This window comes from Mercurialis annua, linkage group LG1-X, assembly GCF_937616625.2.
Source record: "Mercurialis annua linkage group LG1-X, ddMerAnnu1.2, whole genome shotgun sequence".
Lineage (NCBI taxonomy): Eukaryota > Viridiplantae > Streptophyta > Magnoliopsida > Malpighiales > Euphorbiaceae > Mercurialis > Mercurialis annua.
Genome location: NC_065570.1, coordinates 8595163 through 8666586, shown reverse-complemented (window position 1 = coordinate 8666586; position 71424 = coordinate 8595163). Strand labels below are relative to the sequence as shown.

Genomic DNA, 71424 nt, shown 5'->3' with positions numbered 1-71424 from the left:
TTATTTTATTTTATTTTAAAAATATTAACACATAATTAAGTAATATAATTTTAATATCTTAGAATTTATAATATGTCTCTTTTAAAATTTACTATATTCTATCAGTACAGTTTTATTCATCTTATAAAACATTTTCGAGTTTATTACTGACCAATTGGTGATGAAATAAAATTTTAAAAGAAAAAAAAAACAGCTAATGAATGTAAGAATAGATGAATACAACAATTAAAATAATGTCAAACAACGTATAGGGACATATAATTAGTAACTAAATATTGCAAGACGGTCGTTCATTCTGCTCTGATTAGAGGCTAACAAGAATTATAAAGTCCATAACTATTTGAAGAAAAAAAATATTAGTGGTGTTTGAATTTTTTTAATTTTTTATTGCATTATCTGAAGTTTTTTTTGTCATTCGTATAATTCTTTCATCTGATGCATTTATAAAAAGTTAAAACACTGATACTAAAAGAACAAAAATTCAGATAATGATGTAGAAGATTTAAGGCTAATCACCTCAAAAACTATCGACCTTTCATTTTTTTTTTCAATAACACCCTGACCTTACAATTTCGTCAATTACACCCTATTTCGTATTTTTACATTTCAATAGCACCCTAAATTAAATAAAATTAATGCTTTTATTATTTTAAGAATTAAATTTTATAAAACATTTAAATTTAAGGGTCATTTTATACCTTTTTCTACTTGGATAAATTCAAACAAGTCACTTAACTTAAAATACATTCAAATAAGTCATCTTCTCCATTTTTTTTTTAAATATCAAAGTATATCTTCTTCAACCCGACATCTTCTCCGGTCTCCGACCCGCCATCCCATGGATCTCGTCCTCCTGGGAGGACGAGCATAGCTTGCTCGTTCTCCCATGGAGGACGAGGTTCTTGAGGAAGAAGCTGTTTTTCCTCAAGAACAGTTTAGCTGTTCTTGAGGAAGATTCTTCCTCAAATACAAGGAAAAACAGTGTTCTTCCTCAAGAACACTGTTCTTCCTCGAAAAATATTTTTTGTGGTGGCGTGTTCCTTTGAATAAGTCAGCAACAAGTTTGAAGGAGATGACGATTACTCGGAATTTAATTATTTATATTAAATAAATTGTTTTGTTAGTAATCTTTAAATGTATGAAGAAGATAGTTTTTTTATAATATTTATAACATTAAATGTTATTTAGAATATATGATAAATGTGAATGATTTGTTTTGAATTTTATCCAAATGAAAAGAGTTCAATTTAATATTTTAGGGTGCTATTGAAACGTAAAAATACGAAATAGGGTACAATTGACGAAATTATAAGGTCGGGGTGTTACTGAAAAAAAAAATTAAAGGTCAGTAGTTTTTAAGGTGATTAGCCAAGATTTAAAATAAAAATAAACGTTGATGATATAATTTATCTTAACCATTTTTTATGTAATAATTAAATTATTTCATATAGATCCCATTTCAGATAAAACGAAAAAGAAATAGTTCATCATTTCATAGAAGAGTATGCATAAGCATGTGCGAATAAGCATCTTCAAACTTGCTAAATTTTGTTATGAGATCTAAATTTGTGACATGTTACTTCCATTTAATGATTAAGATCTAAATCTTGTACTTGATTGCTTGGAATTTCAGTTAATTCAAACTACTTTAGTTAGTAATTTTAATTAGAGAATCAACTTTATGTTGTTCATAATTTATGTTTATATGTATTTTTTTATGTAAACGAAATGAGGTTATAGAAAGTCCAAAATTTAGATGTCATTTTTATTTTTGATGTCCAAATTAAGATCTATTTTTTAATTTTTTTAGTCTAAACAGTGTTTTATATTTTCATTTTTGTTGTAATTTTTTTTCATTCAAGAGAAGAGAGATTAATTATTCAAGTTTTGGAACATAATGTTTCTAAATATTAGATTAATGGAGGCATAATAATTTTATTTTTTTTAAAAATAAATATTACTCTGTATATTTATCATTATTTGATGAATATCACTTACTACAGTAAGAAACTTATAAAAATGCTCTTATTCTCTACACTCTTTACGTTCATTTATATGTTACCAACATTTAATACCACATCTACCATACTAACTTAAACATCATAGTAAATTTGGGCCCAAGACTTAAACCTTCCGATCGCTTTTCTTTACATCCATCTCTTGTAGGTAATCTAAACCGCACTGGCTCTACAAGCAGATCCGTTCAATCTTGAATAGACCCCAACTGTCTATCTGAATCCATCAATAACATTAATAAAATAGACTAAAACTAAAATAATAATAAAAAAATCATGAATTAAGTTATTATTATATTACTATTTTAAATAACAAAAAGAGAAGAAGTTCTAATTATGGATATTTAAAGATAAATATAATATTTTTATCAAAAGATTAAATTGGTGACTACATTAACTAAATTTTCCTAATATCTGAACGCAATATTTTTATCATCAAGCTGAGTAATTTTATATATAAATAGTTATTTTTTTTTATCTTTTCTCTTAAATAATTGTCATAGAGTTAAGGGATAGGTTAGACTAGGGGTGGGCAAAAAAACCGAGCAAACCGATTAACCAAACCGAAACCGGAAAACCGAACCGGAAAATGTGGTTAACCGGTCCAACGGTTTAGGTTTAGGTTTTTGATTTTTAATTTTCATGGTTAATGGTTTAGGTTTTGGTTTTGGATTTCTAAAAACCGTGGTTAATCGGTTAACCGGTTTATATATATATATATATATATATATATATATATATATATTCATATATTTTTAATAATTAATAAGGTATATTTTATGATCTATAAAATAATATGAATTTTATAATATACACAATAAAATCTAAATATAAAAATATATTGATAGATATTTTATTTAGGAATATTTCTATATTTTAGGAGAATTTATATGTAAAAATATTTTGAAAGAAATTTGTTTTCCTTATTAAAATATTTACTTAACAGAAATAGGAATATTTAAGTATATAGATAGCAGAAAGTGGACGTGAACAACACCACAAACAATTCAAAAAATACAAACCTATCTTTAATGTTACTTATAAATTATTTGTAAATAATAATAGTTTTAAATATTTGCATTGACTTAACTATTCATAAGATAGTTTAGATTTATATTTTTAATATAATTTGAATTTCTATGGTTTTTTTGTTTGCTAAAAAATTAAATAGAATTAAAATTTTATCTTTTTTTGTCTTTAATTTTTCTAATGGTTATATGGTTAAAAACCGCAAAACCGAAAAACCGAACCGTTTTTGATGGTTAACCGATTTACCGGTTAACCGTTTAAAATTTTAGGTTTAGGTTTTTAATTTTAAAAACCGTATTACAATGGACCGGTTTACAAATCACCCTCATGGACCGGTTAACCGGTCCATGCCCACCCCTAGGTTAGACTATTACTAGCTAACCGAGGGTTTTACTATTCGCCGCCCAAAATTACTACCCACCGCCCAACTTTTTATCAAAATATCCATAAGCCATTTTTAGTTAAAAAAAAACTCAATCCTCTCAACTCAACTACAAACCCGACAAATAACCGAACAAATTATAATAAAAATATCAAAATCACCTAAAAATAAAGAAACCTCTAATAATGGGTTTTACTATTCGCCGCCCAAAATTACTATCCACCGCCCAACTTTTTACCAAAATATCCCTAAGCCATTTTCAGTTAAAAAAAATTCAATCCTCTCAACTACAAACTCGACAAATAACCGAACAAATTATAATAAAATTATCAAAATCACCTAAAAATAAAGAAATCTCTAATAATTAATCGGTTTTTAATTTTTTCGTCTTTATTTTTTTTCAATTTTTTTTTAATTTTTTTAATGGGTCATCGTCTTGATTTGGCGATAGACCCTATGGGCTATCGCCTTGATTTGGCGATGGCCCATAGGTCCATCCCCAAATGATCGCGATGGTCCCATAGGCCATTGCCAAATAGTGGCAATGGTCCCTATGGACCATTATTGCCATCTCAAGAAAGATGGCCCTTTCTTGAGATGGCGATGGCCCATAGGGGCCATCTCCTTGATTTGGCGATGGCTCGTATGGGCCATCGCCAAATCAAGGCGATGGTCCTAATGGGCCATCACCATCTCTAGTCGATTTTGACATTTTTATTGTAAATTCGCTCGGATATTCGTTGGATTTTTAATTGAATTGAGAGGATTGAATTTAAAAAAAAAACTGAAAATGGCTTAGGGGTATTTTGGTAAAAAGTTGGGCGGTGGGTAGTAATTTAGGGCGGTAAATAGTAGTCCACATATATAATTACTTTTAAATATTTCTTTTATCTTTGAACATTTATTTATTTTTAATTGTATTATCTGGTTTTATATAATAATATTTTAAGAAACTATATTGTATTTTTTTTTGATAATCAATAAATTTTATTGAGGATAAATCGAAACAGTTACAGACGTAAGATATTCAGAAAAATTCGAAAACCAATCCCGATGACCTGACAAGGAACGAGCATTACGCGCTAACAAATGCGCAGTTAGATTCGTAGACCGCCTTACAAATGAAAAAGATAAACTAGAAAACTGCTCCGCTAATAAAGCACAATCCTCAACCAACAAATCGCCCTTAGCAAGCTCGGCGTTTCGAATATATTGAACTATCTCCAGAGCATCCGATGCAACAATAAAATTGCTCCATCCCTTCATCCAGCTTAGCACTTCCCTGATGCCAATAAGTTCAACTGTTCTAGCATCATATTATTATATTATATGGATATTGATAACGTAGGGATAACACATGAAAGCTGCTTGCGTTTTCAGGTATCATGACGTACCTTCTTAAAATATTTATTAAGCCCAAAAAGAAGTATAAAAAGCCCAATATTGGAAGGCTACCCTTTTTATGTAAAGCCCATTATTTAATGCTGAATCATTCCGTAGTCTGAATAAGGTAGCCTACCACATCGTTGTTCGGCCCAAATATATGGTCCTGATTAATTTTGAATTGGGCTTCGGCCTCGAATTGCATTTTACAGAATAAAGCGTCTCAAAAACGTAAGAACCTTATCTTGAAGCAGCAACAGCAATGGCGTCTCTAATGATGGCTACAGCTTTACCATTCACTCCCCACTCTTCTCATCGATTCTCGTCTTCCCTAGGCATTTCCCTCTCCCTCTCAACTCCTTCTCTTACTCTCTCCACCGCTTCGCCACTCCCATTCGGTAATTCAACCGACCCGACCCGAACCCATTTCTTTAATTTTCTGTTATGCTAATTCTTGAGATTTTCTTGGATACAGTTTATTGCGGCAGAGGAGACAGGAAGACTGCCAAAGGCAAGCGGTTCAACCATTCGTTCGGCAACGTTAGTGTTTTTAATTTGTTTTGTTTTGTTGCGTTTGAATTTGAATTATTTGGTGTCTGTGTTGATGATTTTTTGTTTGGGATTTTTGATGAATAGGCGAGGCCGCGAAACAAGACGAAAGGAAGAGGGCCGCCGAGGATTCCGGCTCCGTCTGCTCCGATTAAAAAGGATAGCTTTGAAGATGATGAAGTTGTCAAGATTGACATTGATGAGTCCTTGGCCTAAACTTTCTATTTTTTCTGTAATGTATTGTGCTTTTGTGTATTTTATTTGCCCTCTTTTTGTTAATTACTGGTTTTGCTGAGTTCGAATTGAATTTCATTTGTTTGGAATTGATTTAGGTACTGTAAGTTAGTAATGTGCTTTGTGATTTTGAAAGGTTTTTATTGTTTTTGAGGATTTGCAACTAATTGATTTTAAAAGGGTTTTCTTATTGGAGAGAGAGCGGTTGTGGGATGTCCCCGCGATCTAGCAGAATGTTGTTTAGCGTTAAATAAATTGATTGACAATTTTAGTTAGAAAGAATTTGAGAGCAAAATGAAACTTTAGATTATGTGTTATCTGTGTTATGATACATAATTTACAGTGAGCTTAAGTTTAGCTAAGATGTTTTATTTTTCATTTTTATTGTTTTCTTGTAGGCCTGTAGGTGTGTGCTAAAACGAAAATCAAACTGGACCGACAAACTCGGTTTGGTTTGATAATATATAAAGTTTAATTTTTCTGTTTAGTTTAGTTTTGGATAATACAATAATTCAGTTAAGTTTAATATGAAGTCAGTGGCGGAAGCATGACGTCAACTCAAGAGGATCGAAATTTTAAAATTTAGCTTTTTTAAAAAATAAAACGGCGTTAAATACGAGAAATAGCACTTTCAGGGGCGGTTAAAACCGCCCCTACATGAAAAAAATGTATTTTTTTTTATTTTTTTCCGGCAAGGAGGGTTGGTCGACCCTCTTAACCCTTCCCTGGTTCCGCCCATGTATGAAGTGAATATAAAACACAAATTGAACCAAAAAACAACGGGACTGTCTTGTTCGGTTAACTTCGGTTTGAAATTTTTTTATATCCTTATAAACTTGATTCGGTTCGATTTAAAATAAAAGTAAAATCTTGATTAGGTTCGAGTTGAATCAAATGCACGCCGACAGTGAAAAGGAGATGGTAGATCTGCTGCATCATTCACACGGAAACTGTAAAACAAGGGAGATTGCTTTGGCATTGTTTATAATGTAATCTAAGCCAATGAAATGAATATTGTAATTTTTGTTTTTAATATCAATAAATTAATGTTTTTATTCTCTTATTATACTAGTTCTTAAGGCGAATCCATCATAAAATCCCTATATTATTAGTTTTTATTTTTTGATCCTTAATAAAAAATTTACATTCAAATTAGTTTTTTAGAAATAAATTTAATAAAATGGTAAAACAGTGAGATCTCCTAATTGAACTGTTGGATCGGGCTCATTTTGAAATGATTATTTCTAAGAGAAACTATCTAAAATATAAGAGTTAATTAGAAAATATACTATATTATCTAATTTTATTCTCAAGAATACGGACGTTGTTTTCGTTTTAGATATTTACAATTGCTTCCTTTTTTTATTTGATTTATATGTTTTCAATTTTTGATAAATACGTTTACTATTCAATTAAAATCCTAACCACTTCAAAACCCTATCTCATCACTTAATTCTTCATATTCTCTTCTTTTCTCCACCGCCACTAATATTCATCTTACCCAATCTTTCTCAACATGAAATAATTCTCAAAAAACTAAGACAAAACATGGTTGTTTAGCTTGCTTCTACAACAATTACAATTTTAGTTTTTTATTTTCTCATGGCTTTTATCTCTATCATCCAAACCTAAATAGAGAGAGATTAATGGAGACAACGAAAACTTCAAGAAATCGCAGATCTGAACAGGTCTAGCCGTGGAAGAGACGACGAAAACGTCAAAAAATTGCAAATCTGAAGCTGTGGAGGAGACGACAAAAAAATGAAGAAATCGTAGATCTAAACAGACCTAATCAATGTTTTGGGTGTTGGTTAATCCATTTTTTTGTGAATGACGGTGGTGATGTAATGGTTGTTTGATTTTTTAGTGTTGCACATCTTGCACTTTAGGTGTTTGAATAAATGCTTATGAGACTTGTAATATTTTTTGGGTGTTGGGTAACCAATGGTTAACATTGGTTTAACCGTTAGGTAACCTGTAATTTTTATTTTTAATATATCATTAATGAAATCGTTAGTAAACACAGTTGCTGAATTTTATGTTTCTGGTTCGATTTTTTTGTTCTGCACAACATGTTGCACTATAGGTGTTTGAAAAAATACTTGTGAGAATTAAGTGATATTTTTAGATGCTGGTTAACCTTAGAGCATCTCCACTCTAGTGCTAAAATACCTCACAATGCTATAATTTAGCATTTAGTATAAAAAACACATTTCCATTGCACTTCTATTTCATGTGCTAAATTTAGCATATGCTAAACTTTGTGCCAAATTTGTTAGAAAGTTTAGCATATGCTAAATTTTATTATATCTAAATTATTTACAGATTTGCCATCAATAATGATAATCACTTATAAAACTATAAATTTAGTATTTAGTTTAGCATTTTGCAATGGAGCAAATTTCAATAATATGTGCTATATGTAGCATTTTATCTTATTTTGTGCTAAAAATAGCATAAAAAATACAACATGCAATGGAGATGCTCTTAGGTAAACTATTGTGTAACTTGTAATAAATGTTATTTTGAATATATTATTAATAAAATCGTTATTTAACTGTTGTTGATTTTTATTTTTGTTGCTATTTAACCAATGGTGTACTAAATGTACACCAATGACTTTGTTTTTAATACGTTGTTGGTTAACAAATAATTAACTAATAGCTAATCAATAATTTTAGATTTTAAAAAAGACGATTTAGGTTTTATTTGTCGGTTGTTCTCGCGGTGATGAAGGCGGAGGGGTTTATAATAGAATTTTCAACTAGTTTAATAGAAATGGAGGTTTGAATTTGTAATAGTTCTGTTTGTTGGTTAACCAACGGTGTTAGTATACATCTGGGTAATCAAAATCGTATTTCTGAGATTAAAAAAAATATTTTGGAGAATAATAAAAGTTATTTTTGCAAAAAAAAAGTAGAGATTGTATTTTTCAAAAAAAAACTTTGAGATAGTATTTTTGAGAATATTTTATCTTTTTTTTGGTATTTATCTAAAAAAAACCCAAAATATAATCGTTGAGATAGTTATAGACGATTGTCTGCCTGCATTGTTTATAAAAAAGAGCGTTTCAAAATTGGATATTTCTTCACTTCCTCTCACTAGAAAGCTCTCCCCTCTCTCTACACAGCTAAACTCAAAGCATGACCTAGATACACCTTAGATCATCATTTCGTGTATGATCAAAGAGAGGATTTCATCAAAATGTATTCAAGAGCATGCTTAGGGACTGATTTGGATTTTTTTCTTGTAATTCTTAATAGAAATTTATGAAATTTGAAAATGATGACCCTTGAAGGTATATCAACCAACCCTTCTGATGGTTTCTGATTTGGAATTGCTTTTGATAAGTTTTGGGTGATGATTTGTTTGTTGGATTTTCTTGAAGAATATGGACAGAAATTGATGAAAAATGACATGCATGTGATGATCTATGGATTTTATGGGTAGATAAATTCACTCCATATTAAATTATGATTAAAGTGTTAGAATTTTTGATTTGTATGTTGAATTATTAATTTGATTGTTAAAAATGGATAAATTGATTATCTGGAGTATTTGAAATTTTTTGATGGATTCTTATGAGAAAAAAGAATGCATGCAAATGAAAACATGAATTGAAAATGAAATTGATGAGTTTGGTATGTTTAATCTTCTGGATTAAAGATTTGTATGAATTTCTTGTAATTTGGATTTAATTGTGCTAAAAAGAAAGTTTATGGATTTTATGGTACGTAAACTGTGAGAGGTTTAAGGATTCTTTTGTAATTTGTCCAAAAATATGTAGTTTTGGTGTAATGGGGTTGTTTTAAGAAAATTTGATAATAATAAATTATTTTGGGTGATTTGAAAAAAAAAAGGAGTTCGAGAACGGATGAAACTGTAAAAATTATAAAAAGTGGGGACATTCCGTATTTTTAACCAAAACGTGACGTTTTAGCCATATGGGCTGTTTTGACAATATGTATGTAAAAAATTATGGTTTTTGATAAAAACGTCGGTTTATGCTTCGTAGAGAAAAAATTATCGTTTTCGGTATTAAAATTGTTACGAAATAAAAACCCGATTTGGATGAATAGAGTTAGGCCGACACGTTATGGAATTGAGAACGAGAATGTCGCCATCGAGTCTAGAATATTGAATTTGATCGACGAGTTGAAACATTAGGGAATATGAAAATGTTTAATAAAGTATGGTTTTTTTAAAGAATATTTTTACCAGAGCTAAACGTGATAATTAAATTAAAGAGATTTATTGATTGTATTTATATGTGATATGATTGATTATATTGTGTTTGAGTCTATAAGCCAATTTAGAGTAGGTGTGATCAAAACATGAATGAAAATGAAATTGAGGTGAACGTATGTATGCTGGAATTGAAATATGATTCACATGAAAATGTTGCATGTTTATAAAATAAAGAGGTAAAATAAAAGGTATGCATGTTTAATATACAAATGACGAGGTATGCAAATTGAATAAATGTATACATGTTTGATAAAGACTAGCTATAGATGTAATTTTTTAATAGGCTTATTACGGATTCCAAAACAATCACTCCTGTTTTTTGGCGCCGGCCGTGACTCGTACATTCGGGTCGTGACATAAGTACTCTTATTTAAAACTAACTCTAGTTCTTTTGAGAGGAATGACCAAGTATGAAACATAAAGTTAGTGGTTGATTGATTATTTTCTTTGATGTTCCACACCCTTGTAAATGGTTGAAGGATATATATATTCTCATAAATCTTCTAGAAATCATAGCTGAATCATCATTTTTCAATTGCCTTCAATTCTTATCCTCAATGCAATGTGTAGGATAGAACAAATGGAGGAGCCTATTCAAATGTTGAGTTGACTAATGAAGATGAACTTAATCTGTTTGGTAGTGACAAATCCTGGTGCATTAGCAGTCTGTTTGTTTGGTAAGGCCTGATGCACTGGCAGACTATTTGTTTGATACGAGGTATACTATCACTTTGATTATGTATGTTGAGGTGGAATATGCCAAGTTAATCATAAACCTTTTAGAATATGAGCCTTACAACATTTAGGTAAACACATTACTATACTATCACTTTGATTATGTATGTTGAGCATATGCCAAGTTAATGATGAACCTTTTAGGATACAAGCCTTACAACATTTAGATAAACACATTACTGGATTTATGTTATCATCGAAACTAGAGACTAAGGATAAAAGCCTTTAGCAAACAAATTTAGATTGTTGAAATGTGATTTTTCAAATCCATTTTAATAGTAAATTCTGATTTTTGGGATAATTGATTTTGACCATCATTAAACTATTGAGTTGTTTTTATTTCAGTTACTAAACTATTTTTTTTTCATTTTGATCACTGAACTTTCATTTTTTTTCATTTTGGTATTTCAGGCTAAAAATGCTTAGCTGGCAGCCGGAAGTTGACATGTGGCAACCGGATTTTACAAATTTTATTTTGAAAATTTATCACATACATAATTTCACTTTAAAAATGACTTTTTAGATCAAATAATGCATATACGGCAAGTTTTCAGATTTAAAAAAAAAAAAATTCCGCTGCCAACTAAGCATTTTTGGTCAGAAAATACTAAAATAAAAAACAATGAATGTTCAGTGATCAAAATGAAAAAAAAAATAGTAACTGAAATGAAAAAATTTAAAAGTTCAGTGATCTTTAGAATCAATTACCCTGATTTCTGAGTTGAAAATTATACATAAACCTCCATCATTTAAATCCTGACAAATTACATCCTGATAGACTTTACATAAAGCCATTTTAGAAACATCACCTTTCCATAAAAATTTCTTCAAATAAAACTCTAACTGAATTTGAATCACAACCGGCATGACATGGATCGACATAAAATAAACAAGTATAATGAAAAGAACATATTTTATCAGTACTAACCTCCTGGATGGTGACAGCAAAAATTTGTTCTAAAGTAGTGCTGACTGTGGTTTAAAGCGATTGCCAACATAATCCCAAGAAACCACATAATTTTTTTTATTAAGGTCAAAGTCACTCACATTAATTCCAAACTTAGAATAATTATAAAAGTTAATTTTTAAATCCGATATTATTTTGAAGTAGTGGTTTGTACCAATGTTATGAAAAGTGGACCGGACCAGACGGTCGGATCGGGTTAACCGCGAACCGGGTAGCAGTCCAGTCCGATTATATGTTAAAATCCAAGTAGTGTAAAAATCGCTTGTAACCGGATCAAACCGGAAAAATCCGGTTACTAAGAAAAATCGTCCAAACCCGGTTTTTGGACTCACCGTCTAAATTTCCAGTCAGACCCACGTGATTATTTTTCTCTCCTCTATTTCGCTGACATATTTACTTATATTCTTCTTTTTCTGACGCACTAACATTAATTTGTCTCTTTCCTCCTTTTAATAGTAGTTTTGTTTTAGTCTCTTTTTTCTTATTTTTTTAATATCTTTCTTTCTTTAGTATTAATTGATTACTAAATATATATACTTTTAAAAACTTAAATATATATTAATTATTTATAACTATATTTTACATTAAAAATTTATTTAAATATAATATCATACTTTTTTATAAAATTTATATTTAGTAAACACTTCATATAAAAAATTTAAAATATTTTTTTCTATCCCACATAACATTTATTGTCCTAATTCTAAAAATTATATTATATATGTTTTATTAAATTATATATGTTTTATTTAAATAATTTATATTTATTAAAATTAAAAAATCCGATCCAATCTGGTTGAACCGGTTGAATCATAAACCTCCAACGAAGCCGGTTCGCATTCCGATTCGGTTTTAAAAACATTGGTTTGTACTAAAAAAAAGTCAGTTGTGTCTCCTTGTGGGAGGTATACGAATTAACTAATTTAGTAGCTTATTATTATGCTAATTGCATGGATATTATCCTTTAATCTATAGGGAAAATTATTCATCAATATGTTTTATGTTTCAACGTAAGAAAATCATTTGTATGGATATTATCCTTTCACCTATATGAAGTACAAATTAATCATACATTAAAATATTTTAAATTAATAATATAAATAAAATTAAATGGCTTATTAAATTATTTTTTTATTTTTTATAACTAAAATTAATTTTTTTATTAATTTATAAAGTCTTATAAATGATACAAATTTAAACTCTTATTATTTAATTAGCTAATTTTATTATATTTAGGTAATGACAATAAAACTTTTAAGTAATTTATGAATTAACAATAGATTTTTAAAATATATATGATACTTTTATCTACCCCCTCCCCCTTTCTATAAAGTTGTTACAATCACTAATTTTATTGCGTATACCAAAACATATAATCACTAATATTTTTTTATATCATATTTTATAATGAGATTATTGTCATAAAATATTCTCAAACTTCCGCTTTTTCTTTTTGATTTAAGCATTTTCTATTACGTGACCCCACATCTCAACCTCTTTTTTAGCTTAAAAAGCCAAACTTAATCTAAATGCCTTGTACGATGGCATTTTGATGATTCAGAACTTCCAAAACGACATCATTTTTATGCAAAATAACGCATAAAACGACACCAGGCTGTGAGATGAAAAGTTAGAAAACTTTGGGATGTGAATTGAAACGATTGATAGATTGTGCTTAAATCGAAAATCGCAAGTTGATGATATTTTATGACAATAACTTTTTTTAATATTATGTACTATAGTATTTTACTAATTATACTAATTTTTTTTAAATAGTCATCCAAAATATAAAAACTATTACTACTATTTATTAATTATAAATAATTAAATTTATTTTTATATAATAAATAAAATAAAAATTATATTTAGATAAAATGAATATTATATTAAAATAGTAAAAGAATAACAATATAAGTGTTAGAGTGATTTATAAAGTGTTGTAAAAAAACTAAAAACATGTTCGAGTAACCACTTCAAGATAGAATTTGAATATAGAGTTAGATTATAATCGAAAATTACTCGATGTTTAAGTGTTTTACTCTGTTTCTTCAACCAAAAAAGAGTTTCTCTTACCCTTAATGATAAAAATTAAGTGTTTTACTTGATTTACTTCCTAGACTTTAACTTTGTATTAACGACCAATATTTAATATACATCAGAAATTCCCAATTTAACCTCCATTCTCCCTTTTTTTTTACTCTAATAAAACAGAACAAAATCTTGGATTGTCTCAAAATCTCCAAAACGGGAAAAAAGCATGAAAACTGCCGGCGGCAGCTGCGGCGGAGGCGGCCATTTCTATCGACGTTTCTATTCTAACGAACGCCAAGAGCTGGACGCAGCAGTTAACTGTCTTATTTCTTTAAAACAGAAAAAGCTCGACCCAGATGAGGCTCGAGTTCTTAACTGCATGAAAAGAAAATTTCTTGGAAATTACAATGTCAATCCAATTTCAAGAAAATACCCACGAATCATCTTCAAAAATCTTGGTGGTAACAATAATAAAGAACAAGATTCCAAGAAAATCTTGCCCGGAACCGAACCCGTAACGGCTCTTGTGAGAAATTCCAGTCCTTTTAAAATCCCCTCAGTTCCAGGTTTAAATGGGTTGATTACAAATTGTAGTAAACCATTTGAAAAACAGTTAACAATCAGTGATCTTGGTAACAGTCTAAATAGATTGTTGATGAGAAAAGCTGACGTGGAAACGAATCTTTTGTCTCTGTTGCATGCAGATGAAGATGTGGGAAAAGGAATTGAAGTTACAGTTTATGATTATGCAGGGAATGAATTTGAGATGGGTTTCAAGTATTGGTGTGCAAAATATTATGTACTTAATGGAGAAGGATGGAAAAAATTCAGAGACAAGCATAATCTGTTGATGAATGAAGATGATGTTGTTACTATTTGGATGTTTCGAAAAGGCGATACTAATGAACTTTGCTTTGCGATCAAGTTTAACAAGAGTAAGTAAACATTGGTAATGTGGTGTTAATCTTTGGTTTTTGTAATTTGGGTTTTTTTTAGGGTTTATGGATTTATTAACTGTATTTTAACATTAGGGTTTAAAGGATTTAATGAATGACTTGTGGCATATTTTGGTTGACTTTGATCTACTTGATTCTGTTTTAGCATTTATTTTTTTGTTTGTTAGTAATATTTACCTTCTGTTATTGTTTTTTCGTTTTTTTTTTTTATCATTATTATTGGATTTTTTTGAATCCTTGGAAATGTACAGATTTATTGATGCAATTACATTGCTGTAGATGTTATTTTCATATGCTGAAGACAAAATGTTAACTGGGAACTATCCTATTTGCTTGTTTTTCCTAGAATCATTTGTTTATATTATAGGGTCTTTGTTATCATTTTATTTTCTATTATGCCCATTTTCACAGATTTTCAGGATAGGAATTATGAATTTCATTTTTTAACAATTCCAAAAATGACTCTGAAAAGATAGAAATTGAAATTTACAGTTTCTTCCAAACTTTCAATTTTCAGAAAACAGATTCTGAAATTGTATCTAACATAGCCCTGTTGTTAGGAGCTAAATGGAGCTGTCCTAAGAACAGAGGTGGTACCACATGCAGCCTGGGTAGGCTTTAGTCCGGCTGCCATCGGAAACTTTTGGAAAGTTTTGAAGGAGGTTAAGTCCGGGCTGCCGGAAGTTCAAAAATGAACCAAAAAGTTCATGGAATTTAGACCGGACTGGAGAGAAATTCTAACCCGGGAAGGCCAATGTGGACAAGTTGGTTAGAGGCGTGATGCCGTGGACAAATCTGTTATTCCTTTTGGAAGAATGTGTCAGGTTCGTGGGTGCGGGGCAACGTTCTATGATGTCAAACGTTCCATTGTCAGAAAATCTTTTATGGTCCTTTCCTCGTATGACATAGGTTACTATTCCTTGTCATAGCTCGGCTATCCTGTTTCTTGTCTTAGTTTGGCTATGCTATTTCTAGTCATAGTTTGGTTATCCTGTTTTTGGATTGTCTCGACTATGCTATTCATAGTCATAGCTCGATTATGCTGTTTCTTGGTTATCTCGGCTTGATGTTAGCTCGGTCTTGTGTTATCTCTGCTTCATGAGCTAGGCGTGGTTATTTGGGGTCGAGCGTTGTCTTGAGTGGACTTTGTCTATTGAGATTTTGGGTGATTTGCCGTTGTTCCACCTATATTTGTTATCACCGGACGTACCAGCAAAATCTTTGATGATTAGATTTTGTATGCAAGTGTCAGAAATGATAGTCCTACAAGGATCCTGTTACAGAATTCTAGACATTTTCAATTAAAAAAACCTTATGCAGGCCAAGGTTTTTCAAACTTGTCCTTAATTTAAGGCAAAACACAAACTTTTGGTTATAGCCGGCAAACCCATTTTTTCACCATTTTCCTCTGTTTTTTAGTGTTTCAGAAACCCAAAAAAACAAACCTGTTTTTTTCTCTCTACATTTTTAGCAAAAGTTTGTCAGGAACAGCCATTTTAGAGTAGAATGATATCAGAAATAACAGAAGAAGAAGAGACAAGTAGCTTGATCAACAAGGAATCTCAAAAGAAAAAGATAAGAGAAATAATAGATCATCAAAAATCATTATATTGGTCTTCATCTTCTTCCTCTTCTTTATGTTCTTCTTCATTGTCATTCTCTTCTGAAGTCTCTTCTGCTAATAAAAGTGGCAGATTACTCGAGTTGATGAAGACTGGAAACACATCTCTGAGGAGATTGTTTGACATGGAACATACTAGTTTATCAACTCATTTTCAACATTACAGTGGCTCTCCTCTTGTCAAAACTATACCTCTTTGGGGCAGCAGCGGAACCGACGACGAAATTTACGATCCGTGGGCGGAAATCAAATCGATACGCAAATTCAACGGTGTGGGTAATTATGGAATCAGTAATTTCGCTTCCGACGGTAGTTTCGTGACCGATAAAAATACGAAAACAGACAGCGTAAGGCGGAAATTGACACGGAAAAAATCATTTAGAAGACTTCCGGGTTTCTTTTTTTGGAGATTCAGGAGGTTTAAATTAAGATTGAAAAGACTTAGGATTATGATATGTGGTAAAATTTACTAATGTTGGATTGTAATTTCAAAATTCTTAAACAAGTTGTACAAAAATGAAACAATCAATAAAATTATTGGTGTTATTTGTATGTACATGAGTATCAAATCAAGATATTAAATCAAGAAACAGAACAATACCTCTCTGTCTCTGAAATATGATTCTGAATTAAATATACTTTGCTTTATTTTCTTCAAAATCTGTAATCATATTCACAAATTACACAATGATCAGAGATTAATCCGGCCATAACGCTCCCTTCTTCAATTCTGATTCTATTGCTTTGCTTGTTCCACAAGTGTAAACCATAAGTCTCTCCACTAAGCTGAAGCAGTTTAGCTTTTACCCATTTTAAAGTTGCTTGATCTTCCGGTTTCCTGAAAAACCCTCCAATCTTATTCCAATCCACCGGATAGAACGCGATTGGCGGCAACACTCTGAAGTTTCTGAATTCGGGTCGTCCTGATACTTTTCCGACAACTCTAGACACCAAATAAGGCCCGTTATGACCCCATTTGTTCCCGTCAAAAGTCCCCGCGAATTCTTCTATAAACTTGTATATAAGTGGATGATTCTTATCAAAAACCAAAACTGCATTATTTAATCTAGTCCAGTTTCTAGAAACCGGATCAATACTCTGAGCTCCAATCGAATTTCTCACCCCTTTAAAACTCTTCAGAACTATAAAATCCGTGTCGATGTACACACCTCCATACTTGTAAATAACCGCGAGTCGGATGAGATTCGAAAGATTCTGAGCTAACGGAATCTCCCCGGGATCTTTATTACCACTTTTCATTTCCTGAAACCAAGATTCTGCTGGTGTGTTCTTGAACAGAAACTGTAAGTCAGGAGTTACTGCTGTAACTTTATATCCAAGATTCAGTAACGGTTTCAGAATTTTGTACCCTTTTGTAGAATCCATAGAACCTGACAGAATCATTAAACATCCATTAGGGTTGACCTTGAAAAGAGTATCCATAGCCAAAAATTCTCTTCTTCCGAATGACGAAACAGGCGAAATCCATGTCATGAAGAATTGAACTTCGCATTTTTCGTCGAAAAATTCAAGAACTCGAGTATGAAATCGCTGAGCTAACTCATTCGACTTGAAAATATCGAATTTACGCAGATTTTTCCGAAACCATTCGATTCTTTCTTCTTCTGTAACATTAAATGGAGCAACTAAGGAATTCAATTCAGCAACATCTTCATCAACCTCTTCTAATCTAGAAAGCCACTGTATGCCACCGATTGTCGTTGACTGAATTGTTGTTTGACTTAAAAATTCCTCTGAAATTTGTATAATTTTCTGATCATCTCTGTGGATATTACAATCTGCAGAGAAAATAAAGATTAAAGCAGCAGATAATATGATGGTAAAGATGATAGTTTTAGCATACGAAATTCTTCTCATGTTGATGTTAATGGAAGTTAGGCAAAGATAAAGAAGAATATAAATCAAAGAACGTAGACGAATAAATTAGAAGAATAGTCTATGGTGGCCAGACCGAACTTATTAATATTAAGATATTAAATTAAAGCTAAAACAGAAATAATATGATAGATTAAGCTTTTAAGGATTATGAGAAAAGTCTTATCTGGGTGTCTTATAATAACCAAATAATTTAAATGCCTAATCATCCAAAATATATCAAATTTTAGCATTTTAGTCAAATTTAGCATTTTCCTTTATCAATTACAACATAATTTAATTTTTTTAATTTTTATTGTAGTCTGATCCATTCAATTGAATCGATACCGACTATTGAATTTTTTTACTTACCATCTTTCTTTTTATTCAATTGAGTGAATTTGACTTTACTAAATCATTATTCAATACTGTCACGCGAATATAATCATATTTAATTTATTTATATAGGAAGATTTAGTTATACTTAAAATAATATTTTCAAAATTAGATTTAATTGATAAAGTAAAAAAATTGACTAGAATTAAAAAAAGCGGTCTTGAAGCTTTTTTTTTTAATTGCTAGGCCTAAATATTTAAATTATAACATATTATATTTAAAGTTTAGGGTTAATTCCATATAAATCACCACTTTTACACGTTTTTTATTTTAATCACGTCCTTCAAAATGTGTCAAATAAAATCACCACCTTTCATTTTTTTGCAAATCTATCATCGATAAGTAAAATTTGATGTCTTTTTCCTTTCAAATAAATATTTTAATTTGACTAATGCCCTATTAACACACAAAATACATTCCTATTATTCTTTTCTTATTGATTTTGGTTGTCGAGTCAATAAAGATACACCGAATTTTCACATTCGTGATAGATTTGCAAAAAAATGAAAGGTGATGATTTTATTTGTCACTTTTTAAAGTACGTGATTAAAATAAAAAAACGTATAAAAATGGTAATTTTATATAAAATTAACCCTAAAATTTATATAATAGTGATATGGTACTACATCTTTGTTGATAAACTATTTTTGGAAGGAATATATATGATATTATTTGGTATATGGTCTCACTTTTAAATTGTAATTATGTGAATCATATTTGGTCAAAGTCTTAATTGGTATGTTACAAATCAGCCGCCACGCGTGGAAGTGTATGAAGGGCAATGTTAGTAGAAATCAAGTTTTGTCTTTCCTTTATCGTGTAAGTATGGATTTCCAATAATTAGTCTTAACTAACAATATTAGAGATATGTCTATAAATGGATTATTTGACTTATTTAATTACTATAATTGGTGAAAAAATATATTTTATATTTGATATAAAGAGATAAATATAGCTTAAATTTAAAAATTTGATTAACTTGATTAGGAAATTCTGATTATTCTGATATATATTTCAATTTTATGTTTCTTTTTTAGTTTGGGTTATCTAACCTTACAAATAGTCTTCCTTTCTAGGCAAATTTATCAATACAGACTCTTTCACTTTCTAGTAATTGTTGAATTAAATTTTTGGAAAACGAAATCAATCAACAATTTCAATCTATCCAGCAATTCTACTTATATGAAAGTTTTTTTTTTTCTAAGAGTTAATTTGACTTTATTTAAAATTTAAATAAAATTATACAAATTAAATAATATTAAAACTATGAGCATTTAAAATTAGAGGAAATTACATGTAGCACGGTGTATAATATTCTCAACATTGTAGTTCAGCTGTCTTTTTTGCAAAAATACGGCAATTAGTTAGCGTGTTTCATATTTAATTTTTTTCTTTTCAATTTTAGTTTTACTTTTCTTCATTAATACAGCTCCTACTGTAACATTAAATCTTAGATACCCATTTGCATAATCATTAGCGGTATTACTATGCTGAAGACAACTCATTGACGGTGTTGATGGAGACATAAAAATGAGGAAATTGAGAGCGGACGGAAGGTGGAGGAGACAGAGAAGAGTTTATACGACAGACTAACAGAAATAGAGGACTGGAAAAGTGAGTTTCGTCAGAAATAGAAGTTCTTAAAAGAAACGACATTCTGCTATTATGCTAATTTTGAGCCGAAAATTGATGGGGTTAGTGAAGAATTTAATGAAGCTGTATTGATTAAGTTGTATTAGTTACTGGTGAAAAACAAAGCAGATACAACTGGTTTAATGGGACCTTTGAATAGTTTTTTTGAGAGAATTAGCAAAATACCTAAAAAAGAAAAATATTAGTATTTGTTAATTCAGATTTTCCACCTTTATTTGTCTACCTTATAGTGTTTTATGTTTATTTTTTTACTTTTTTATTTTGTTTCTATACTCCATATTTACTCTACATCCAGTTTATTCTTTTTCTTCATCTTTTTTTCGTTTTCTTCTTCTTCTTCTTCTTTTTCTTCTTCTTCATCTTTTTCAGTTTATTTTTTTTGAAAAATTAACAAATCAACAAACTAATTCTAATTTCAGCTCATAACATTACAAGAAATTAATTCTTACGATTTTATTATTATTTTTTAAAATTTTATTGATAGTTTTGAATCCGCTCAAATTTTTAATTCCTAATCGAATCGCTTCAAATTTCACTTGAAATTCAAATCCAACGATCATAACTTTTTTCTAAAACAACGAAAACTGTAAATTTTTAATTTATTTGTTCTCATTAAAAATCTATTAAAAACGGTTTCAAACAGTTTCAAATGCAGTTTCAAACAGTTTCAAATGCAGTTTCAAACGGTTTCAAAATTAACAGTTTCAAATAAACAGTTACAAACCGTTTACAAAGGTCTCAAACAGTCTACAACAGTTTCTAAAAAACACTTTCAAAAAGTCTAGAAAATAACAGTTTCATAAAAACAGTTTCAAACTGTTTACAAAGGTTTCGAACAGTATATAAGAGTTTCAAACCGTTTACAAAGTTCTCAAACAATCTAAAACAGTTTCTAAAAAAACACTTTCAAACATTCTAAAAAATAACGGTTTCAAACCGTTTACGAAAGTTTCGAACTTTATAAAACAATTTTAAACCGTTTACAAAGGTCTCAAACAATCTAAAACAGTTTTTAGAAAACATTTTAAATAGTCTAAAAAATAACAGTTTCAAACAGTATAAAACAGTTGTAAACCGTTTACAAAGATCTCAAACAGTATAAAACAGTTTCAAAAAAACAATTTCAAACGATTTCTAAAACTAATTAAAAAACGTTTGAAAACTAGGTGAAAACATCATAAATGAAGAAAAATGATGATTGTTTCAAAAAAATTGAAAAAAATTCCAGAAAACGATACTACATAATTTAAAACAACATAGAAAGAAGAAGAAGAAGACGTTAAAGAAATGATATCGACGTCCGAAAACGATACTACATATTTTTATTTTTCTATCTTTTAATTTAATAATATATATATCGATTCTTTTCATTCATCAAACACTATAAGTTCTTAAAATAATCAAGTTATATTACCAAAATATGTAATTAGTTAGTGACATTAAAGAAATGATATCGACGTCCGATGTTGCAAAATTGAAAAAAGAATCAAATTCTTTTACATATTTATAATTTTCAATGCACCCTATTTAAGCTGACAAGTATTTAAAAATGTTTATTTGTAATACCATATAAGAAAACTGACCTAATGATGATTTGAAAATTTAATTAACATAAGATATTATTTCCAAGATTGTAACATCAGCAATTCAATATGACAAGTCAGTCTGAAAGTGCCACATTGTCGCCATCGTCACTTTTTTGATGATTTATAGATATAAATTTCATATTAACCGATAAAAATATGCATTTCTTGCCGTCACATTTGGAACCAACTTATGAAAAATCGAAAAGAAGTAAATAAAAGGTCACTTTCTTAAAAATAATTCTTCCATAGAACAATAATAATTAGTCGGATCTCATAGAATCATTAAGTTATGCTATTGAAATGGCATTTAAATTCAATAATATACAATTTTCTTTGAGCAAAGGGTAATTCATATTCTTAAATTTGCGGCACTAATTCTTTTAAAGGTGGATTGGATTAAAAAATTGAGGTAAATCATAAAAACTTTAATGTTATAAAAAATCTGAAACAATAAATTAAACTTAACATGTTATCTATTAAAAAATAGGCCAAACTTTAAAAATATTACCAAACCTTTACGATTTTTATTAGTTAGACCAAAATTTTCAAAATCAGCAAATACCAATTTTTACATAATACTTTTCGTTTGTAGTCATTTTTGAACCGGTTTTGGTTTTTTTTTTAGCATGTCGCCCACGTCAGATCTGACTCAATAAAACGACGTCGGATCGAAATAAAAGATTTGACTAAAATTAACACAACACACAAAGATTAGGCTATAACTGGCATAACAGGTAAAGATTTGGCTATAATTGACACAATACGTAATAGTTTGGATGTGACTAACAAAACACATAAAAGTTTGATATTTTCTTGTGATTAAACCTTTTCTAATCTCATATACATGACTTCCATGTTGGCAAAAAAATCGGATTGATTCGAATTTAATTATTAAAAAAACACAGGTTGTCAAACGGGTTAAATTTATCGATATTAAAAGATTTGGCCATAATTTACAAAAATAATAAAGGTTTGCTATATTTAGATATTTGCCTATAAAATATACAAAACAACATAATATAAATTGTTAAAAAAAATTATCAGACACAACAAAGTGAGAAAATCTCGCACTAGTTTTATCCGAAATATTTTTATAGATATTTTCATTCTCTATCATAATTTAATTAAACACTAAAAAAATTTCAGGAATTAAGAACTTGAATACGAAGTCCAAATAAACACCGAAAAGTCTTGAATAATACATGAATCAACACATACAAATAGTGATTGTAAAATTAGAATAAAGAGAGAATGACAAGTGTTTTTTTTTAAAAAAAAACAATATAACAAAGAAAGTCTTAAGTTGAAGAAGCTAACAGAGGAGAAGCATATTGTTGTGGATATAACAGATTGGGAAATATGGAATAATGTAGCAAAGACAAAATGATAATACCTATATATGCAGCCGTTTAAAATTTATGTCAGAAGTTTGTTTTCTGCAAAGAACCTATCTGGTTCGAGTGGAGATTAATCTGAATGTGAAAAATTTAAAGGTGTCTCGTAATTGGATTTCATTCAGAACACCTCATAATCATCAGATAAAAACAAAAAAAATATATGTAATTAATGAATTAATAAGAAACCATATTTTGAAATATTTTTACCCCTAACCAAACAAACCTATCTAATCACCATTTCCTGGCATTTGATTAAGCATAATTGAAGAGCCTGAATAATTTAGTTTAATTTTTGATTTATTAATATTGAAATAAATCATTTTTCTTTATTCTAGTAATGGTTAATTACCATTGGTTCACCAATTCGTTTCCATTGATTAACCCACCAATAAGAAGAAAAAAATTAATGAATTGATGAGATTCTCAACAGCTTGGGAATCTTTATTTTGTACTTCAAGAGCAGCAAAATTATCTCAATAATATCTTGCATACAGAAAGAAATTTCTTGATGAAGGGTTTATTTAATTTTGGTAGATCAAATGTCATTTTACTCAGGTATTTCTGACCAATTACTTTATCTAGTACCATTTCCAGTATTTATTCTTATTTTACATTTTTATTATGAATATAATATGTATTAAAAGCCATAAGATGCGGCGAACCAATTCACTGATCGAAAAATTTACGCACACTTAAAAATACGACCTTGAGAAAGGAGACACACTGTCAAACAAATAAGACACAATCCAAATTTCTATAAAAATTTAAATCCAAATTAAAAGTTGAATCAATATATTTAAAAAATAAAACTGTTTTGTAAAACAGCCATAATAGTATCAACAAAAGTAGTGTATTTTTTTCTCGAATAGATGTCTATTTTATATTTTCTTAAAATGCATTTGCAAATTGCTCTCCCCCTATTCTCTTTTCAAATATCATTTTTAACATAAAAATATTAAAAAAATATAAATTTTTTATTTAAATAATAAGAATAGCCTAACATAAATATACTAGAAATTAATATATTAATCAAAAATCATTGGTATTTCACTAATTAAAATAAAGGGAAATAATTGTTTTTTTAAATTATCATTAAAAATTAAAATGAACAATTATTTTGATATAAAAAAACACTAGAAAAATGAACATCTAAAAGGAATATTGACAATAATTTTACTACTTTAATAATTAAGTTTTGAATTCTATCAATCGAAAATTTTTTGTTACAATAATTGCCAACTTGTGTTTAATTAAATACTAGTACTACTTTATTAGTTGATTTCAAACCCAAAAAAAAAACGATAGTAATTGTGATAAGTGCCCTTCGAAAGTGAAAGAGGAACAGAGACGGAATCTTCCAAGTTCAAAGCATTGCCTGCACTTAGCCTCTAGCTTTTAACATGTCATATATGACTCATATTATACAATTTTTGGCAAAAGGCTCACTTTATCTCCTAAAATTATAGTGAAAGAATTAATAAACTTTAAAGTCGAAGGTTGCTCACTTTGCCCCCTGATATTGTCTAAATTGGCTCAGATCACACTAAAATTTTAACACTGTCTGTTTTTATATTAAATGATGACGTGGCATATATAGAAAAAGTTCAAAAACATCTTTAATGCTTAAAATATATACCAATTTTATATTTATAACTTTTTTAACCGTTATCACCTTTTTTTCATTAAATATCAATAATTAAATAATATTTAAAAATAAAATGTTATTAAACAATGAAAGTTCAACTAAACACGTCGAAACCTAATTAAACAAATCGAACGTCAGAAAATTCATCCAAAAATTAAATAAATAATAATTTGTTTTTACGGATACAAATTTATTTTAATCGGAGACAAAACTACCAATCCACCGCCAAAAAACCTCTAAAAATAAAATAAAAAATTGATTTTTTTTTCAATTCCGGAGACCCACCACGGTGGGTCTGCATTTTTTAGCAGACCCACCACTATGGGCCGACATGCGTTGTGTCATTTGATTTTTGATCGGAATTTTTTTTTGCCAAAAGTTATAGAGGTGGTATCCGGTGGTGGATGAATTAGATTTAAATTGAATTTTGAAGCGTTTAATTAAGTTTCAAAGTGTTTAATTGAGTTCCGATTGTTTTAATAAATGTTTTAATTTTAAATATTATATAATTATATATATATTTAAATGAAAAAGAGGGTAAAAATTGTTAAAAAATCATAAATATAAAATTGATAAATATTTTAAACATTAAGGATGTTTTTGAAATTTTTCCCTAACAGCCATGTCATCAGTTAGACATAAGAAACTAATAGTGGTGCTATCTGAGCCAATTTGGACAACTTTAGGGGGCAAAATAAACAACCTTCGATCTTAGAGTCTTATTAATTCTTTCGCTCTGATCTTAAGGGCTAAAGTGAGCCTTTTGCCTACATTTTTCATCTCATTTTTTTTGTTTTTTTATATAAAAAGTGCTATTTAACTTATAATTTTATATCATTTCAATATTTCTCTTTACGTTACAGTATTTTATTTGTTTAATTTTTTTTTTGTTATAATGTATATTTTTAAAAGAACTTTTAATGTATTCACTTTTTTATTTTCACGTTAGGTGGGTTGAAAAAGAATGTCATATAGTATTATTCTTTATATATATATATATATATATCATTTCATATCTTTATATTTTTTATAAATATATATCTTATATCTTTAGTTATATATTTTGATTATCAATATATAAGCAGTTTATATATTTTAACTACAAAACTAATTAAAATCCTTTCAAATTTTTATAAATATGAAAAGTCAAATTTATTTAATAAAGAATTAATGGCGTAGATTAAGAATATATAGATTAAATTAAATCGATACTTCCTCCGTCCCAAATTCAACCTGTACTTAGGACATATTAATGTAAAGTCAAACACATATTTTATTAATTTTACATATTAGTTTACATTATTTATTATTTTCTCTGTCCACAAAAAAATAGACTTGTTTCATTTACACATGACATATTAAGAAATTTAGTTTATTTGGTTAGAACTTAGAATAATATTAATTTTTAATAATACTCTTATTAAATAATTAATGCATTCTTCTTTTAAATGTATTTTTATTAATTAATAATTCAAAATCACTCTTAAAAAACATTTATTATTGTTGTTATCAAATCCATTATTAATTTAATATCGTTGACTAAAACTAATTTAATTGAGGGTATTTTAGATATTTATCTAGTTAACTACTTTTTTAAAATGGAAACAAACCTATAATTTGGGACGCTTAAAATAGAAACAAGTCTATCTTCGGAAGAATTAATATATTAAAAATAGAAGATGAAAATATGTTTCAATAATATAAAAGAATTTTTTTAAGATTAAAAATAGACAAATAAAATACAACTGAGAAAATATAATATTGCTAAACTATTTGATGCATTAAAAAAAATAGTGAATGTCATTTGATTAATTACAACACGTATTTATTTATAGGTATATTTTTCAGAATATAGCTCAATATCCAATTTTGACATGAAATTTTTCATTCAAATATTTTATTTTTTATGCATTAAATACAATTTATTCAGTTTGAAGTAATTTTAGTTATTTCATTAAATGTTTAAAAATATACTACTATATTTTAAATATTTTATTTCTATTTTTATAATTGTTTAAATTAAATTTTATTTATTAACTTTTTGCTTAAATGCACGAATATCACCAACTTTCGCGTGTTTTTGGTATTTAACATAAACTTTTAATTTTGGCAGAAAAGTACATGAACTTTCAAAATTTTGCAATTAAGAGCACGTGTGTGTTTTCTTTGAAAAATAGTGCAATTTCACATCTAAAACGGCGCCGTTTTAATCTAAAACGACGTAGTTTTACATCCAAAATGGTGCCGATATCTTTATTTGCAAAATTTTGAAAGTTCATGTACTTTTTTGCCAAAATTACAAGTTTATGTTAAATACCAAAAACACACGAAAGTTGATGATTTTTTGTGCATTTAAGCCTTAACTTTTTTAAGTAAACAATTTGTTGCTGGCGTTTTGCGATTTGTGAAAATAACTGTAACAATAAGTGTGTGTGAATTTGCAGGCGTGTCAGGAAGCGGATTTCAATTTGTGTAACTTGACTTCTTAAAACAAAACGATTGGAGTTTGATTAACTATACTACAAGTACTCAAACGAGTAATGTTAAGAAAACTTGAATAGAAAAATACAGAGATCCAATCGTAAAGTTCTTTACTGACTGAAGAAAATTGAAATTGCTGAGTGTTTGTGTGTTTTGCCTTTGGGCGTGTTTTTTTGGATGATTGATCGAGGTTTTTTTTTCTTCCTACTTCTCTATTATTTATAGCCTTTAGTGTCTTTGGTAACTCTTTGCCATCTTCAACTGTACACGTTCTCACATCACTTCTCCACTTTTACAAAACTGCAAAGGTGGTTATATGCACTGTCGCTTTACAAAAACACGTGCTTTTTAGCTTTATTCTTCTAACAATAATATTCTTAGATTTCTGACCATTTATACACAATTTAATGGTCATTCTAAACATGGGTTACTCTTCTGAAAGTGGACTTGGGCTTTCTAAATCTTCTGAAGAATCACTGAATCTCTGTAGTCAACCTCTAAAATCAACTTCTAACATTAACCTCTGGAGTCAATCTTTATAGTCAATTTTTGATATTAATTTATGGAGTCAACTTCTAGAGTTAAATTAACTTTTGGATGGCCAATTAATCATAGTTTGATGCCTTTTAAAGAAAATGGACTTTATAGGGTTTTTTAATTTGTAGGATATTTTTAGAGTATGTATTAAAATAATATTGAGTCTATTAAAATAAAGGCTTAATACATCATTTGACCCCTAAACTATACACTTTTATTCTCTGAGACTCTTGATATTCTATTGGACCTGTTAACTTTATTTTTTGTTCTATTTAACCCGTCAACTGCAACTTTTTTGCCGATCTGACCTTTTTCCTCCAACGTGGCAAAAGCGCGTGTTTTCAAACGCTTTGAAGCACGTGAAGGATAATTAAAAAGCATAAATTGTTCTATTGAACACACGAACTACATTATTTTGTTCTATTTGACTCCTGAATTTATTTTATTTTCCTATTACACCTTTAAAATTTTAATTTGTACCCATTTAACCTTCTCCAAAATATAATTATTTAATTTTTATCCATTTAATCTTCTAGAAAAATAAAATAATATTGAAATTTAGTCAAATAATTACATAATATAACTTCTTGTACATGTAAATATTTGTTTACATTTCAATAATGATAAATGAAGTTTGTCTGTTTTTAACGATATTATAAAATATATAAATTTACTATACTGTGATAATATTAAAAAAAGACTAAATTTTTTAAAATATTATAATTTTTAGTGTGTTTCACGAATTTCCAATTTTAATACGCCAACTTTTAATTTTTTGCAATTTTAAACTTTCAAATCAATTCTGAATTTTTAAAATTTGTGTTAAAATTGGAAAACACGCTAAATTTCATGACTTTTAAAGCCTTAGATGATTTTTTCAAATAATATGTAAAGTATATCATTTTTTATTTTAAATTAAAAAAATATATTTAGGCTTAATATATTTTTTGACCCATAAACCTTACCCTTTTATTCCCTATAACCTCTAAACTATTTTAATGTTCCATTGAACCTTTTAACTATTTTTTTTATTATATTTAACCTCATGTCAGAAAAGCCATGTCAGCAATTTTATCCACGTCATCGCGCGTGGTTTGCACATTCCGTGTGAGGGGTTAAATAGAACAAAAAAAAGAGTTAAGAGGTCCAAAAGAAAACGAAATTAGTTTAGAAGTCGCAGAGAATAAAATGGTATAGTTTAGGGGTCAAATTATGTATTAAGCCTAAAATAAATTAGAGAATAAAATAGACTTATTATAGAGGTCTTACCTATAATGGCTGAGATTCTCCCAGATGCATGTTCCACGTTAGAACAATGATACGATCATTAACGATATTTATACTTTCCATCATGATTTTCTGATATTTGATTAGTAATTTTTTATTCGGATCAGTGAGCATGAATTGTGTGTCGAATTAAAGAAATAGTAGAATTTAAAATATTAACAGAGGAAACTTACGTGAATGTGCTGGCATTGCATGACAAAATCATTGAAGACGTGTCTTATTTGATTCCAAAATTGAAAGTCAACATCAAAAAATTTATTACTCCCTCCGTCCCGTAAAGATTGAAAAAGCACCCATTTTACAAGAATTAAAAAAGTAGTTATTTATAGATAACTTGTGATAATTTGTCTAAATTACCCTTTATAATCAATTAGTTATGTACATTTTCCAAAGCCACTTTACTAAATATAACACTTACAACTCCTTTTTTTTATTTTTTCAAAATATACATTTAATGTTTTATGATAAGCATGTAGGGGTATTTTGATAATTTTTGACTTACCTAACTCCACTTTTTCTATTTTTATGGGACAAAAAAAGGTGGTACTTTTTCTATCTTTACGGGACGGAGGGAGTATGTATTAAAGAGGAGTACATTAAAAGAAACTAAATGAAATAGAACAAACTGGCCCTCGAATTTGTATTTTATAGTCAAACAAACATATTCTGATTTTTTTTGGTCAATCAAATCCTTAAATTTGTGTTTTAGGTTCAAATAGATCATTTTGGTCAATTCAGTCTCCAAATATGTGTTTCGGCCAATAAAGTTAGCGTTTGAAGTATACAATTTTAGGATTATTTGACCTAAACTAAGAAAGTTTGGGGACCTAATTTACTGATAAAATTAAAAATGATTTAAAATGACTTATTTGGCTCCTAAAATGCAAATTTGAAGAGTTAATTGACTGAAAGGTTAAACTATACTTATGTAATTTCGAGATACAAATTTGAGGGCCGGGTTGATTCTTTGTTCAAAAAAATATCAAATGAAAACACTGATAAATTTTAATGATTAAAAAAAACTTATGGCAATCTCTATTTTTTTAAATCAACATTAAAATCTTTGCATTAATTCAGGAATAAAAGCAGTTACATTGTAAGATGTAGTAAATTTGTATATTTGACAAAAAAAATTGCATATGTTACAATCATACGTGATCTAGTCGTAAATTTGCCTTAAAACTTATAAAAAATTAAATTAAATAATTGTGCTAGAGTTGAATATAATTTTCATTCTTCAAAACATCTGGATCTGGAAACTTGAAGCATTGTAAAAATTGCTAAAATCACATAGATCTGCAAGAAAACAAACTGAAACCATCACAATTTTTTAAAAAAAATTAGGAAAACTTTATAAAACATGACATATCAAGGATCGAAATGATCACCCATAATAATAATATTTTGATCGAATCCGAAAAATACTGAAGAAAAATCAAATATATTAACTGCAAAAGGATACTAAAACCACACAAGAAATTCCATAATAGTGCAGTTAATTTTTTTAAAAAAAAACACACAAAATATACACACATGGGGAGGAAAGACGATGACCTAGCAGAAAATATTTTGCTGCTAATAGTGCTAAAATTGTTACTATTAATATATAGTAACAAAAAAAAAGTGGAATATTTTTTTTTTTTTTTTGGTGACGAGGACTCACTCTACTGAGCCGAAACTCAATATCATTGTCAAACCCCGGGATGTGGACCGCCCGCAAGCCCACATACCTGGTAAATCCGGGCTATAATGGCCAGCAACCCAACCTCAACCACTCCATATTAAGAAAGGGCGTAGCCGGGGTTCGAACCCACGACCTTTGGCGCCCAGATGGCTGAGGCTTAGACCACTAGACCAAACCCGTGCGGGCAAAAGTGGAATATTGCTTCTAACAAAACGTTGTCTTAGTAATTGGTTATAAAATTTGCTGTAAAATGCTGCAGAATTTAACTAATGGCAGCAAATTTTAAAATTATTGCTGCAGAATGTCTTTTATCAACAAAAAAATAGCTATAAAAATTAGGCTTAATGGCGTAAAAAATCATAAAATTTAGCGTGTTTTACGAATTTAACATAAACTTTCAATTTTGGCAAATTAATACACAAACTTTTGATTTTTTGCAATTTTGGCACCGATCAATTTTCTTTCAAAAAAATAGAGAAAAATGATGATGTGGACGCCGGAATAGTGGTTATTCCGGTGTATCCATCATCATTTTTTTCACGAAAAATTGATCGGTGCTAAAATTATCAAAAATCAAAAATTTGTGTATTAATTTGCTAAAATTGAAAATTTATATTAAATTTACAAAACATATTAAATATTGTGATTTTTTACGTAATTAACCTAAAATTTATTGTTGCCAAATAAAAAAAATTCTTGTAGTGCTCTAGCCAAAGGCTGGAGTGAACCCTCACCCACCAAATCCTCTTATCCTCTTAGCAAAACCCTCTCGTTTAGAAATTTTGAAATTTCCGTCCTCTTTCTAGAACCTAGAGAAAGCACCGCTTTTTCCACATTACAATCACTATTGATGATTCAAAAAATGAAAAATGTTCGGATTGAAATTTCCTCAAATTCATTTTAAATTTGAGAAGGTCATTTTTAAATCTATACCGTTCATTATAAAATAAACGACGTAAATTAATTTAATTAAAATTATATTTTTTTTATCTACACCGTTCATTTTATAATGAACGGTGTAGATCTGAACATGACCTCTTCAAGTTTAAAATGAATTTGAGGGGATCCCAATTCAAAATATTTCTGATGTTGATGAAATAAGACTGATGTTTAATAAATAATAAGTATTTACTTACACATTCAATTTTGAAAAACAAATTATGGTAAAATAGTGTACCTAGTCTAATTATTTCTTTGTTTTTTTTATCTAGATACTTTTTATAATCCATTTCTATCTTTCCTTCTATGTTTTAATTAATTATCTATTATTTTTGTATATTTATTGATACACTGCTTGCGTATTTTTTATATACTCATTATATTCTATGATATGTATCATTTTTTGTAACAAAAAAGAAACACTTTTTAGTAAATTTAAAAAACATTAAAAATGACAGAAAATTCTCTCCACATTGAAGCAATAAACCGAGCAATTACAGACGATCGACTAAGAAGGTTAAGATCCGTCATGATGATGGCAAAAGTACATTTGATGATGATTCGGACATGGATATTGAGATTATTAAATGAGAGACGGTAATAGAAGGCCAGCCTAGTGAGAAAACCTTTTTCAAGGAAAAACTCCTAAACAAGGACATAGATATAGTGTTTTTGAAAATTATATAGAAATTTGTGATGCCAAAGACAATAACCATGATCAACTTAATTCTCCGACAGAGTCTATAATTTTGTTGCTCATAATATGAAATTTTGCATTACCATATTCTCAAAGCCATTGCTAGACTATTGTGATTGATGTTCGTTTCTAGAGAGTTGAGTATGAAGTTCTTTCTTTGATTATGGGCATTATGGTCATCAAGTCAATTTAAAGAAAGCAAGCCCTCATGAGCAAGTGATGCCGGTGGTGGATAATTTTGGCCATGCTCTAGTGATAACGGTGGAAAAAAAACTCAGATCCGACCCTTGAATGTATGTGACCAATCATAGAAGGAAACCTCATTTCAAATACAATTAAATTAAAAATGAAGAGCAATAAAGCATGCGAAAATAATAAATCTAAAAAAATTTAAAAATGAAATATCAAAATCTGATTATATTTAATAAATAAAATTTAAAATATAGCATATTTTATAAAACAATTCAAATTATTTTCGTCCTCTTGCAAATTTGAGAAACATGGCTTTAATGATAAACTTCATATGGATCCATTTAAACCTTTGGCCCAACTAAAAATCCATTCAAATGTTATTATCCAGCTAAAACAGTAAGATTAAGATAGACTTAAGTGGCAATATGCCCCCTGAACTTGCAAGCATGGGCAATTAACATATATATTAATTTTGTGGGCAAATCAGTACACAAACTTGATGATTATGGACAATTTCCTATTTTTGCAATTTGTCCGCTCAATTTATAAGTTAATTGTCTTTTAAATTGGCAATTTGCCCCCTAAACTTGTAAGTTAATTTGCCAAAATGGGCTAATTGTCCATAATTAACAAGTTTGTGTACTGATTTGCCAATAAAATTAATTTGTGTGTTAATTGCCCATTACTTACAAGTTGAAGGGGCAAATTGCTATTTAAGTCAATTAAGATACATGCACGGCTTAGGGGTAGGCAAACAAACCGATCGAACCGATTACCGAACCGAATCCAAAAAACCAAACCAAAAAAATATGGTTAATCGGTATAAGAGTTTAGGTTTAGATTTAGATTTTCAATTTTTATGGTTAATGGTTTAAGTTTAGGTTTAGGTTTTGGAATTTTAAAAACCGCGGTTAACTGATTAACCGGAATATAAATATTATATATATATATATATATATATATATATATATATATATATATATATATATATATATATATATATATATATATATATATATATATATATATACATACACTTTTTTAATGGTTAAAATAAAAAATATTTTTTAATCTATACATATAACAATTATAAACCCAAAAAAAATTCTATATCTTCTTTTTGTTTGCTAGAAAAATTAAATAAAATGGAAATCAAAGTATTATTATTAGACTATATTTAAAATTTTATCTATAACTTTTATCTTTTTGTATCTATTTTTTCTAATGGTTATATGATTAAAAACCACAAAACCGAAAAATTAAACCGTTTTAAATGGTTAACCGATTTAATGGTTAACCGTTTCAAATTTTAGATTTAGGTTTTTAATTTTAAAAACCGTACTACTATATACAAGTTTGTAAATTATCCTCATGAACCTGTTAACCGGTTCATATCCACCCTCTAGCACGACTGCACGCTTTCCCAAAAGATAATTTATGAACACTTTCAAAAAAAAGTGGTCAGTGGTCAGTGACGGATTGAGGGTGAACTGTCGGCGGTGGGATTGAGGGTGGGCGGCGGTGGAATTTGAGGGTGGCCGGCGGTGGGATTTGGGTGTCCGGTGGCGAATTCGGGTGGTCAGTGGCGGTTTTGCATTTAATTAGATATTTAATTAATTTAAGTTAATAAGAAGTAATTAATTATGTTTAATTAGTATTAAATTCAGATTAATTAAAATTAACATTTGTAATTAGTTGACCCAGTCTCTTTTTTGTGTTGAGTGGCTTTCTAATATGAAACGCAAATTGCGGCGTTTTTTGATATAACAATGCAAGTTGTGAGTTAGTTTGACCCAAAAGCCTCTAAAATGACTCGTTTGATATTTCGTGCCAAGTTGAGAGGGTGAATTGATACTTTGTTCTAACATAAAGACTATGAACACTCAAAATATTTACAAATTTACAGTGAGATGTTTCACTTTACAAAAATACTCTTTTTGTAAACTTATTTATAAAATTATTGTGTTTTAGAAAATATTTACAGACACACTAATATCTCTTTTAGATATATAAAAAAAACAGTTTCTCTCCTAATACCAATTAAGACGATTCACAAATTACATATCTAATTTTTTTTTTTCAAAAGAAACACCCCCTCATGTTCTCTCGGTGCATACATAAAATTGTATACCGATTGCCGAAGGAAAATGCTATCTAAATTTTAACCCACCATTTTGTACCACCTTCAATATCCCTCCTTACGTGAATATTTTATTCGTCCAATTCTCTTCAAAAGTGTATATCTCAAAAAATAATTTATAATACACTCACTCTTTCATTGCCACGTCCGGTGGGTTAAAGAAGTTGAGTTAAAAAAGAGAGTTATATAGCATTACTCATTGCAGAATTATTGATAACATACCATTTTCATAAAATATATGTACCTTTAATATACAATTAATATACTATTTATATATTTTATATACAATATCCAATACATATATATGTGAATATATCATATCTGAACTTTCAAATCTGAAAATCAAAATTCGATATTCAGATCTTACAAGTGGCGCGATGAAGGCTGGCGAGCAATGGTGGCGTGGAAGACTAGCGAGCGGCTGCAAGATTGTGGAGGCTAGAACGGAGGGGGGAAGCGGCAAAAATATGTCGACAACAAAGTGAGGGTTGATGGCATGCAAGCAGCAACGAGGTCGTGGAGGAGGATATTGAATTATGGTGGTGAGTTTGTAAGGTGAAAGTTGATATTAGTGGTGGATTTTAATGGAAGAAAAAAGAATTAGGGTTGATAGTGGTGGCAGGTGAAATAGAGGAAGAAAAAGAAAAAGAAGACGAGTGAAAAGAGAAAAAAAGTAAAATTAAAACAATATATTTGTAAATGCAACGGACATGTTAAAAAATTTGAAAATAAAAAGTTAACACAATATTTTTATAAGGTAAAAGGTACAAAAAACCCCTCGTAGTTTTCACAAAAATACAGATCAACCCTTTTACTTTTTTTTGATATAATTAAACCCTTTTTCAAATATAACAGATAATCCCTTTCGTCCAACACAATTACAAATACTCGTTAATGACTGACGTGTTTCTCATATGTAATCATATAGGAAAAAAGTTCAAAAATAATTTTCATTTTTAAAATATTTACCGAAATATTGAGGGGGTAAGTGTCCCAAAAATAAACTGAAACGGTTTATTTGTTTGATTTTAAAACAAAGAGGATTTAAATGTTCAATTTTAAAAACATGACGGCTTAATTGTGGCCAAAAAAATAAAAGAGATGATATGTACTTATGAGAAAAAGTCGAGAGTTTTTTTTGTACCTTCTGCCTTTTTATAATATTTTATATTTTTCTAGTATATTTGAACCGGCAGTCTGACCGGATTGAACTGGTGTTTGGATCGATTAAACCGATGATTGGATCATAATCCATGTCCAAAATTTATTTTTGTATAATTTATTCAACCAGTTGAACCGGAAACTGTGGTCTTACTAGTTCGGTTTTTAACACTACTCTAAACTACTTATATATATCTTCATATTGTATAATCTCTCTTTCTCTTTTTCAACTTATTTGAATGTCGAAATGAACGAGTAAATATTTCAATTAGGCTGGTGTAAAAACCAAACTGAGCCGAGGTTTCGAACCAAATATTGAAAAATGGTTCGGTTATTAGGTAATATGGAGCGGTATGGTTTGACAAAAGACAAATTTTATTTTTTGATATTAGGTTCGGTTTTGATTATTTTAAATCGAATAAACCGAAAAACCGAGTTAGTAAAATGTCGTCTTGTGTATTCAAATGTACAATATAACCGAATTAGCAAAACGACGTCATTTTATAAAACATAAACGACGTAATTTTGCGTGTTCAAATGTACAACCACTAAACCTTACATATAAAAGCCCTATTTTTTCATTCTATGCCTCAATATAATGGCCTATACTGTGGAAAATCTGAATTGTTTCATGTTTATTATTCATTTAACCTTGCAAAAATTTAAAATTTTAATTAACTTGTTTTTAATTTATAACTGAATTAAAAACCGAAAACCGTAGCAAACCAAATTTTTTTATGGCAAAAATATTTTTCGGTTATTACTATAAAAATTATGGTTCGGTTTTCATTTTTCATATTTCGTAAACCGCACAGTTTTAGCTTTTGCACTACCAAAACTAATCGTAATACTAGGGCTAGCATTTTCCTACACGACCCGTTAACACGACACGACACGAAACTTAGCGGGTTCAGGTTGAGTTTATATGGGTTTGGGACATAAATGGGTCAACCCGTTTATGACACGGTTAAATAGCGAGTTAAACAGGTTAAACCCGCCTAACCCGTTTAAGACACGTTAAGACACGTTTAAATCTATTTATTAATTATAATAATTAATTTAGTTATTATATCTGACCAAATATACTCATATAATACATATCATTTATTAATTATTGTTTGTTATACTGAGATTTATGGTTATTTTGAAATTTTATTGTTTAACTATAAAAAATATGTTAAATAGGTCATTAATAAAAACGTGTTAAACAAGCTAAACATGTGATCTGTTATGACCAGTTTTGATAAACGAGTTAAACAGTTCAACACGTGTTAACCCGTTTAATAAACGGGTTGGGTTCAGATTTGATATTTTGACACGATTAGTTAAACGGTCGGATCCTGGTTGAGAGAAATTATCTATTTTGAAATGGGCACATAATACGTTTATGACACGATGACACAAATTGCCAGTCCTACGTAATACTGCACACCCCTAGTCTCAATTGCTTGGTGATTAATCAAGTTAATTTATATTTTATCTTATAAATAATTAAATTTACGTTAAAAATTTATTAGATAAATAGTACTAAATTTTATACTCCCCCGTCTTAATAGAGTTGTCTACTTTGCCTTTATCACACAGTTTAAAAAAGCAATTATTGCTTATGGATTTTGTAATTTTTTTTTGTGATACCCCTATTTAATATAGGATTCACTTGCAATTTATTTTCAATTTATTCATTAGTGGATTTTAAATAGAGTTAATAAAGAAAAATTGAGTGTAAAAGTTAATTATTTTTTGAGAGTGGACAAAAGTTTTGGGATAAAAATATTTTTCAAAGTGGACAATTCTATTGGAATGAAGGGGGTAGTATTTTATTTCAATTGCTTGGAGTATTAAATTTTTGTGAATCATTTAATTCGCGTTATTTACACATTGATTTGAATCCGCTCGATTTGGAAGCTTAAAAAGGCTCTCACCTCACCACGGCCACCAATTATTGTATTTACACAACACACGCATACTCTCTGAACAAAAAAAGCACCACAGTCCACACTACAACACACCACTATCAAACAAAACTCTTCGTCATCATCTCTCTACAGTCAAATTAGCGGGTGCTCTCTTCTAGGTGGGTCACCGATGAGAGCTCTTGCTACCTGTTCGTCTTCGTCCAAGATCTTCGCAAGAAATAAAGATTCATGCTTCTGTTCTTGCCGACAATTATGTCCTCAAATTGGCATTTTCCAATCTAAAAACCTTGCTATTAATGTTAAATATCTCCATTTAATATGCCTTGAACGAAAACCTCCGCACCCAGTTCATGCAGCTTCTACTTCTGGGTCACATGAATCCCAGCAGGCATGTCCACTTTAATCTTTTAGTTTAACTTTTAACTCTTTTCATTTAAAGTTTTTTCACTTTTTTCCCTTTTTATCTGCATTTTGGGTTCTGGGTGATGACATGTTGCTAAATTTTAGGTTTAGTTTGATTGGTTTTGTATTTGCTTAGGAAAAAAAGGTTCTTGTGATCACCCATGTCACTTAGATTATTTTTTTACTACCTTTAAACTGGAAAGTAACTTGCTTTTTCATTTTTTTTAATCTATTTTCTTGTAGAGTGATTTGGAGATAGCAGCAGAGAGTTTCAACAACCAAGAAACATGTAAAGATTCTAAATTTATTTTGGCTGTTCTTTTGTTTAGAAATTATGTATTGATAGTATTGTTAAATGTTTGTTTGTTATATAGATGAACCAAAGACTGTTCATGTGAAAATCCAGCTAAATAAAGAGTGTTCCTTTGGTGAGCAATTTGCTATAGTTGGGGATGATCCAATCTTTGGCATTTGGGACCCTGAAAATGCCATGCCATTGGATTGGTCAGATGGCCATGTTTGGATTCTTGAATTGGTAAGAACATTGTTTTTTTTTTGTGAAATATTTCATGAGAGTAGATAGCACACGGACATAGGTAAACGGGACACTTGGATGCGGAAACAGACACGGTTATACAATGTTATTTTAAGGTTTCCTATATTATAAATGGAGTTTTATATCTGAAACTTCCAAGTTTCCGACAGGTTTCCCGTAACGGAAACGTTGATTGAATGAAGTGTTCGTGCTGCTATGAGATAAGAGATTGATTTCTTTAAGCTCTTTTGTTTTACCAGGATATACCAATTGGGACAACTATCCAGTTTAAGTTCATTCTAAAAGATATAAATGGGGAGATTTTATGGCAACCTGGTCCTGATCGAATCCTGACAACCTGGGAAACTAATAATACAATTGTTGTTATTGAAGATTGGGAAGATCCTATGGTTCAAAAATTAGTAGAGGAAGAACCTAGTACTTATCCAAATACTGAGTCTATTGTTGCTGAGAATTTGACTGTGAACTCAGAAACACTGATAGCTAGAGAGAAGAAGTTGATTCCTCAAAGTGAGGAATTGGTCTCTGATGTAAACAATCGAGCCATCGCTGGTGCTGGTAATCCTGATGAGGATCCAATCACTGCTGATAAGCCTATTGCTATGGTTGCTGATGATATTAGCAGCAGTAAGGTGTATCGTGTGGCGAGTTCAACTCATCCCGAGGAAATGCTCGGAAACAAAGAAACCCTGATCAATCATGACGAAGCGCCTTTTTTAGTACCTGGATTACCTCCATTATCAACGTATCACACTGAACCAGAAATTAAAGACGAAGGGGAAAGAAGTAACACCTTTGAAGTCGAGAATCAAACTTTGGCAGAGGTAACTACTTCATGAGTATTGTTATTACCAGCTCCTTATTTTATTACTGATATAAATTCATAGTTGCTGTATGGTTTATTACTATTATTATCTGTTTATTGAGTGTGATATGGCATTCAGCAAAAAATCAATGAAACTACTCCTCGAGTAGAAACAATCGTGGCATTCAGCAAAGAGGAGCAGCTTGACGATGAACTCGAACTCGGGCCATTATTCCATAACAAAAAGCAGAATGAATCAGAGTCTCTGGAAGATAATAGTGTGGTGCAAAATGATATTCAATGGGGTCGTAAGACGATACGGAAGCTGTTAACTAATTTCGGATTTCTGTAGTTTAGGATCCTACATTTTTAAGCGGCACGACGAACATGACAGGAGGGACTGAAATGATCATCATGATGTACAAAACTTGGCAACTCAATCCTGATTAGCTTGATGTGAATTTTTGTTTGAGTGATTCAGTTTTTGTATCCTCTTATATATGGCTTGTACATACAAAGATGTCATTTTCTTGTGTTGTTAAGTAGAGATGTTGAATAAATATAGTGACAGTGGATCTGATTATCTACTTGCTCGCAGAATTTACCCCTTGAATGGTCAATACTTTCATCACAAAACATTAATTTGGTTCGGTTTGAATTCAATTCGTATAAAAAAAGTTAATTTTCAGTTTGGTTTTAAAATTAACAAAAAAATCAGTTTACTTTTACTGTAAATAAGGTTAAAATAAAAATATTAAACAAATCCACAAATTTAATTTGGTTTGAATTGAATGTGCACTGAAAACAGTTGATGCAACCTTGAGTGAAAGAGAGACAGCTTTTGCAATTTTATTTGTAAAATGTCATATGTCAATCTATATCTATACTATATATAAAAGCACGGATGGGGGGACAGGCAAATTTACTGAATAATCCTTTTCAGTTCATTACTAAATAAAGGTTTTATAGTCATTAACTAATTAGTTATTTAATTAATCACTACTGTAATTAAAATCCTAATTAGAATAGGTAGCTAAATTATCTCCAATTTAGTTTTTAGTATGTAAAAAATAACTAAATTCTTTCCAAATTAGTAGGAATGCCATCTTTTAGTTTGATTTAACTATAAAATTAAAATACTGTATTTGGTCAACATATTATTATTTAAATTTCTATCTTATTATTTTTAAAGATATTATTAATAAAATTAAGTTAATTATTTAATTATGTTCATTATAAAACCAAAAGAAAGATAAATTCTGTATGAAAAAAAATTAATGACTAAATATATTATATTTATTTTTACAAAAATTCTTAATTAATTTAATATTAATTATAAATAAAAAATTGATATAATTATAATAAATTTACTAATATGTACATTGAAGAGTTACGTTACGAGCCACGTGCATAGCACGTAATGCAAAACTAGTTAGAGTAAAATTGCTAACAATCTTTAAAGAGCAAATTACTCTAATACTCCTCACATTTGCCATATTCACAGTTTGTTACCCTTTATTTGAAAATTAAATGATTTGATATCTCAGTTTTGATTCCGTCAACAATTATGGGCTTCTGTTAGTTTCATTAATAATTTGATATCCACTTTCAAACAATTTGGTATCTCGCTTTCAATAATGTTAACAATTTGATACCCCATTTTCAAACGATTTGATACCTCACATTTTATTCCGTTAACGATTTGGTATCTATATATAACAGAAGGTTGTAAGTGTTTGCAAAATCAAAACTGAGATACCAAATCGTTTGATTTTCAAATAAGGGGTACCAAACTGTGATTTATGACAAATGTGGGGGGCCTTAAAGTAATTTGCTCATCTTTAAAAGATTTAATCATTGAATTTTTTTGTTTTTTTGTTTAGGACTCAAATTTCCAAACTCATCAATTTACCTCATTTTATAATTTTCAGTTCTAATTATAGCCATTTATTTAAGTTGAAGTAAAAAAAATTCTAAATTTGTTAGTTATATTCGTTTTTATGTTAAAAAAAGCAAAAATCATAACAATATGCATATTTGATCTTTTTTTTCCTCTAATTCGAACACATGACTTAAAATTGAAAAATAGACTAAAAACTGACGATTTTAAAATTTTGGACTATAAATGAAAAATTCAAAAATATGAATTATTTTTGGATAATTAAACCTTTAAAAATATATTAATAATAAATTTTTGAAAGCATAAAAATGCTTAGACTTTTTAATTTTGTATCATTTGGCAGAGAAGACAAGATCATTAAGCAGTGATGGGAAGCACATGCCCATAGTTTAGGTGATTTAATGTTTGGTTTAATTACCGGATGGCACCTACAGAGTATCGGAAATCGTAAAACTTCAGGTTTTGGCAAATTCAAGACCAACCACAACTGCGTACGTTAAAGGCACAAATATTTTATTTTTATTTGAATAGCGTCCCAATATAATTGTCCACTTTACTTTTATCACACAATTTAAATAATAATAATTATTATTTAGTTTATAAAAAAAATTATTTTTTTTATCATACCCCTATTTAATATAGGGTGCATTTTCAATTTATTTTCAATTTATACATTAGTGGATTTTAAATAAGATAATCTAGAAAAATTGAGTGTAAAAATTAATCACTTTTTAAAAGTGGACAAGAGTTTTAGAACAAAAAAATTTCTGAAAATGGACAATTATATTGAGACGGAGAGAGTAGTAAATTTTTTTTTTTTAATTAAAATAGTATTTTTATTCTGTTTAAAAAGGAATAAAAAGAATTTTGCGCCAAAATAACAATATTTTATTTTATTATATATATCTATTCCTATTATTTAATGTAATCTCACCTCATAATAAAATAAATGTATCGTAAATGAATTGCATTCAATGCATATTAAAATAATTAAAGAGATACAAATAGAAAAAATCAACATAAAATAACATAGAAAGACGATATAACCTTTTTAGATGGACATATAAATATGGGATATGACCTTTCTTAAATGAGATGTAGATAGTTTATTTTTATTCTTTTATTTAAAGATTTATACTTTAGTTATTTTTTCAATTTTTAAATATATGTATTTTTAGAATATTAAAAATATTACATATTATATGACTTTTTGAAGTATTTAAGACATGATATTATTTTTTTACCCAAAATAACTTTATTTAATTCTATCTATTTATTTATGATAGAATTAATTTTTTATATATAATTAGGGACGGAAAGCGCTTGTGTGAAGATTTAAAAATACGACCTAACAGTTTACTACATAACGCTTATACCATTTGATTTATAGCTCATTGGTATTGATATGATTGATTTATGAAGACTTTTAAAAATCTTCATGATAGAATTAATTTATGAAGACTCAAATATTTAAGACTTTTTACTTTTCTTTTACTTTTACTCATTTTTTCAATAAATCAAATTAAAGTTATTTTGGTATATACATAATAAATATATAATTAACAATATTTAACAAGGATATCTAATCATTTTGATTTGTATTAATTAATATGTGGTCTTACTCCAAAACCACATATAATTAAAAATGGAGGGAGTACATTTTTCTTTTTATTTTCTCTCTTAATAAAAATAAATCATCCCACTACAAACCATTATCTTTTACTTTGCAATTTAAATATAACACTTTTGATTTAGTTTCGATTAATTCTAGTAAAAAGAAAATAACTGGTGATGATTATAATAATTTTTTTAGCTTCACATCTGAAAACATTGTTCCAAAACCGATTTCTTCAATTTTTACTTTTACAAAATCTCTTTAAAAAATATTATCTTCTAACTCGAGATTTGAAAGAAAGATCGATCAAACTAATTTTTATACAAATTTGTGATAATTGTTTCAACTTAATTAATCATAAATAATTATTTTTTCGAAATCTAGAATTAAATAGAGAACATTTTTCTGCATATGAAAAAAATGAATGACTCCCCTCAAATTTAAATTCCCTCCATTTCCCTCAACTCAAGTCCATTTACATGGATGACATATAAGTAAAATGATAAGAAGATTATTACATTAAATATTATTTTACTTATATGTCATCCATTTAAGTGGACTTGAAAAAAATAGAAAAAAATTTGAACTTGAGGGGATCCACTTTCAAAAAGGCTAAATAGTTTTGAAAAGCCTCCGCCTTTTAACCCCTTTTTATTTGCATCTAGACGTTGTAAAATCGCCGATTGCACCAAAGTCCATACATTTCGTTTTCAATTACACCTTAACCTAAAACATTTGACACCGTGGAAGAAAAGGTCTCCAACTTTTTTACTTCAAGAGAAGAAATATATAAATTCTATGGAAACTAAGATTAAAATAGATAGCTTGTTTAAAATACATTTCGAAGATTCGTTTTCATGTTTTTCATATTTTCAAGGAGAGAAATGTGATCTCCGATGACCTGGCTTGTCATGGTGTTTCAATCAGTGGCATCACCTGGTGGAAATATTTGTCAGAATTTTGCAAGAAATCTTTTTATGCAGATTATTCTAAGCAAGAAAGATTCAAAATTTATTGACGTTATATTTCTTTGCTTTTGGAAGAATTATTCAGCTCTTCTCCTTCTCAATTTTCAAGTTTTTGAGTTGGGTAATTTTCAAATCTCTTTGGTTGGAGTTTCTTGTGTGCTGTGATCCAAGTTATTGTTGGTCTTCTTCTTCATCTTGTTGCTAAGCTATGAGTCTGCTAAGTTATAATTATGCTGCTTCTATAGCCATTCTATGCAAAATGAAGTTGGGATTAGTTTGCTCGTTTCATATTTGTTTTAGCTCTATTTTTAGTTTTTAATTGGATCTTAAGTTTAACTAGTTGTAGTTTTGCTGCAAGTGTTAAACATACTGTTCTTTGCTTTATCACTTTGGTGACACAATTGGTGATTGTATCCGGATTATGTATTTTTTATTTTTCTATTTATTGATTGGTAGAGAAAAAAAATTATACATATGCTAAGAGGATATCAATTTAGTTGAAATCTTTGGGTGCGTTTTTGATTTCTCGTCTCCAAATTTTATAAACACCTGAAGTTGTTGGTAATTTCATTCGCTACCTTGTTTTGCAATTTATTTTGAAAAATACATTCTTCACATCTTGTTCTCTACTTCATCTCTTCTTTTTAAAATTAATTTATTTTCTTTATGAGAAACTCTAGCCGCCATTTGCTTTCTCCATCCACTTCCATTTTCTTTTTCAAATCATTTAACTCCACCATTTTCTTTTCTCCATCTACGTCGATTTCTTTTTTTGAATCATTCAACTCCAATAGAAATAAAATTTTATCGGCGTCGTCTTTCTTCCGGTGGTGTTGTATTCAAAAATTGGCGGCATCCAGCGATTTTTCACGAGCATGTTTCTTTTGCTCCGTCGTTTATGTGACTATTTAGATTTTTCAATAAGATTCATAATCTATGTTATTTGTAATCTGATTTTTTTGTACACATATTATTTTAGATCTCATAATATATATAACTGCTAACAATTTTTCTTTATCCATTTTGTCTTCAGTGCTGTCCTTTTCTCTTATAGATTTTTTTTAAAAAAATTACATCTTGTTTAACTGTTTGTTTTGATACTACTCGTGTATTTACACTAAAAACTATAAATGCACTATAGAAACACCATACATACACCATAAATACACTTATAAGTACACTATAAAATACCAAATAGAAAAGGTAAAAAAAACACTATAAAAACACCAGAGATTAGATGCCGACGAGAATGATAAATCACCAAAGGAGATGAAGGAGATCAGATGCTGACGAGAATGTAAAAAGAGTATTTTTGAAATTAAAAATGAAAAAAGGTCATTTTGGAAAATAAAAAGTTATGAGAAATAAATGTGTAAAGAAAGCTGGATACGATGATAAATAAAGTCTAAAACATGATACTCTGAGAGATTAACTCCTTTTTAGAGTATTTGGAGTTTGTGGGGTGAAATAATTATATTTTAATATTATTTAGGCTCATTTTTTATTAAGTCAATAAATTAATTTGAATAATTATAGTTTTGAACAATGTTTTTAAAATTGGATCGGCGATTGAACCGGCCTCAAAAAAGATAATAATTTCATTTGGATTTTTAAATTTTAATAATTATTACCTATTAAATTAAAAAAATTAAAGAATATAATAGTATTTTTTAAATAAAAACTACTCCCACCGTCCCAAATTGATAGGCAATTTAGGACAAATACGGGTATTAAAAAATTTAGGTTTTCTATATAAAATGAGTTAATACATAAAAAAAATGTCATACTTGTCCTCAATTAATATAGTGGCAATTTTTGTCTTTTAGTGAATTTTGTTGTCTTTTCAAAGTATTTCTTATAATTAATGAGGGTATATTTGACAATTACTTGTTAAGATAAATATCTATTGTCTATAATTTGGGACAAAAAAAGGTTGAAATAATGCCTATCAATTTGGAATGGAGGGAGTATAATTTATGATTTGAACATCCTTATATAAGCATTAAAGTTAAAAGAGTGCAATTCGACACTAATGAACTTGTTAATTTAGGTTAAGCTTTTAAAATTTTAAAAAGTGGTGTTTTTTATTCTAAATTTTAAAATTTCATTTTTTGGCAACAGTTTACTTATAAATATTTAATAATTTTACTATAGTTTTTTTATTTTTGTTTATTTTATCTATGTTACCGTTGGGTGAAAAAGGTTTCATCTAACAGTGAAAAATGGATAAAATAACTTTTAATTTATTAAAATTAATAAAGTAACTATAGAAGATATATTGACAAGTTGACATAATTTTTTTATCTTGGCAGGAGTTTGGCTTTTTTAATTATGGCTGAAACATTGAAATTTCAAACATTGATAGAGGAGCTGTTATTTCCGGACTATCATCATTTCATGATATCGGAAGTTCTTCTTTTAATGATGATAGAATTATTTGGGTGATAGTTTTTCTTAATATGTTATTACTATAATTAGATGGTCCATTCGGTGGCCAAAATTTTTTTATTGATGACTGTATTTGCAGCTCTCATCATTTGATTTTGGAATGCTGACTTGATAGTGTCGAAAAGTCATTTCACTTTTTATATTTTATTTAATAAAATTTAATCTTTGACAAAAAAAAGAACGCAAAGCTTGCTGCAAAAGTTATATCGATCGGAATGTTCCAAACACGAGAAATTTTTCGGTAGATTTAGTTCTCATTAAAATGATGACATCATTATAATATCTGAATAGTTTTTTTATCGAAAGTAAAACTGTAACACAAAGTTTTAAATGGGTGTACACGTTGGAGATTCCTTTGTATTAATTGATTTACTTTATTTCACCCTGACGACTTGATTCTAAATTCTGATTCAACACTCCAACTAATATGTCACCATTTTCTTTATTTTATATATATTACTGCTAGTTTCGCGTTACGTGCTACGCACGTGGTTGGTGATGTCACTCGTTAATTTATTACTAACTAACTTTATTTTAATTATATCAATATTTTCTATTTAATAATAATTAAGTTAGAATTTTTGTTAGAAAGTAGTAGAATACTCCAATTTATTAAGTTATTAATCTTAAAATTAATTGACGTCGATAACATTTATTAATTATAAACAGTAGTAATTAATTAACTAATTTTATTTTTTATATACATATTAACTAATTTTATTTTTTATATACATGATTATAGTTGATCTTATTTAACATTCTAACTGAAGTCTAACTCTCATACTGATCAAATAATTAATTTAATTTTATAATTAGTTAATTAGTGACTTTAATTTTTTTTAATTAAGTGATCTATATTAGTAAAAGAATAGAGTATTCTCTTATTAGTAATTTAGTAGTAGTTTATATTAGTTAGTACTCTATATTAATTATTTTGATAATAAAGTTTTAGAGTAGAAAGGATATTAGTGTAAATTTGCTTGTATCTTAACATTTTTAAGTTTTATTTCTTGTTAAGAGTGTGCAAGGCTTAATATCATTTTACTCATACGTGTAGCGATATGGACTATCAAACAAAAACTTGCTCCGTTAACTAACAGAAAGGGAGACTGTGACACATTCTCTATTTTCGTCAGCTTAAGGGTGTTAAAATTAGATTTTGTTAAGTACAGGGATCCAAATCAGAACGTGAAATTTTTTAAAATAAGAACCTCTCGAACAAAAACAGTAAAGTGCAAGAGCTTCTTTATGAGTTTTGCCAAATTTAAATATTAAATATAAGGCGGCTATAGCCAAGACTAACAAAAACAAACGTCAAAAATCAAGGCGGCTGAAGCCAAAATAGAAAGGCAGAAATTAGGTATATGTGGATCCATTTTACTATGATGCAATCTATTAAAGTAGAAAATAAAACATCTATCAGTCCAGTAAGGTGAGCCAACACAGCACTGGAAAGCAATATATTTCCATCTCAATATGATATAATTAGTTTGATGTCTGCGATAAAATTAAATATTTTTAGTTTAAAAAATCCAATTTATGTATAATTTGTTTTCTTAAAGCCTTTCTTTACATAAATATTTTTGTGGAGCCTTATTCATGAATTAATTTTTGAAAAAATTTATTCAAAATGTCCAAAAATAATTCATATTTTCAAACTGTTATCTTTTTTAAAATAGTTTACATCAATACTTTTTTATTATAATTTTACATTTTTTTAGTAGTTTACATTCACCATCCTTTTCTTTCTACACTTACAAGTGTTCTATATTTTAAAAGCCTAATGTGTATTTTTGGTTAAAATAAAAGATGGCTATAAATATGTTTGAAAATAATGTAAACTTGTAAATAAAATAGAAAAAACGTATATTCCATTGAATTTCCTCATAAAATAATTAAATGACACCAATCTTAAATTTGGAGTCATTTCCATTATTCCTTTTCTTTTTCCAAGTTTTTAAAAAGCTATGAGAAGAACAGTTTGTGAATTCTACATTTTATAAAAAATGAATGATTCTTGTCTGAATTCCAAGTGGGTATTCTTAATTCTTGTTTCATGGATATTTTATGCAGCAGCTAATCTTGGAAATGTAACCGATAAGTTAGCGTTACTAGACTTCAAGAATCGGATAACACAGGATCCTCTGCGAATCATGAGTTCTTGGAACGAATCAGTTCATGTCTGCAAATGGGTTGGTGTTTCTTGCTCTATATATAATAATAATAATAAAAGAGTAACAGTCTTGAATCTTGAATCTCAGAGATTAGTTGGTTCTATACCACCTTCTATAGGTAACCTCACTTTTCTTACAAGAATCAACCTGAAGAACAACACCTTTTCTGGCCAACTTCCGCAAGAGTTGGGTCGTTTATTACGGTTGAAGCATTTAAATTTAACATATAACTCGTTTGGTGGGAAAATTCCAGCAAATCTCAGTTACTGTAGGGAACTGACCATAATTGAAGCATCTGGCAACAAACTAGTTGGGGAAATTCCTGAACAGCTTAGTTCTTTGTCTAAGTTGGTTATGATTGGCTTTGGAATTAACAATCTTACAGGAAATATCCCAGCTTGGATCGGCAATTTCTCCAATCTGTTAAGCATTTCGTTCGCGTTGAATAATTTTGTCGGAAACATACCTGATGAGTTTGGCAAGCTCAAGAAATTGAGGTTTTTCACAATCTATGGGAACTATATTTCTGGTATAATCCCTCTTTCAATCTATAATCTCTCTTCAATTTACTATTTTTCTGTCACTCAAAACCAGCTTCATGGCCAACTACCCTCAGATGTTGGCCTGAGGTTTCCTAGCCTGAGAACATTTATAGGTGGTATTAACAATTTTACCGGTTCCATTCCTGAATCTTTGTCAAATGCTTCTCAGCTTCAGCTTCTTGATTTTTCTCAAAATAGCCTTACGGGAACAATTCCGAAAGGCATAGGTAAATTAAAAAGCTTAGTTAGACTCAATTTTGAAAAGAATAACTTGGGCTACAGAAATTCTGACGACTTGAATTTTTTTCAATCACTAGCTAATTGTACTAGTTTACAGTTTCTGGGTTTGGCTAATAATCATTTTGGAGGAGAATTGCCTGACTCCATCGGTAACCTTTCTACTCAGTTACAGCTTTTAACTATTGGAGACAACTCGATTCATGGAAGCATTCCTACTGCGATTCAGAACCTAGTTAACTTAGTTGCGCTAGGATTCGAAGGTAACCGCCTTAGCGGAAATGTTCCTGCTGTTATCGGAAAGCTGCAGAGTCTAGAGGCTCTGCATTTGAACCGTAACAGATTCTCAGGCTTAATTCCTTCCTCTTTAGGCAACTTGACAAGATTGACTAGACTTTTTATGGAGGGAAATAGGTTTGAAGGAACTATACCTTCAAGTCTAGGAGACCTGCATAACCTTCAAAATCTTTTCCTTTCTGATAACAATCTTAGTGGAAGCATACCTAGAGAACTCACTTCCCTTACTTCCTTGTCGATTGCTATGGTCTTGTCTCGTAATTCCTTGACTGGTTCTATACCACTGGAAGTAGGTAAACTAAAGAATCTTATGGTGTTAGATTTTTCGGAAAATAAATTATCTTATGAAATTCCGAGCTCTCTTGGCAGTTGTATCAGTTTGGAATTCCTGTACTTAGAAAGTAATGGACTTGGAGGATCAATTCCTGAATCTTTGAAAGACTTAAGAGGTATATTAGAATTGGATCTTTCGGGTAATAACTTGTCTGGAAAGATTCCTGAGTTTTTAGGTCAATTCTCATCTCTGACTCTGAGGAATTTGAATCTCTCGTATAACGATTTTGATGGTGAGCTTTCTGGAGAAGGTATCTTCGGTAATACAACTGTAATTTCTGTAGTCGGAAACGAAAAACTCTGTGGTGGTATCGCAGAGCTACACCTGCCGAAATGCTTACAGAAAAAACAAGGTAAATCTGTGAATCTGAAAACAATAATCTCCGTAGCTATTTCAGGTGTAATTCTCGTTGTTGCGTTATCTTGTGTTTCCATTTTCTGCATTTCAAGAAAGAAAATTTCTGCTACACCCAATTCTGATAAATCACAATGCATTATCTCTTACTCGGAAATCTTAAATTCAACTAATGGTTTCTCGACGGAGAATTTGATTGGTTCGGGGAGTTTTGGTTCGGTATACAAAGGAGTTCTTTCTGGAAATGGAGAAATTGTTGCTATTAAGGTATTGGATCTTGAACAACAAGGAGCTTCAAAGAGCTTTTTTGATGAATGCAATGCACTAAAAAGCATACGGCACCGTAATCTCCTCAGGATCATCACCACCTGTTTAAGCATTGATCACCAAGGAAATGATTTCAAAGCTCTGGTTTTTGAGTTCATGTCAAATGGAAATCTAGATGAGCGACTTCATAATAAAACAGATGAACAAGATCCGACTAAGAGGTTAACTTTGATCAAGCGATTGGATATAGCCATTGATATTGCTTCTGCTTTGGATTATCTTCACAAGTATTGTGAACCCGCAATAGTTCACTGTGATTTAAAGCCAAGCAACGTGCTACTTGATGAAGATATGACGGCTCATGTTGGTGATTTTGGATTGGCTAGGTTCCTCCTTGATTCGTCAGAAACTCAACTCCACAAAACCGAAGCATTGTCGATTACTTTGAAGGGTTCGATTGGCTACGTTCCTCCAGGTACTTGTTCGTTCCTACAATTTCCTTCTTTAACATATAATTTAGGCTTATGATTTGTATCATACGACATTGTTTAATTTACCATGTGCAGAGTACGGAATGGGCGGTCAAGTTTCTGCTGCTGGAGATGTTTACAGTTACGGGATACTGTTGCTGGAGATGTTTACAGGAAAAAGGCCCACTGATGATATGTTCAAAGATGATCTAAGCATTCACAAGTTTGTTGCAGCCATGGCTGTGCCTGAGCTCGTTCTGGATGTTATTGATCCATCAATGCTAATCGAAGAAGAAAATGTGAATGCCCGGATCAATACGAGTGAACTAAGGAGTTGCCTGGTTTCGGTAATGAGTATTGGGCTTTCATGTTCTTCGCAATCGCCTGCAGAGCGAATATCGATGAGCATTGTTGTCAGCAAATTGCAGGAGACAAGAGATTCATTTCTCAAATCAAAGAACAAAAATAAAAGAAGAATCAGAGTTAGAAACTCCATGGGATGCGACAATGCAGGGCCAAGTTACACATAATGGTACTCATGTTGGGTTTAAGAGTGTGCAATAATATTTGTATCTTAGCATTATTAAGGTTTATTTTACTTGTTAAGTTAATAAGTCTATTTGGGTGATTATGGGTTTGGGCATTAGAGTGGTTCTCTGATGTAGGACATCCTCTACCTGATTTGGTTCCATCAAAACTCTAAAGAGAGTTATCCAAATAAGTAGCATATATTTTTGTTTAGCTTTTAGAATTTGTTTCCTTTTCCTTTTACGTATTTGATTAGGATTTTAAGTCTTATTTATTTTAGGCTATTTAAAGCCAAGTTCATCTTTGTATTTTCATTTATTGGAGAAATACAAAATTATTATTGAAAACTCAACTTCTCATCTTAATATTCTCTTCTCATCTCTGTGAAATTCTTTTTCATTGTTGATACGACATCAAGTGGTATCAAAGCTGAAAATTTTAGATTTTTATCTAGAATTCGTTCTTTCAACTACGCTTCCGCAAACAAACAAGCAAACAAAATAAATAATGGATGGAATTACTATGGAGTTAATCGATGCCAAAATAAAAAAATTATCAGAAGAATTGACAGAGAAGTTCAACAAAAAGCATGAAAAGTCTCAAGAAGATATGCAGGATATCAAAACTAGTTTAACCCAAATCTTGACACATCTTAAGATTGATGGCACAACATCATACCAACAACATGAAGGCAAAGGTACCAATACAGATGAGAATAAAGAAGAGTCTTCAGCGACTAGAATTGATCTAAATAGAACTTCCTTTGTTCATAATGTTGCTATTCCTGATGCAGTTTTAAAAGAATTAGATAGAAAAAGGCAACATGAAAGTTATCTCAGCTTTCCGCAAAAAAAGACATCGGTTTTTCAAATCGACAGCGATGATGATGATGCAATTGAGAATGAACAAGAAAAGCGATGGATTGAAGATAAACGTCTCAAATCGGGACAAAGTCCTTATGCCGCTTTACCAGAGTATAAACTGAAAGCTGACATTCCAAACTTCAGTGGGAGTTTCAAAATTGAAGAATTATTGGATTGGTTTTATGAGGTCGAAGCTTTCTTCAGATTTATGGAAATTCCGGATCATTCAAAAGTAAAGCTTGTCGCTTACAAACTCAAAGGAGGAGCTGCGGCATGGTGGGAAAAATTGTGCGAGGACCGTATTAAATATGAAAAACCACCAATTCGTACTTGGGAGAGAATGAGAAAGTTGGTTAAAGAAAAATTTTTGCCCAGAGACTATAAACAACAACTTTTTGCAAAACTTCAAGGTTGTCAACAAGGTGCAATGTCAGTTGAAGAGTATGTTTCTGAGTTCTATAATTTAGTTGCTCGTAATCAACTTAATGAATCAGAGGAACAATTGGTTTCAAGGTTCACAGAAGGTTTGAACAGATTGATTCAATATGGAATGAGTAGTTCAGCCTATACTATGGTGGAGGTTATACAACAAGCTCTCACAGTTGAACGACGTGTTACCCGCTCTTCTAGAGCGCCGCCTTTTAGGCAATCTAACCGTTTTCAAAACAATTTTCGCACTCCAACTTCTTCATATAACAATCCCTATCAGTACAATTCGCCTCCCGCCTTCCCACCATACTCCAACTTAACTAATTTCACCAATTCTCCACCCCCACAACATAATTCTCCTATTTTGTCAACTCCTACGGAAATTAAATCAGCTCAACCTCAACACTTTCCGCATCATCACCAAACTACCAATGCCTCTAATCGTTTTCCAAATAAGAATGTTTCCCCTTTTCCGCCTCAAAATAAACCCCCAAATCCATATGTCAAACCAAGAGGAGAAAAATGTCATAAATGCCAACAAATTGGTCATACATCTAGTGAATGTCGCAAGTTCAATGGTCTTATTACCGATGATCCTCCAATTTCTGATGAGCAACCTCAAGAAGAAGACGGTGTGAATGACGAATCAGATGACATTTATGAAGCATATGGTGAACACTTTATGGGTATGATACGTCCTTTACTGCTTACTCAACCTTGTTTTTCTCAACGACATAATATTTTCAATTCTAAATGTTTGATTGGAGGAAAGGTGTGTAATATGATTATGGATAGTGGGAGTGTGGATAATTACATTGCTTCTAATGTGGTGGAAAAGTTAGAATTACCGACCACAATTCATCCGAATCCGTATAAAGTTGGTTGGATTAATAGTTCTTCCTCTCAAGAAATCACTCATCAATGTCTTGTAACGTTCTCTTTTCCAAACTTTGAAGATACAGTCCTTTGTGATGTAATTAATATGACTGCTACACAACTGCTTCTTGGTCGCCCTTGGCAATATGATGCGCGTGCAGTTCATAACTGTTTTGAGAATACTTATACATTCTACAGAGATGGTAAAAAAAAAGTTTTGCATCCTTCTAAATCTGATACAGTCCTTAAAAATCATTCTGATAATAACACAAGTGCCTTAGTAGCTACTATTGCTCGTTCTTTGCATAAAAATCATACTTTGAACTCTCATGAAGAAATCAAACCGATGGTGGCAGTTCCGGAAAAGGTACGAACTTTATTAGATAAATTTGGAACTTTGTTTCCAGATGAATTACCTTCTACTTTGCCTCCTTTGCGTGATCTTCAACATAATATTGATCTTATACCCGGTGCTTCTCTTCCCAACCAAGCACATTATCGGTTAAGTCCCACTGAACATGAAATTTTGCAAGGACAAGTGAATGATTTATTAGAGAAAGGTCTGATCAGAAAAAGCAAAAGCCCTTGTGCTAGTCCAGCTTTTTTAGTCGAAAAGAAGGATGGAGGATGGAGAATGTGCATTGACTGCCGAGCTTTGAATAGAATCACTATTTTTTTAGATTTCCTATCCCAAGGATTGACGATATGATTGATTTGCTTGCTGGTTCAATGATTTTCACAAAACTTGATCTTCGCAGTGGTTATCACCAAATTCGACTTAAGGAAGGAGATGAATGGAAGACAGCATTCAAGACTCGAGAAGGATTATATGAATGGCTAGTAATGCCGTTTGGTTTGTCCAATGCTCCGAGCACATTTATGCGACTCATGAACCAGGTTTTACAACCTTTTCTTAGTCAGTTCGTTATTGTTTATTTTGACGACATTTTGATATTTAGTCGCAGTGAAGAAGAACATCTCATACATCTTTCGAAAGTGTTTGAAGTGCTTGCTACAAATGCTCTTTATGTGAATTTAAAGAAGTGTACCTTTCTATCCAACAATGTTCTCTTTTTGGGTTATATCGTTTCAGATAAAGGCATTCAAGTAGATGATTCCAAGGTTAAAGCAATTTCAGAATGGCCTACTCCTACTAGCACTAGAGACGTAAGAAGCTTTCACGGATTGGCGTCTTTCTATAGACGTTTTGTTCGAAATTTTAGCACTGTTGCTGCTGGGCTTACGGATTGTTTGAAACAAGAGAAATTTATTTGGACTGAACATGCCGATCAAAGTTTTAATTCTCTTAAAACAAAGTTATGTACTGCTCCGGTTCTTGCTATGCCAAACTTTGAAAAACCATTTGAGATTGATTGTGATGCTTCAATTATTGGCATTGGTGCTGTTTTATCTCAAGATGGTCATCCAATTGCATACTATAGTGAAAAAAATTCAGATGCTAGAAAAAAGTGGTCTACTTATGAGTTGGAGCTGATTGCTCTTGTTCAGGCATTAAAACAATGGCATACTTACCTTGTTCATAGTCCGTTTGTCGTCAACACAGATAATCAAGCTTTAAAATATTTACATACTTCTGCTAAGGTGAATCGTATGCATGACCGTTGGCTGTCTACTATTTATAAATACACATTCTCTGTGAAACATAAGAGTGGGAAGATGAATCAAGTTGCCGATGCTCTCAGCAGACGAGCTCATTTACTTGTCACCATTCGGAATGAATGTTTGGCTTTTGATTTTGTCAAAGAGCTTTATAGTGACGATGATGATTTCAAGACAATGTGGGAGAAATGTTGTTCTCTTGCTCATGGTATAGATGACTTTCTTATTCAAGATGGTTTTCTTTTCAAAGGTAACAGACTTTGCATTCCTCAAGGTTCTTTACGTCTTCATCTTATTAGGGAATTACACGGAGGAGGATTGGGAGGACACTTTGGTCGTGATAAAACTATTGCTCTTGTGGAGGCAAGATATTATTGGCCTTCTTTGAAACGTGATGTTCAAAAATTTGTCCAAAAGTGTATGGTCTGTCAAAGGTCTAAAGGAACTATTCAAAATACAGGACTCTATTCTCCTCTCCCAATCCCAGATGCTCCTTGGGTTGATGTGAGCATGGATTTTGTTTTGGGTTTACCGCGTACACAAAAGGGTAATGATTCGGTCATGGTGGTGGTTGATAGATATTCCAAGATGGCTCATTTTGTGGCTTGTAAAAAAACAACTGATGCTTCCAACGTGGCTTATTTATTTTTCAAAGAGGTGGTTCGTTTACATGGTGTTCCAAAATCTATAACTTCTGATCGGGACACAAAATTCTTAAGTTACTTTTGGAAAACTCTTTGGATGCGCTTAGGGACGGCATTACAGTTTAGCACTACTTCTCATCCTCAAACTGACGGACAAACGGAAGTTGTCAATCGTTCTTTGGGAAATTTGATTCGAGCTAAGATTGGAGATAATGAAAAACAGTGGGATACTCTCCTTCCTCATATGGAGTTTGCTTTCAACACTTCAGTGAATCGCTCGACGGGAAAAACACCTTTTGAGATTGTTTATTCGAAAGTACCTGATCATGTTCTTGATCTAGTTGTCCTTCCAAAGTCTCGAGGTTCTAACTTGCAAGCAGATAATATGGTGGATAAAGCTTCTCAAATTCATCATGAAGTTAAGACTAAACTTGCTGACTCTAATGCTAAATATAAAGAAGATGCTGATAAATCTCGACGTTTCAAGGAATTTAAAGAAGGCCAACTGGTTATGATCTATCTTCGCAAAGAGCGTTTTCCAGCAGGTACATATAACAAGACAAAAATGAAGAAGTATGGTCCTTTCAAAGTGCTGAAAAAAGTTGGAGATAATGCTTATGTTATTGATCTTCCTTCCGATTGGAACATTTCCAACGTTTTCAATATCCAGGAAATATTCACTTTTCATGAGGACAATTCAATCATGTTATGTGCTAGCAACTCAGAGACGAGTTTTCTTCAAGAAAGGGGGGTTGATGTAGGACATCCTCTACCTGATTTGGTTCCATCAAAACTCTAAACAGAGTTATCCAAATAAGTAGCATATATTTTTGTTTAACTTTTAGAATTTGTTTCCTTTTCCTTTTACGTATTTGATTAGGATTTTAAGTCTTATTTATTTTAGGCTATTTAAAGCCAAGTTCATCTTTGTATTTTCATTTATTGGAGAAATACAAAATTTATTATTGAAAACTCAACTTCTCATCTTAATATTCTCTTCTCATCTCTGTGAAATTCTTTTTCATTGTTGATACGACATCATTCTCTAACTCTTTTATAATCTTTGTTTAATATTGGTGAACTATTTATTTCTTCGCTTATGAACGTAGGCAGTTGCCTAATCGTGCAAAGAATTTGTGTTATTTTTTATTGTTCTATTTTGTTGTGCTTATCGTTTCCTAATTAATTATTGCTGATCTATTTATATAAATCGAATAAAAACCGTAATATGAACTTAATTTTTTTAAAAAAATATAAATAAATCCCATGAAACTTTAACATGTAGAACTCAGAACACCTTAACCAATTCCTGCTGTTGCATTCTTGTCTTGTCGCTAGAGACCCATCAGCTCAACAGGGATTGTGCAATTCATATCGATCCTCCCATGCTGCTAGCCCGAGCTGCAAGGCCATGCGCAACCTGGTTTGCGAGACGAGGAACATGCTGCCAGCGAACTTCTTGCAAGAAAGTCTCAGTCTGCACTCTGCAAGGCCATGCACAACCTGGTTTGTTTACTGCTTTTCAATTAATCAATGTTCCATTCCGCTGCGTCTAATTTAACAACAAAGTCTCGGTCAACCAAGACTGCAAATTAGGCAGAGTCAAAGAACAAGGTGTCTGAAGCCAAAACAGAAAGCCCCAGAAATTAAGCATGTGGATCCATTAGACTTTAATGCAATGTCAAAAGATTATAAATCTATTAGTCCATTAAGGTGAGCTAACATACAGGCACCGGAAATAAATAATTAGTGCAATATAAATACATCCTTCCTTTGAATTGATCATTTTAGTTAGTTTCACTGTCATGTCATATCTCAATCTTAAATATGGTGCCATTACTCCAACTAATCTGTCACCATATTCATTATCCCATTTATTACTATGGGGCCGGTCTTTTGTCTACTTATGCATTATCAATTAATTTCATCAAGTTACTGAGTTTTTATTTCTTCTTTTCTAAAACACTATCAGAAAAACCGTTTGATAATTCTACATTTTCTAAACAAATGAATCCCCACTGGGTATTTTTGATTCTGGTATCATGTATATTTTCTGGCTCGGAGTCTGCTAATCTTGGAAATGTAACCGATAAGTTAGCGTTACTAGACTTCAAGAATCGGATAACACAAGATCCTCTGCGAATCATGAGTTCTTGGAATGAATCAGTTCATTTCTGCAAATGGGTTGGTGTTTCTTGCTCTATATCTAATAATAATAGAGTAACAATCTTGAATCTTGAATCTCAAAGATTGGCTGGCTCTATACCACCTTCTATAGGTAACCTCACTTTTCTTACAAAAATCAACCTTAAGAACAACACCTTTTCTGGCCAACTTCCACAAGAATTGGGCCGTTTATTACGGTTGGAGAATTTAAACTTGACATATAACTCATTTAGTGGGAAAATTCCGACGAATCTCAGTTACTGTAAGGAACTGACAGTAATTGAAGCATCTGGCAACAGACTAGTTGGGGAAATTCCTGAACAGCTTAGTTCATTGTCTAAGTTGGTTGTGTTTGGTTTTGGAAGCAACAATCTTACAGGAAGTATCCCAGCTTGGATCGGCAATTTCTCGAATCTGTTTGGCGTTTCATTCGCGTTGAATAACTTTGTCGGAAACATACCTGAAGAATTTGGCAAGCTCAAGAAATTGGGGTTTTTCCAAATTTATGGGAACTATATTTCTGGTATAATTCCTCCTTCAATCTATAATCTCTCTGCCATGTACTATTTTTCTGTCGCTCAAAACCGGCTTCACGGGCAGTTACCCTCTGACGTTGGCCTGAGGTTTCCTAGCCTGAGAATATTTGCAGGTGGTGTTAACAATTTTACAGGGTCTATTCCTGAATCTTTGTGGAATGCTTCTCAGCTTCAGGTTCTTGATTTTGCTCAAAATAGTCTTACGGGAACAGTTCCGAAAGGGATTGGTAGATTAAAAAGCTTAGTTAGATTCAATTTTGATGAGAATTACTTGGGATATAGAAAAATTGATGACTTGAACTTTTTTGCATCTTTAACTAATTGTACTAATTTACAAGTTCTGGGTTTGTCACAAAATCAATTTGGAGGCGAATTGCCCGACTTCATCGGTAACCTTTCGATTCAGTTACAGATTTTAACTATCGGACAGAATTGGCTTCACGGAAGCATTCCTACTGCAATTCAGAATCTGGTTAGCTTATCCCTGTTAGGATTAGAAGGTAACCGCCTTAGCGGAAATGTTCCTGCTGTCATCGGAAAGCTGCAGAATCTCGAGGGTATGCATTTGAACTATAACAGATTCTCTGGCTTAATTCCGCCCTCTATAGGAAACTTGACAAGATTGACTAGACTTTTTATGGAAGGAAATAGATTTGAAGGAACTATACCTTCAAATCTCGGAGATTTGCATAATCTTCAAAACCTGAACCTCTCGAGTAATTTTCTCAACGGAAGCATACCCAAAGAGCTCACTGCCCTTACTTCCTTGTCGATTTCTTTGGTCCTGTCTCATAATTCCTTGACGGGTTCTATACCATTTGAAGTAGGAAAACTAAAGAACATTATGGAGTTAGATTTTTCGGATAATAAACTATCCGGTGAAATTCCGAGCTCTCTTGGAAGTTGTATCAGTTTGCAACTCCTTAAGTTAGAAGGTAATGAACTTGGGGGATCAATTCCTGAATCTTTGAAAGACTTAAAAGGTATAATAGAATTGGATCTCTCGCGTAATAACTTGTCTGGCAAGATTCCTGAGTTTCTAAGTCAGTTCTCGTCTCTGAGGCACTTGAATCTCTCGTACAACGATTTTGATGGAGAGCTGACAGGAGAAGGTATATTCGGTAATGCTACTGTGATTTCTGTAGTCGGAAATGAAAAACTCTGCGGTGGTATTGCAGAGCTACTTCTGCCGAAATGCTCAAAGAAAAACGAAGGAAAATCTCTCAATCTGAGAGTAATAATTCCTGCAGCAATTTCGGGTGTAATTCTGATTCTTGCATTAGCTTGTGTTTTCATTTTCTGCATTTCAAGAAAGTCAAGAAACAAACAATCTAAACCACCCAATTCTGATGAAATGTACCGCGGTATATCATACTCAGAGCTTGTAAAATCAACAGATGGTTTCTCGACGGAGAATTTGATTGGTTCAGGGAGTTTTGGTTCTGTATACAAAGGAACTCTCTCCGGGAACGGAGAAACTGTTGCGATTAAGGTTTTGAATCTGGAACAACAAGGAGCTTCAAAGAGCTTTTTAGATGAATGCAATGCATTAAAAAGCATACGGCACCGTAATCTCCTCAAGATCATCACCACATGTGCAAGTGTTGATCACCAAGGCAATGATTTTAAAGCTCTTGTTTTTGAGTTCATGTCAAATGGAAATCTGGACGAGTGGCTTCATCCTAAAACAGACGAACATAATCGGACTAAGACGTTAAGTTTGATTAAGAGATTGGATATAGCCATTGATATTGCTTCTGCTCTGGATTATCTTCATAACTATTGTGAAACCGCAATAGTTCACTGCGATTTAAAGCCAAGCAACGTACTACTTGATGAAGACATGACGGCTCATGTTGGTGATTTTGGTTTGGCAAAGTTTCTGCTTGAATCATCAATAACTCCATTCAAGAAAACCGAAGCAATGACGATTAATTTGAAGGGTTCGATTGGCTATGTTCCTCCAGGTACTTGTTTGTTCCTACATTTCCTTCTTTTATCAAGTGATTTGGTGTTAATGATTCAAAAAATTCATTTGTTTGCTATAAACAATTCTTTTATATGTCAATTACTATCTAATTTTAAAAGTTGTATTTCATATATTGTCATCCCTAATTAGGCCTATGATTTATTACATAATACGACATTGTTTAATTACCATGTGCAGAGTACGGAATGGGCGGTCAAGTTTCTATTCTTGGAGATGTTTACAGTTATGGGATTCTGTTGCTGGAGATGTTTACAGGGAAAAGGCCCACTGATGACATGTTCAAAGATGATCAAAGCATTCACAACTTTGTTGCAGTTATGGCTGTGCCTGAACTTGTTTTGGATGTTATTGATCCAACAATGCTAATCAAAGAAGAAGAAGGTGACGATGACGATGATGATACAGAAGAAAAAACAATAATCAAATACGAAAATATGAATGATGAGGTCAATGCAAGTGAAATAAAGAAATGTCTGGCTTCAGTCATGAGTATTGGAGTTTCGTGTTCTTCGAAATCGGCTTCAAAGCGAATGTCGATGAGCATTGTTGTCAACAAATTGCTGGAAACCAGAGATTCATTTCTCAAATCAAAGAACAAAAATAAAAGCAGTGTCAAATAAAGAAATACCATGGGTTTTGACAGCGCTGGTCCATGTTTTGGATAATGAGTTTGTATATTTTGATGTGCAATTATGTATATTTTCAATTGATTTCATGAATTTTCCAGTTCTCCAAATTATCAATACAACAGTTTGAAAATCCTGCATTTGAAACAAAATTGTTCGAATAATTATTCAACACAACGGTTATATCATGTCATTCATTTGTTCTGTTACTCATCTTCTTCATCATTTGCTTTGCGCCCTTCATCTTCTTCAACAATTTCATCACTAGGCTGAACAAAGTGCAGCTTTAACCGTCCGTCTTCTCGATGAGCATGTAAAAACTCCTGGCTCGGAACCCTTACTTGTTTAAGAACAAACCTGCCATCATGTCGATAAGACTGGAATGAAACAGATGGTTTTCCGCTCTTTCCTATAGACGAAATGGGAGGAGGAAACGCTCCTTCCCGCAACTTGGACCGCCGGATTTCTCCTCCTCGTTGATCGTCTGGCAACACTGAATGTCTTGTTGGCATGCTTACTTTGATCTCCTCATGATACTGTTGCCTATCTTCAACCATGTCATTTTTCAAATCCTCAACATCATCAAAGCTTTCGAAACCAAGTCCCTCCGTGCATAATTGCAAGCTCTCGTAGTTCCTTGGAGAAAAACTGTCGCTGGAACGGTGGCAGCTCGAGTATTGGTGATGATTCTTGGGTGAGCTTAAAAAAGAATCTAGTGATTTGGTATTTTTGCTATAATCTAAACAATCATTCTTGCTCGGATTTGCAGTTAAATCGATTAAAGACGAAGACGAAGAAGGCTGAGAATTTTCTTTGAAATGAAGCTCACCAAATATTTCAGCAAAAGAAGATTGCTCAATAGGTTTTAAATTCAGAGTTTTGATTTGGTTCCAAGAAGAGAGAGAATCAAGAAGTGTTGTCGTCGGAGTTTCCGGCAACGGCTTGTCGAAAATATGCTGAAGGCTTCCACAGGCAGCCATAGCTGAGTTTAAAAGTAGTAACCAAGAAGAAAAAGATAGAGGTTCTGTTTATAGAAGGAGAAAAGGAAGGACTAAACTGAAAAAAAATCAACAGATTATGATGCTATTCAATAGGAAAGCTAGTTCATTGGGTGGCTTTTTATCCTTTTTTTCAAATCAAAAAGTTAATTTGTTTTTTTTGTATGTAAATTTCTTTATTCTGATTGTGGAGAGTGCAATAAGGATGGGTGGTTTTGGAGAGAGACTTGAATTTTCAATCTGGTGGCTATAAATATAGTCAGAGAAATATTATCTGGAGAGAGGCACCAGATTTAGTAAATTCCCATTAAACAACATCACATTGTTTTAGGGGTAAGCTTTCGTTTCAAACCGAATCAAATTGCAATCTTAGTTTCGATTTGATTCTTGAAAATAAAGAAATTATTTTCTAAACTGAGTCAATTCGGCTTATTTTTTTGTTCCGTTTGATATTTCTAATTCGATTTGTACTAAAAGTGAACTAAATTTTATCCACTCCAAAAACTGTATCGAACTAAATGAAACCGATTTTTTCTATAATTTGGAATCAAATCCGACCAATTTATTGGTTCGGTTTTGCACACCTCTATACCAAGGGAAAGCAGGTACTGGCATCTCTAAAACAATCAATCAGCTGATGTTAACATGACCTGTAAATTGTATTGGTGGCAGAACAGTTACTGGAATATTCTGTTTGGTACTATGGAAAATTATTGGATTCTAAAAGAATTATCTTACTGGAAAAATGATGGCAATTGAAAGAAACAGCCTCTTGCTGTGCTTACCAGAGAAACCAAAAGCCGTGTGATTCTTTTTTGCCACAATATTTCACTACCACTATCTCAACTAAATTCTCTATTTTCTGGTCCCAGTGCAGCAAATCAAAATTTGCCAAGTGTCATTTCTTATATATGATAGAAAATAAAATTTCATAAAGAAAACCAACCTGCAAGCTCTAGGTAAGTGCTAAATGGTTAGACAATTTAGGAAAGTATATTGTTAAATGAAATCCCATTTTATTGACATTGACATGGTTAATGAAACTAGCTATGGTTTTCAATTAATTCTGTTCTTGAACCTATACGGGTCGAGTTGCTAAGCGCCCGAGTCTTCTCGACAGGTGTTGTTAGCTGAACTTGTGCATGCTGCCCGCTTATCTTGCTGGGAACTCTTTCGGAGATTTGAACTACTATTGACCAACACTGCTTTTTCCCGGACTTTTCGAACACCGGTATTTAGATCGATGCTAATCAACTTGGTCAGGAGCTCCACAAGACTGATGTCCTTTGAGAAAGAACTTCTCAGCAAAAACCGAAGAACTTTCATCTTCTCTTTCAACATTGACATTTGCGTTGACTAGAGCTGGAAGTTTCTATAGCGGGTTCTTCAGCAATGAAGGCTTGTTCTGCTTTTTCATTGTCATTTTTAGTGTCGTCCATTCAGGACTGTGAAGGGTTCTAATGGTCATTCTCATCGAACGGTTCAAGCAGTGAAGTAGGAGTTGGATCTAAAACAAAATTTTCTCTCTCGGAGTGTCCTCGTGATAAGCATCTTAGGAAAATTCATCACTTGAACTGCGTACATAATTGCAATCAAAGGATCTACAATCTGCGACAGAAAATTAAGAACTTTCCATAAGCAAAAGACCACGTGCCGGTTCCCAAAAAAATATTTGCCGAGAAAAAATCATTAGGTTTCCCTTTCGGATGTTTCCTATGGATCTATTCTTTGTGTTTTACATATATGGTATCCAGAAGAGTTATTAGCGTCCATAACTCAAATGTTATATAACTAGAAGAACCATCCTAAATTGGAAAAATAAAAATTAATTCATACAAGGGTTTTCTTATCTGTGTAGTCTAACTACAGTTACCTGAGTCGTGTTTGGTGCAAAAACCGTGGCTACTTAAATGCTAGAGTAATCGTGAACAAGCACCGGTAACTGCCACCATGCAAGGTGCAATAAAAACAAATGTCAAGAATCAACATTCAAATCAAAGGTAATGCTGGAAAACTTAAGGATTTATAAAAATTACTTGCTGGGGCTATATCTATTCGATGTCGCCCACAGCTGCTACCCGTGACGTTGTGCCATCAAGCCCAGGTCTGGGCATCGCAAGTCCCCACCCAGGTCAGGTCATCGCAAGCCATCGAGCCCAGGTCTGGTGATCGTTAGCCACTGCCCAGGTCAGGTCATCGTGAGCCATCGAGCCCAGATAAGGTCATCGCAAGCGCAGGTCAGTTCATCATCGAGCCCAGGTCGGCAAGAAACTTGGGATGAAAATTAGTAAAGAAGCAGCTGTCGGAGAAGACTAAGCTGCTGGCATAGAAGTAGCTCAGCTGCATCTTTTTGCTTAACGTTTTATTGTCCTAACTTGTTAAGAAGAATGTGTGTCTATCTTTTTTAAATGCCATATCACTTAAAACTAAAGGTGTTAAAAGAAAACATGGACGAGAATCAAGATGAGTTTATGGCTTTAAAATCAAAGTTCAGAGAGGTCATAGACCGAAATAAATACTTAGGGGCAGTCTTAATAAAAGGGCCCAAAGTCATGGACCTTGGGTGATTATAAGCCGACAATTAACAGTAGAATTGCAGGCACTAAGACCACCAATGACCACCCCAATCCAACCACAAACCTTATTTTCCAGAAACGACATAAAAAAATGAAGCAAAAAAACACCCCTCAAGCAAATACCTCTCTCATTGCAGATAAAGAATAAGAGGGCATCCTCTATATGCCATTAGCAAGTGCAGAACTGAGGAGAAGATTAATGACAAGTAAAGATATAGCGAAACAAAACAACATTAGGTAAATGCATGAAAAATTCCTTTTTATTGCTAATTACTACCACAAGAAAAAGTTTGGTAGTAAAAACCAGCTGACATCTCTTCACAGTCGACCACGTTAACCTTAATCTTGGACCTGTTCGGTTTTCTTTCCACGAGAATTTAGATACCATCCCAGAGCACCAAACACTGTAACTGTACCAGCTACGACCGCATAGTTCCGGAACTTGTCAGAAGAAACCTTCTCAGCTGACGCCCCTGCTGTCGAAGAAGCCGATGCACTAGGCTTCACATCAGTTGCGGGACCTGAGGCAGCCTTCTCTTCTGGTTTAGGTCCCTGAAATATAGGAACAGGTAGAAGCTTCAGAGCATATAATTAATTTCAATCAAACTAAATTAGCCGAAGTGTTCATTTGCACCATTATCTGGCTGCCTCTATAACAAACATAACCTCCTCAACCCTACTGTGTGGATGAACATATGTTGCTATCTTTGTTGCTGAGAACACCTCGGAGCAAATAAAATGTCGGAATACTAAAGACAGTTCTGAAATTTTTCATGAGGAACAAAATCAGTCTTATGTCTGTACTTATATTGATATCTTTTTCTCTAATGAAAGGCCTGCTAAATATTTAAGCACATAATCCTATACATATCATTCAATACAAGAATGTATTTTTTGAATTACATGAAGCCAGTAAGCAAACAGCAAATCCATGGGTATTTGAACCCGAATATTCAGGAAAAAAAGTAGAATATTTGATGGCAGCAAGCACTAGTTTGACCCGGGGAGGTGGTGATTTAGTGGCAGTGGGTTATGAAGCTTAACTTTCAAAATTAGTACCCAACAAAAGTTCCTCATACTCAAAACATAATCTTCTAAAAGAAGGATTAAGACTCAGCAAAATGCATACCTTGCGAGCAAGCTTCTCCAGTTTCTCTTGCTCAATTTTCTGCAATGTTAAAAAAAATAGAAATTAAACAAGAGAAGTGCCACATGGCAGTTATGCATGAGTTCAGTAGACAAACCAAAAACAATACAAGTATATGCACATCTTGACAGATGCTAAATCGCATGCCACCAGTGAGAAAAACATACAATGGCTGAAATAATATGCAAAAGTTTGTGATCAAACTTACATACATCACAATAAACAAGGTCTATAAGGAGACCAAAATAATAGAACCAGAGTCTGACTCTCAAACAAGAAGCCTAGAAGTTAATTTGCCTCTCCCAGTGCATGAAGGAAAAGCTCAGGAGACGTGAATGAGGTAATGCAATAAATCAAAGTTATGGGATTGACGGATTGTAAATTTTAGTGACGCGCACTGATCCTATAGATGAAAAAAATATAATAAACCAAAGCACACGCCAATGCTAATATCTAATTTTGATCTAAATATGCAAGTTTGTCTCTACTTCTCCTCCAAATATACAAATGAGACTTAATGCTTGAAGAAATATATCTGCAGCGTATATAGTTTCTGTAGATATAGAGCAAAAACATTAAGAAGAAAAAAAAGAGTTCCGTGCAATCACGACCAAGTTGAATGAAGCAATTTTCGCTTACCATAGCCATAAAAACTATTAGCATCTCTATCATTAGGTTTCTTAATATTGACCTAATTAACAACAAAAAATCCAGTCCACGGGCAGATACAATTACTAAGATTAATTACTAATAAATTGTTATCGTCTTTTCCATGGTAGCATAAGTATGATTAGCAGATGATATATCTAAAACAATGCCAGTTCATAAGATCAAGAATCTCGAATCTAAGAGTTTGTAAACATAAAAAATTGAACTAAAATTACAATAAATTAGCTGAATAATTTAATGATTATTATTATTATTGCTTCTACTAATGCTATTACCTTAATGTAAATATTTTCAGCAGCTTTTTCCTCCTCACTAAGCATCCTGCCACCACTTGAGAACCTTCTAGAAACATATCTAACAGCCAACCTTGTCGCCATGGTCAATACAAATAATAATCACTGCAAGAAAGCATCAATAAGTAAAATTAGAGATGCATTAAATCTGACATGCAAACTCCGATTTCAGCAGCAAATAATTTTTTTTGTTTCTCATTCATTTTATGAATAATAAAACCTAAAATGAGCAAAATAAAAGCGTGAAAAAGACACATGAAATCATAAAATTATTGCTAATTAGAAGTGAGAATAAAAAAAACCAGCAAATGTGAAATCAAAGAGCAAAGCATTAGAGATTGAAATCGCTTACCGAGAAAATACGGAGTGAAATTAATGAGGGAAGAAAAAATCACAGTGGATGAGTGAGATTTCTTGATGAGCAGGTGTTGGACGCTTGGCTTGATGGGCCCTCAATGACCCAGCAACTAAATATAATAGCCCATGAGGTCCAGCCCAACTCATTATTCAAGTCCATATTAAAACCCTACCGAGTTTTCTTCTTCTTCCTCATCACATCTCCAAACCCTAAACCACCCAAACCTTCCTCCTCCCGCGGTGGCCACAACTGCAGCCACCTCAGTTTAGCTTTAAAAATATGGTAATTAATCAATCTATTTTTTTCTTATTAATTTACTTGCCAAGAAAAAAAATTGACTAACGTTTTTTATTGTTATTTTTATTTTTTGTTGCAGGCACCAAAGAAGGAGAAGGCTCCACCTCCGTCGTCAAAGCCAGCAAAATCTGGCGGAGGGAAGCAGAAGAAGAAGGTCACATTTTTTAACCTAAGTTTTTTATTTATTCTGTGTAGTTTAGGTGAATTTAATTTATGGTGTAGTTAATTAATAATGGTGGTGGTTTTTTGAATGAATTTGGTTTGTGAATGAATGTGTAGAAATGGAGCAAGGGTAAGCAAAAGGAGAAGGTGAACAACAGTGTTTTGTTTGACCAAGCTACTTATGATAAGCTTCTCTCTGAAGTTCCTAAGTTCAAGCTCATCACTCCTTCTATCTTGTCTGATAGATTGAGGGTAATTATGTCAACTTTATTATATCTTCATTAGCCATTATCATAATGAGTGGAATAGAACTACAAATCCAATCCCGGATGGTCGAAGTATTAGTTAATTATAAGACGGGGACTTCTATACTTAATTTTGTTAGTTTGATGAACTTTGCCGAAATTTCATCCTTCAGTCCCATGTTGAAATTTGTTTAATGGCTGAGTAGAATTTGGGGTGTAATGTGCCCATGTTTTCATTAATTCGTATTCTTATGTTGTTTAGTTACTTGAGACATGGAGAAATTATACGTGAAATTTTGTGTATGATGATTTATTATATTGTTTCAGAGAGATATATTAAAGTATTAAATCAAAGTAGAATTGAGTGAGTATAATAGGAATGCTTGTTCATTGATTTCCTTATTTTATTCGAGTTGAGTGCGTCTAGCTAAATGTGGGAGAAAAGAAAATACCACACCGCAAGCAAGTTCAGATTAAATAGTTCAATTTTCGTTTCTCTTTGTTTTATTTTCTGTCCAATTTGGGGAGATTTGGAGGAAAATTATATGCATTTTTCCTTTCTTCAGAGTTTGTTCTTTCCTTACTAGAAATGGTGATTGTCCATCCATTCCTTTCTAATCTTCTTCTTCTCCTAACTTCTGGTTAAATAGGCATTTACCTTATGAAGCTGATTTCTTTAAACATTGCATATATGTCCTGTGCCGCTGCATATGTACAGCCAATAGATGCTAAGTGTGCTAACTTTTTTGACTGTTTCTACGATAACGATTCATAGTTTTTCTCGTCCACGATCTGCTTATAAGTATAGACAGATAGTGTTTGGTGGATAATTTGATTATATAGGATAAATTGATGTGTTGTAATAATCTCTCTCTTGCAACAGGTGGTGCATTGGCAGTCGAGAAACTTTGATTTTGATTATGTGTGTAGACAAATTGTTATTTCACATTTTACTCATGGAGTTTTCTTTTTTTTTCCTCTTGTTTTTTACAGATCAACGGATCTCTGGCTCGCCATGCAATCAAGGATTTAATGGCAAGAGGCTCTATCAGGATGATATCTGCTCATGCTAGTCAGCTGATCTACACCAGAGCCACCTATACTTAGAATGAAACTAATTAGTCATCATTTTGTTACCATCCATAGGATCTTTGCTACTGTATGGTAACTGCATTTTGTTCTTATATTTTATTAATTCTTCCGTTTGAGGTTTTTGTATGGTGAATTCGAAGTTTTGCTGCCAACTCAAATGAGATATTTTGATATGTTTCATCCTGCAACTGCAGCTTCCCTCTTTTAGGGTGTTTTATTCACTTTTTACTGTAGAATTTGATATCGATCTGCAATTTGTTAATGGAATTTTTCAAACTGAAGTAATATTATACTGATGCTGTTTTTATTCATCATATACTAAAATCTCGATTCTTTTGATTTTCCAGTTTTATCAAAGCGTCAAAGTGTATGCATCTGCTAGTGGAAAAAAAATATATTTGTTTACAATACTAATAATTTGTCCCACCTTTTTTGTCATTGAACCTCCCATTTTCTTGTTAAAATGGAATAGAGAGGATCAAGTTTTGAAAAATGTTTGGCTCTTCAAAAAATTACATCATATAATTTAAAGCTCTCAAAATAAGAGAAAGCATTACCTACCAAGGACTAGTTGTATAAATAGAAAAATGTTAACATTTAATATATTTTTAGGTCTTATAACTTTACATTTTTAGTTTATCTAGTATTTAAATTTTCATATGATCATATTTGGTCCTTTAATTTTATATTTTTAATTTTTCTGGTTCTTAAACTTCCATTCATTTGAAGACTTGAGTAATCAAAAAAATTAAAGTTTAGGGACCAGTTAAAATCAAATAGAAATTCTAGACTAAATAAACTAAAAATGTGAAGTTTAGGGACTAAATAAAATCAAATGGAAATTTAGAGATCAGATAAACTAAAAAAGTAAGGTTCAAACCCATAATGTATGTATACTACTTTTATTATTTATTAATCGAGTTAAAAATTATAATTGGAGAGGAAAGATTGTTTGTGGAAATATTTGAATCTGCGCTCTAGTATTTTGTTGTTCAACGTTTATACGATTTGATTTATAGTTCATTGGTTATTCGAGTTAAATTATTGTGTCCTTTATGATGAGATTTGGGATGATCAATCTCAAGAATAAATGACATTATCAAAATCAAATGTAGTTTAAAGGTACCCTTTGCGAAATTATGACTATAACTATGAAATGAGAGAGATCTTGAGAAATGCAGAGATCCCCAAAATCAAATGATTTTATTATTTGAAAAACAAAACTCTTTCTTATCTCTAAACATAAATCAAAACTTTTAGTTTGAAAAAGTGGGTTTTTTTGGCCTTTTTGACCAGAAAACCACCTCCACCACCACCATCTTTTTTTTCCTTTGTTTAGCTTGGTTTGCTTCAATAATTACTCTATGGTTGGAGTAAGTTGTGTTTTTTTGTGGGGTCAATTTTGAAAGCATTCAAAAATCATGTTTGATTCATAATTTTTTTGAGTTGCATGTTAAGAATTTATTATCCAAAAATAAAATTTTAAATTTTTTTTGCTTGCACGTCAAAATTTATTGTTTTTTTTAAGATTCATGAACTTCTAAATATTGGAGATTTTTTCAATAGTATATCTTGTTTGTTTATTGCTATTGTGGTTTATTTTAATATTTAATTTTATGCTGGTAAATTTCTATTTTTTAAATTTTCTTAAATGCAAAAGGTGGAATTTTAAAAGTTCAAGCGGTTTCTCAGCATAATTGATCAAGTTTTAAGTTAATACCTTTGTACCGCAACTTAATTTCGTGTCGGATGCCAAAATAGTAAATTAGCGGAATTTCAGCCTTAATTTTTTTTGTCGATTACTATCATTTGCTTGCATTTTTAATTTCTTCATATATTATTAGATGAACAAAGGATCATTTCACCCCTTCAACTTGGCACGAAGTATCAAAAAACTCCAAGTTCGCACAACTAGATCACTTTTCCCCTGTATTTGGCAAAAACGTATCAAATTCCCCCTCCCCCACTCTCACCTCTAAGAGTGAACTCACTCTCCGGTTTTTAATGGTAAAATATTAAGACAGTCCTTATTTTTATTTTGTTATTCAAATTGACATCAAAATATTTTAAACTTTCAAATATATCTCTTTTATTTTTAAACTTCACAAATCAAAATTATTTTTAAATGAAAAATGAGGCATCTCTTTTCACCCTTTTCATAACCTAACCTAATTCAGTATCAAAAAACGTAACCCGTGCTTCAA

The 71424-nt window shown here is 31.1% G+C and overlaps 8 protein-coding genes across 9 annotated transcripts; 5 read left to right on the top strand and 3 right to left on the bottom strand.

Moving 5' to 3' along the window:
* The first annotated feature begins 5040 nt into the window (after nucleotides 1-5040).
* LOC126676406 (30S ribosomal protein S31, chloroplastic) lies at nucleotides 5041-5681 on the top strand. Its single transcript, XM_050370601.2, has 3 exons — nucleotides 5041-5207; nucleotides 5285-5349; nucleotides 5446-5681. Exons 1-3 carry the CDS (start codon nucleotides 5072-5074, stop codon nucleotides 5572-5574), a joined length of 330 nt encoding a protein of 109 aa, XP_050226558.1. The 5' UTR covers nucleotides 5041-5071; the 3' UTR covers nucleotides 5575-5681.
* A 10975-nt stretch (nucleotides 5682-16656) lies between these two features.
* LOC126676654 (uncharacterized protein At4g19900-like) lies at nucleotides 16657-18150 on the bottom strand. Its single transcript, XM_050370911.2, has one exon. The coding sequence runs from the start codon at nucleotides 18026-18028 to the stop codon at nucleotides 16805-16807; it is 1224 nt and encodes a 407-aa protein (XP_050226868.1). The 5' UTR covers nucleotides 18029-18150; the 3' UTR covers nucleotides 16657-16804.
* Nucleotides 18151-37732: 19582 nt separating this feature from the next.
* Nucleotides 37733-40112, top strand: LOC126666042 (uncharacterized). Its single transcript, XM_050358990.2, has 5 exons — nucleotides 37733-38124; nucleotides 38382-38427; nucleotides 38513-38673; nucleotides 38934-39518; nucleotides 39639-40112. The coding sequence occupies exons 1-5, from the start codon at nucleotides 37906-37908 to the stop codon at nucleotides 39849-39851; spliced, it is 1224 nt and encodes a 407-aa protein (XP_050214947.1). The 5' UTR covers nucleotides 37733-37905; the 3' UTR covers nucleotides 39852-40112.
* Nucleotides 40113-48314: 8202 nt separating this feature from the next.
* LOC126661497 (putative receptor-like protein kinase At3g47110) lies at nucleotides 48315-51751 on the top strand. Its single transcript, XM_050355351.1, has 2 exons — nucleotides 48315-51110; nucleotides 51202-51751. The coding sequence occupies exons 1-2, from the start codon at nucleotides 48437-48439 to the stop codon at nucleotides 51633-51635; spliced, it is 3108 nt and encodes a 1035-aa protein (XP_050211308.1). The 5' UTR covers nucleotides 48315-48436; the 3' UTR covers nucleotides 51636-51751.
* Nucleotides 51752-57988: 6237 nt separating this feature from the next.
* Nucleotides 57989-61467, top strand: LOC126661503 (putative receptor-like protein kinase At3g47110). Its single transcript, XM_050355357.2, has 2 exons — nucleotides 57989-60734; nucleotides 60935-61467. The coding sequence occupies exons 1-2, from the start codon at nucleotides 58073-58075 to the stop codon at nucleotides 61375-61377; spliced, it is 3105 nt and encodes a 1034-aa protein (XP_050211314.1). The 5' UTR covers nucleotides 57989-58072; the 3' UTR covers nucleotides 61378-61467.
* Nucleotides 61468-61589: 122 nt separating this feature from the next.
* On the bottom strand, nucleotides 61590-62363 carry LOC126656349 (uncharacterized). The gene has a single exon (XM_050350934.1). The coding sequence runs from the start codon at nucleotides 62361-62363 to the stop codon at nucleotides 61590-61592; it is 774 nt and encodes a 257-aa protein (XP_050206891.1).
* Nucleotides 62364-65068: 2705 nt separating this feature from the next.
* Nucleotides 65069-67509, bottom strand: LOC126669871 (uncharacterized protein At2g27730, mitochondrial). 2 transcript variants are annotated; one of them, XM_050363491.2, is made up of 4 exons: nucleotides 67419-67509; nucleotides 67049-67171; nucleotides 66087-66125; nucleotides 65069-65509 (listed from the first exon to the last, which is right to left on the bottom strand). In XM_050363491.2, exons 2-4 carry the CDS (start codon nucleotides 67148-67150, stop codon nucleotides 65297-65299), a joined length of 354 nt encoding a protein of 117 aa, XP_050219448.1. In that variant the 5' UTR covers nucleotides 67151-67171; nucleotides 67419-67509; the 3' UTR covers nucleotides 65069-65296. The 2 variants fall into 2 exon arrangements, with proteins under 2 accessions (XP_050219448.1, XP_050219459.1); XM_050363502.2 differs by lacking the exon at nucleotides 67419-67509 and adding an exon at nucleotides 67369-67405.
* A 95-nt stretch (nucleotides 67510-67604) lies between these two features.
* LOC126669881 (40S ribosomal protein S25-3-like) lies at nucleotides 67605-69408 on the top strand. Its single transcript, XM_050363521.2, has 4 exons — nucleotides 67605-67706; nucleotides 67801-67875; nucleotides 68001-68135; nucleotides 69122-69408. The coding sequence occupies exons 1-4, from the start codon at nucleotides 67704-67706 to the stop codon at nucleotides 69233-69235; spliced, it is 327 nt and encodes a 108-aa protein (XP_050219478.1). The 5' UTR covers nucleotides 67605-67703; the 3' UTR covers nucleotides 69236-69408.
* Nucleotides 69409-71424: the final 2016 nt, after the last annotated feature.

What these genes read in the sequence shown, in the direction of transcription:
- LOC126661503 (XM_050355357.2), top strand. Translation starts at nt 58,073, where the DNA reads ATGAATCCCCACTGGGTATTTTTGATTCTGGTATCATGTATATTTTCT. An exon ending in GATTGGCTATGTTCCTCCAG is followed by an intron (nt 60,735 to 60,934) that starts GTACTTGTTTGT and finishes TACCATGTGCAG; the next exon opens with AGTACGGAATGGGCGGTCAA.
- LOC126669881 (XM_050363521.2), top strand. An exon ending in GAGGGAAGCAGAAGAAGAAG is followed by an intron (nt 67,876 to 68,000) that starts GTCACATTTTTT and finishes ATGAATGTGTAG; the next exon opens with AAATGGAGCAAGGGTAAGCA. An exon ending in TCTTGTCTGATAGATTGAGG is followed by an intron (nt 68,136 to 69,121) that starts GTAATTATGTCA and finishes TGTTTTTTACAG; the next exon opens with ATCAACGGATCTCTGGCTCG.
- LOC126676654 (XM_050370911.2), bottom strand. Translation starts at nt 18,028, where the DNA reads ATGAGAAGAATTTCGTATGCTAAAACTATCATCTTTACCATCATATTA.
- LOC126676406 (XM_050370601.2), top strand. Translation starts at nt 5,072, where the DNA reads ATGGCGTCTCTAATGATGGCTACAGCTTTACCATTCACTCCCCACTCT. An exon ending in CGCTTCGCCACTCCCATTCG is followed by an intron (nt 5,208 to 5,284) that starts GTAATTCAACCG and finishes TCTTGGATACAG; the next exon opens with TTTATTGCGGCAGAGGAGAC. An exon ending in TCAACCATTCGTTCGGCAAC is followed by an intron (nt 5,350 to 5,445) that starts GTTAGTGTTTTT and finishes TTTGATGAATAG; the next exon opens with GCGAGGCCGCGAAACAAGAC.
- LOC126656349 (XM_050350934.1), bottom strand. Translation starts at nt 62,363, where the DNA reads ATGGCTGCCTGTGGAAGCCTTCAGCATATTTTCGACAAGCCGTTGCCG.
- LOC126666042 (XM_050358990.2), top strand. Translation starts at nt 37,906, where the DNA reads ATGAGAGCTCTTGCTACCTGTTCGTCTTCGTCCAAGATCTTCGCAAGA. An exon ending in GGTCACATGAATCCCAGCAG is followed by an intron (nt 38,125 to 38,381) that starts GCATGTCCACTT and finishes ATTTTCTTGTAG; the next exon opens with AGTGATTTGGAGATAGCAGC. An exon ending in AGAATCAAACTTTGGCAGAG is followed by an intron (nt 39,519 to 39,638) that starts GTAACTACTTCA and finishes TATGGCATTCAG; the next exon opens with CAAAAAATCAATGAAACTAC.
- LOC126669871 (XM_050363491.2), bottom strand. Translation starts at nt 67,150, where the DNA reads ATGGCGACAAGGTTGGCTGTTAGATATGTTTCTAGAAGGTTCTCAAGT. An exon ending in CTGAAAATATTTACATTAAG is followed by an intron (nt 66,126 to 67,048) that starts GTAATAGCATTA and finishes TTAACATTGCAG; the next exon opens with AAAATTGAGCAAGAGAAACT. An exon ending in TGGAGAAGCTTGCTCGCAAG is followed by an intron (nt 65,510 to 66,086) that starts GTATGCATTTTG and finishes CCTATATTTCAG; the next exon opens with GGACCTAAACCAGAAGAGAA.
- LOC126661497 (XM_050355351.1), top strand. Translation starts at nt 48,437, where the DNA reads ATGAATGATTCTTGTCTGAATTCCAAGTGGGTATTCTTAATTCTTGTT. An exon ending in GATTGGCTACGTTCCTCCAG is followed by an intron (nt 51,111 to 51,201) that starts GTACTTGTTCGT and finishes TACCATGTGCAG; the next exon opens with AGTACGGAATGGGCGGTCAA.